Here is a 60948-nt window from a genome sequence, read left to right on the forward strand (position 1 = left end):
CATAGAGCTCTGAGAGACTACTGGTGGCCTAAGATGACTGCAGACATAAAGGGCTATGTGGCTTCTTGTCATACCTGTAGATGAGCCAATCCTCTTCCAGGGAAGCCCACAGGACTCTTGCAACCCCTACCCACCCCCAGTAGGCCTTGGGATACAATCTCCATGGATTTCATCACTGATCCAGGGGCTGACTTCCATACTAGTGGTGGTGGAACTTTTCACAAAAATGGTGCATTTTATTCCTTGCAAGGGCCTCCCATCTGCACAAGCCACAGCGCAGTTGTTCATGGACCATGTTTTTAGGTATAGAGGCATGGTGAATCACTTGGTGAGTGACAGAGGCCCACAGTTCACTTCCAGGTTCTGGAGGGCCCTTTTCCAGTCATTAGGGGTCCAGATCCACCTGTCATCATCGCATCATCCTGCTAGTAATGGGCAAGCCAAGAAAATTAACCAATGGTTACAGCAGTATCTCAGGTGTTACACCACTTATCAGCAAGACAATTGGCCAGCCCTGCTCCCCATGGCAGAATTTACTTATAACAACTCTGTGCACTCCTCGACCAAGATGTCCCCTTTCCAGGCACTCTATGGGGTTAACCTCGGGTGTTGCCCACCTCCTCCCAGCAAGGAACTGTTCCAGCCGCGGCTGATTTTCTTAAAGAGCAACAAGCCGCACAGGAGTTGTTAAAGGAGCAGCTGAATAGGGCAAAGAGTGCTTACAAGAGAGCTGCAGATGCTCACAGACAAGAGGGGCCAGTGATTGCGGTAGGAGACAAAGTGTGGCTCTCTACCAAGTTTTTGAACTCTACCAGACCCTCCAAGAAATTCGACTCTAAGTTTGTGGGCCCTTTCACTGTGGTACAGCAGATAAATCCAGTGGCTTATCATTTACAGCTACCAGCATCCATGAAAGTCCATCCAGTGTTTCACAGATCATTGCTAGCCAAAGACCCTCCCCCAAGTGCCTTACGATTGCAACTGCCCCCCCCCCACCTCCAGTAATTGTGGAGGGGGAGGAGGAATACGAAGTTGAGGAAATTCTGGACTCTAGGAAGAGGGGAAGGGGCATCCAATATTTCATACACTGGAAAGGGTACCCTGAGGAAGAGTGCACATGGGAGAATGCCAGAGATGTACATGCTCCAGCACTGGTTCATCGATTTCATCAGCTTTTCCCTCACAAACCCAAGCCTCGCACTCTAGCAGAGATTCCTCACTTGGATGAGCAGGCAGAGGAATTCGTAAGTTTGCACCTTCCACCCCTGCCTGAAGCCTTGACTCCAGTTACAGAGGAGGGGGGGGCACAGCCCTCCACCTCAGGCGTGCATTTCCCAGGGGGGAGGGGGGACAACTCTTCTAATTATCTAGCTATTTTCCAGCAGCAGCCACCTGGGCCAGAAGCGTTATCAGACCTGGAGAGTAGCACTGATTCGTCCTTGGAGGAGTTTTCCTTTGAAGACTTTCCATCGTTGCCCAGTTCCCATGGGACCTTAGAAGGAGACGTCGACTCTTATCAAGCCTCTGGAAGGGAGGGGGCTGAAATGGATGTGAATCTGGAGGGGAGGGTGATGTCATGAGTAAGGATGGCGAGCAGGGGGCTCCCATCCAGGCTGTAAAGGGCATGCGTAGTACTGAGGAATTAGGTAGCCATTCAAAGAGACACAGATCGGGCCCACCTTAGCCTTTGGGGTTTATATGTCTGGGTTTTTCCCACGCTTCTTCAGTTTGTTAGGATTTTCTGTTTATGTAGCAGTAATAAAACACTAGAGACCTATTCCTTGTCTCAGCGTGGTTCCTGGCTGTTAGGACAAATAGTCTAGAAAAAAATTCAGTTAAATCCTTTAGTTAAGAGTCAGTTGAGCCCAGTATAGATTGGGTAGTATCTGCTGATCCTGAAGCTAATTAGATCATAGTTCTGATAAGTAACCTGAATAGATAACTATTCACCTCTTCAGGAGTACTATACTATACTATAGTATGCTATAAAAGGTAAAGGTAAAGGTTTCCCTTGACATTAAGTCCAGTCGTGTCCGATTCTAGGGGGAGGTGCTCATCTCCATTTCAAAGCCGAAGAGCCGGCGTTTGTCCGAAGACACTTCCTCTGTGGTCATGTGGCCAGAATCACTACACAGAACACCGTTGCCTGCCCGCTGAAGCGGGTACCTATTAATCTACTCACAGTTGCATGTTTTCGAACTGCTAGGTTGGCAGGAGCTGGGACTAGCAACGGGAGCTCACCCCATCACGCGGATTCGAACCGCCAACCTTCCAATCGGCAAGCTCAGCGGTTTAACCCGCAGCGCCACCGCGTCCCTTATAGTATGCTATAAGTTAACTAATAATAGAAATTATTTATTTTAAAAAAGTATATCTAATCTGAAACATATTTTTTCTCTCTATAGCAAACTCATGGCATATTTTCAAGTCATCTCAATGCATGAGATAGAAAGGAGGGTGAAATGATGATTGAAATAATAACCCTTCATCAACCCCTCTGTCAGTCCCTTCATCTCTTTCATACTTGAAAACCTAAAGTACTCATACTAGTATGAACTTTCTGCCCATTCCTGACTGCACTCATTCTGTAATGTGCAATTTCTGCAATGGATGAGTGTTTCTTTTATATTCTACTGCACTAATTTTCACATCTATCTATAGTTTATAACATCTGTTAGGTAATCATCCACCCTAATGTAAGTATTTGGGCAAGAAAATGGGATGAGTATAGTAACTATCATTATTCATACTTCGGTCATTAAAGCAATTCCCATTTCAGAAGTTTCTAGTGAAGCTAAATTTAATAAAATCTTAGTTGTACAATGCAAAACTCTACATGCACAAAGAATAGCCTAAGGACTCCATCAGTTTTTGTAAGTAATAAAACACAACTGAACATCTCTAATTTATCATCCAAGTATGCAAGTGTTCTTAGAAGAAATTACTTTAATATTCTAGGAGCACAATAAAGTGATAACAAAAGGACTACATTCTCAGTTCTACATTTTCAATTTTACCATGAGACATTTTTATAACTCTTTCTACCAGTGCTTCATAATGCTGGGAAACCAACTTGATTCTGCAGACTACGGGTATCTGAAACCAGGTGGGTTGATCAGTGCAACTACTTATCAAGCAATTGATTAATACTAAATTCATGACATTTATCAATTGAACTTTATAGAGTTTAAATATCTTTCTTATACTTTAAATTGGCAGTGAAGACTATTATTCTGTCTCTCTTGTAATTCATGGCATGCATCTCAACCCTTTTTGGCATGCAAGCAATATATGATTCCTGTGAAATATGTTGGGAATATATTTGGGCAGGAGATAGAAGAAAATGGGTGAGTCTAAAGCAAGTAGATTTCTAAAGACTATCTGAAAATTCAAGAGTAGCCAAATGAAGGCTGTCTTAAGGACCCAAAAGAAGATAATCAGCTTACCTGTATTAATCCAGGACCAGTAATGAGAAACTTTAGCAAGTGCTGGATACTGTCAGAAGTGAGAAAAGCTGGAATCAAGGGATCCTGAAAAGAATTGACTGAAGCTTGCACCTGGGGGGGAGGGGTGAAGAACTGTTTTGTTTTGTTTTCCTCTCTCTTGATTTCTGAATGCAAAGAAGAGAAAGGACAGGAGAAAACACAAAAATGCCAACCAGCAATAGAAACATAACATGATGGAAGGTCACCTACTGTATAGTATAGAGATAGAGCTTGAAGAACTTCTTACATATTTTTTACTCCTTATATATCATTCCAAAGACATTAATATATCTGTGGAATCCTACAGCCAAAGACCTAAGCTATCCTCCTATTAATAATAATTCAATAGTCTAACAACAGTAATTCAAAGTCTTATAATGATGGGGACTGTAATATCTGCCATACCGTGGGATCATACTTGTGAGAATGATTAGATGATGATGGAGTTACAAACAATATCCATTTTGAGATGGTGAGCCTTGGAGATGTAGCCCAAGATCCAGATCAGTCATTTGGATGGAGACATATAATTAGAAGGCCTGGAAATCAGACACAGAAAGAGCAATTGTACACAGAAAAGCAATCAGAACTGGAAGGATGCAATCTTCTTCCATATACTTTGTACATTCAAATTGCTTCTGTTCCTGACTTGTACCACATGGCTTATCATTCTATATATGGTTTCCAAAACAAGATGGGGAAAAGAGTACATTTTCAAAGACAGAATTCATAACTTAATTTAGTAAAGTACGCCTTGCCTCTAGACAACAAGTAAGATTCACCATCTTGAATTTATCTATCTATCTATCTATCTATCTATCTATCTATCTATCTATCTATCTATCTATCTATCTAATTTTGCCACCACCCATCTCCCCCAAAGGGGAGACTCTGGGTGGTTTACAGCCAGGATAAAACATTAAAATACCATAAAAAGTAGAAATACAAATATAATACTAAAATAAATACATTATAAAATCCAGATGACAGTGCTAGTCGGAAAATCGCTCACATATGTCTAAGCAGCCATTTAGGGTGCTAACCATCCCCAGGAGTGATTACTCCCCATCCTGCCACAAGTAAGGTGGCAAAACCAGGTTTTTAGTTGTTTACAAAAAGCCACAAGAGATGGAATCTGCCTTATCTCTGGGGGAAGAATATTCCAAAGGGCGGGAGACACTGCAGAGAAGGTGCACTTCCTGGACCCTGCCAGATGGAACTCTCTTACAGATGGGGTCCATAACATGCCCTCTCTGCATGATTGGGTAGGACGGGTGGATACCCTCAGGTACCCTGGTCACATGCCATGTAGGGCTTTAAAGGTAATGACCTTGAATTGCACCCAGAAGCAAACCAGCACCCAATGCAGCTTGCGAAGCAGTGGTGTAATATGTGCTGATCTAGGGGCACCAATAATTGCTTGCATGGCCACATTTTGGACCAGCTATAGCTTCCGGGTGCTCTTCTCTCACACTGTTATGTTGGAGTAGGTGAGATAACGAGTCAGCCAGGAAATTCCTACCACCAGGGTGAAGTTAAATCTCCTAAAAAACTGCACCCACCTGATTTGTTTGGGATTCAGTTTTCCTGGGGATTTCAAGGCCTCTAGATTCTTATGGTCTGTCCAGACTTCGAATGGGTGTGGAGCTCCCTTGAGCAGGTGCCACCAGGTAACAAGTGCCCATCGTACTACAAAAGCCTCCTTCTCCCAGTTGTGCCAAAGCCTCTCCGTCTCCGAAAATTTGTGGAGAGGTCTCAGCTCTCCTTTTTCATCTTTCTGTAATAGGATGGCCCCAATGGCTACATCTGAGGCATCTGCCTGGACAATCAGGGGCCGTGCGGGGTTGGGGTATCTCAGAACTGGGTCAGATGTGAAGAGTACTTTGAGGTGGTTGAACACATCCTGGCATTCAGCTGTCCATTTGATTGGGGCTCCAGGTTTCTTCATTGTTTTCGGGTCTGCTTTTCCTTTCATCTTCAGCAAGCCGGTAAGGGGCAGTGCTACTTGCGTGAAGTGGAGGATGAACTGCCAATAAAAATTGGTGAATCCTAAAAACTCTGTAGTTGCCTCCTGGTGTGGGATGGTTCCCAGGTGACTACATCTCTGACCTTAGCCGGGTCCATCCCCACACGCTTGCTAGAGATCCTGTACCCTAGGTAATCCAGTTGCATCTTGTGGAACTCACACTTTGAGAGTTTTGCATACAGTTGATTTTTTAACAGCCACTTCAGAACTTCTTTCACCAGCATCATGTGTTCCTCCATCATTTCAGAGTAGATTAGGATATCATCCAAATAGACTAAGACACCTCAGTAGAGAAAGTTGTGCAGGATTTCATTTATAAGGTGCATGAAGACCCCTGGTGCCCCCTGCAGTCGAATGGCATCACTAGGTACTCAAACAACCCAAGTTGGCAATTAAACACTGTTTTCCACTCATCCCCTTCTCGTATTCGTACCCTGAAATATGCTTCTCCTAGGTCAAGTTTAGTGAAAATCTTCCCTCGTGATAGGTGGGCCAGTACATCACTCATCAGAGGAAGAGGGTATTCATTAGAGGTTCAGACCTGATTTAAACCTTTATAGTCCATGCAAAGTCATAGGGACCCATCTTTTTTATCCAAAACAGGACAGGTGCAGCCATAGATGACGTAGTAGGATAGATGAATCCCCGCTGCAAGTTCTTGTTGAACTCCCAGAGTACTTCGCGTTCCTTGGTGGTCATGGGGTACAGTTTCATCTTGGGCAGCTCGGCTCCCAGAATTAGTTCTATGGCACAATCAGACTTTGGTGGGGGGGCAGTTGGTCAGATTCAGCCTCACCAAACACATTATTTAAGTGTCTGTACTGTCTGGGAATGCAAGGACCCTTGTCCACGGTCACCTCCGTCTCCTCCAGAGATCCTGTAAGCTCGGACTGTGTGCCTCTCTATGTCAGGGCCAGTCATTTGTAGGTCCCATTGGAGAAGTACATCTGCCCCAACTTCCAATCTACTCTTGAGTTATGGTCCCGGAGCCAAGCAAGCCCTAAGACCATGGGGTGATTGGCGACTGGGGCCACTAGGAATCTCAAAGCCTCCTTGTGTGTTCCTACCTGCATGATTACTGGCTCAGTGTAATATTCATTGGGGCCCCCTTACACGTTCCCCTGTTTAGTTGGGTGAAGATGATGGGGTCCTTCAGCCTTTCTACCATCAGCTTCAGTTTAACTACCATTGAGGGGGTGCAGCAGGTTGCGGGTGCACCCAGAGTCTAATAGACCTGCTAGTTCAGCTTGGTCCCCTCCTTTCAGTGGCCTCAGCCATGCGTTCTCTGTCAATACAGGATAGTTCCCACTCACCATGGGGTCTTTGCATCTATTCTCACACGCCTGCCCTCCGACGCTTTTTAGAGCAGGCTCTCATCATTTCCCAACCTCAAAGATCCCTCCTCAACTGAATCTTCTGAGTCCTCATAGGCCTCATGGCATTTTAGTAGCCGCTGCTGCCAGTGCCCCGGTCTTCTGGGCTGGGGTGTTCATGTTGGTCCCACTGCCTTTTGGCTTTCCTTGCCTAGTGGGGGGTATGCAGTCAGCTGCTCAATGCTCCTTTTTCCCACAAGTGAAGCACAAGCCCTTTTGTGCTCTTTGCTCCCTCTCTTCATCTCTTGGTCGGTCAGCTGCCTTCCGCTTGAAAGGGACTTTTGCAAATGTTGAGTGCTTCCCGGTGGCATACGACTGTTGTTGGCATCTTACTTGGGCCCACACTTCCTCAACTTTCCCTGCTAGGTAAATCCAGTCCCTTAATGATTTAGGGTTTCCTTGGGTCACAGACCACTCTAAAATTTTGGGGCATAGGCTAGGCCCCCTTTGAAATGTTCGATTTTTAGGGACTCTGGCCAGTTGGTAAGTCTCCCCACCAGGGTTTTGAACTCTATGGCATACTCTGATACTGACTTTCCTCCCTATCTTATGGTTCGGGCCCTCACTGCTGCTAGTGGGTCTTCAAATTGCTCTTTTAGTGCTCACATAAAGCCTTGGCACTCTTAAAGTTCTGAGGCTGCTGCCTCGTGCAGCCCCTCTAACCATTCCACATGCACTGCTCTGAGGCACCCCGATACGTATTGCACTTTGGTGTCCTCTGAATGGAAGTCCCCCTCAAATTCTTCCATGAACCCCCTCACGTGTGTAAGAAAGCACACTAATTGCTTGGGGTCTCCATTGAATTTGATGCTCAGGCCTCTGTCTCCAAAGGATTCCTCCCTCTTCCATGAGCTACTCAGTCCTGTGGGGGTTGGGGTCCCCACATACCAGGCTCCCTGTGTGACACCCCCCAGTTGGTAGGTCTCATTACCTCAGTTAGGTTTGCTGTGTTCCCGCCTGTAGAGGGCGCCCACCCTCCTAAAGTCATCGTGCCTCTCACTGTAGCTCCGGCCTGGTTTTTAGGCCTCTCAGTTTCAAACCGTCCCCCCACTTCCATGCTTCGCTCGCTTCTATGGGGGTTGGGGTCTGCACTTCCCAGGGGCTCAGCATGATCGCCTTCCAGGTATGCAGTGCTTTATGCCTAGCTATGTCCCCAATATGCATAGATCAGGAACTAGACTAGCACTTTTGGCATGACAGTACAGGACAATAAGCATATACAAATAAAATTTTTCTCAGCTCTGATGGTGAACAATTACAAACCCCTTGAATGTGGAGAAATGTTCTCATGGTCTATGGCAGATTTTTCTACCCCCTAAAAATCTAATGCTAGATTCCAGGAGTTGTGAAATCTCAGTCTTTTCCATGGAAGATAAGCCCACATTGTCCAGATCAAATATGTCCCAAATCCCAGCTGTCACTACCAATAAAAATTATAGCAGTCTTCCTGAATGTAATGGGTTCCAGATATACTGGATTAACTCCCATAATTCCATCTGAGCCTGACTTGGAATTATGGAAACTGAAGTCCAGTCCACTGCATACACTAGATGGAGAAAACCTGCAGTACCTACTCTTGATAGCTATAGATCTGGTGGTCTGTAACAAGCTTTCTTTGTAGTGATAAAAATTATCTATTTTCTGCTGTTGCACTTTCTGCATCACCAGTTTCATAGTTTCCATGGAAGCAGATGTGCATGCTGGTGAGTGGTTTTAAGTGGAAGGTACTTAAAAACCCTAACCAGCAAGGAAAGGGCAATAGAAGATGTGGCATAAAGAGTTATGCCCCATAACTGTTCTGGATATCAACTTTGATAGCCCAGGTCTTCATTGCAAGGGGCATTTTAATGTAATAACTCAACCATTTGAGGCCTGATAGACATGTAGGATACTCATTGTGTAGAGGCAATGGCATGACTATCACCCACACAAGAAAATAAGTAATAGATTGTAATTTAACAAATACTAAATTATTTTAAGTTATATTGAATGTTCATTTCAAATTACTGAGCACCCAAGAACATTAAACATGGTGGATCCAGTCTATTTGGACAGTCTTCTCTGGAGCTGATTATTCCCAAAGCTGGACCTGGACATTCATTCCACATCAGTTAAAAGAATGGCCCCCTTACCAGTTCACACAAAGGCCTCCATATCAACCAACTGAGGGATAAATTGGGTTCTAAATGTGAAAGCTATCCAGTTGCTGAGCTTTCGGTAACTTTAGCCTATTCTCTTCAATAAATTTTGAAGAAACCAAGGGAGTATTTTGCTTTCTGTTCACATCACCTGCTAAGACCTTGAAAGCAGGCCTACTCCAAGATATTTTGCTGTTTGGGGAAGAACAGCAAATTTATTCCTTCCTTCTCTGGAAATCACAGTCTTACAAGAGCTTGATCTATCTTAAAATTTGAAATCTGGGATTTGGAATCAGCTAGTGAAGCCAGTAAGATTGTTGGCCATATTTCCAGACCTCTAGACCTATGAATTAATCTGGCTATAAGCTTTGAAGTATCTGAAAGCAATTTCCAGGCTAAGCAGACATGGTTTCTTCAAGGAGTCTTCAATTTCTTTCTGCCCTGGCTCAAATAAACTAGAGTTTGTTTGTTTGTTTGAGAGCCAGTTTGGTCTAGTGCTTAAGGCACCAGGCTAGAAACCAGGAGACTATGAGTTCTAGTCCCACCTTAGGCACAAAGCCAGCTGGGTGACTTTGGACCAGTCCCTCTCTCTCAGCCCTAGGAAGGAGGCAATGGCAAACCACTTCTGAAAAAACTTTGCAAAGAAAACTGCAGGGACTTGTCCAGGCAGTCGCTGGACATGATTGAATGGCAGAAAAAAAACAGCTTCTATAAAAAAGAAGTTCTGTCCCCTACCTTTGACATTTGTTGTTTATTACTTTGAACAATGTACATAAGCACAGGCATAACCATATAACTTATCTCCAAACCTCCCAACAATCACCAATAAAGAAATCCTTTTAAAAATGATATGCACTATATCAAAGGCTTTCTTCACATCCAGTGAAACAAGTACTGCTGAAATATCTAGTATATCAATTAATAATCTAATATTATCCAATGCTTGATGCCTTTTATTAAACCAGATTGGCAGGATAAGTGATCGAGGGCAATATATTTTGGAGTTCACATGCAAAGTCACATTCACAATTTTATCATCTACATTTAACAATGAAATTGGACAATAGCTTGCACAGTCTACAGTATCTTTACCAATTTTCAAAATCGCAGTTATAAAAGCATTATTCAACAAAGAAGTAAAACATTATTCAAAAAGGCATCATTATGAATATCCAACAGCAGAAATGGAGTGGGGGGTATGAATAAATATCTTAAATCAGTCTGCTGGAAAGCCATCTGAACCAGAGGTCTTTTCATTGATTTAATTGTAACAATTCTTGAAAAATCATGCAGTAATTAAATAAACACCATGATCATGGGTAATCTTTAGAATATTTATTTTATCCAAAACATATTTAATTTGATCATTTAAAAACCATGGAATCTAATTTCTGTAGTCAAGTATAAAATAAAAAAAAATGCTGGTTTATCAAATTTAAAACTATATGTATTCTATCCTCATAGTACTTTACTCTAGGAATAATATTACCTTGTTGACATTGTTCAGACTGGAATCCATCATTCACAAGTTTTTCCTCTCACTACAAATAAGTTTCCTTAATTTATTTAAATAAAAATTCATTGATTGAGGCAAATTAATTTCTATTGCAGTTGACCTAAAAGCATTATATGCTAAATTTCAAAGAATGTCAAATTATGTTTTTAAAATACTTAAAATCATGCTTCAAATGCTTTATAACACTTAAATCTTTTAATAACAATGCATTCAAATACCATTAAGCAAAAGGTCCAAAGTTTTATTAACAATTCCATCTATAATTATACAATTTCCCTCCAGACTATAAACATGAGTAAAATGTATGAGTAATCATATGTTATCATCATCATCATCATCAGGCAATCTTTAGCCAGACCATAACACTTGATCAGTGCAACCCTGTTGTTAATAACCATTAATGTGAAAAATATCCTTCTGAATTGTTCATTTCTTGCTCCACAACAGGTTTTGAGGATTTATTAATCAAGACTTTCATGAATTTTTAAATTACCTCCAATATATATTTGACCTATCAAAAAAAAATGTGTCTCATGTGGAAGAATATGTATTTCTTGTAAAAACAATAACAATTTCCAGCTTTAAAGTATCCAGTTTAGTAAAAGTACTTCCATTTGGAAAGATATGCCAAGTTTACATTAAATTTACATTTGAACTGTACATGAGAAAACCCTCAATATTCCCATGGGTTAAGAATAGGAAAAAAGAAAAAGAATATTTTTTTTAACTTTAATTAAACAAAAAAAACCTTTATTCCTTTAGCTCCACTGCTCTTCTACACCTGAAGGTCTCAATCCCTCAAGATACCACCTTTTTTCCTCCTGACATATGCTTGGGACTGCCTCCCCACCACTTTTGATCTATGCTCCTTTTCTTATTTTTTTCAAATCCAAGGTCTTTCCATTAAGATTGGGTGCAACTGCTTTTTTCCCATGCCCTACTGTGTCCTTCCCAACCCAGTTTCTTCAGCCTAGAATATTTGACCTCCATCTCCCAGAATTTTCACTGAGCTGATGGCCATACTAATTGGGCATGCTGATGTTTGACATCTGAACACAGCTGGAAAAGATTGTCCTTTTCCAACCAAAACACCTGAATTTTGCTCTCCTATGTCTTTGCCTCTTTTTATATGATATGTCTCCTGTAAGTTCTTCAGGCATTGTATTTTTCAAGTACCATGTACATTGGTGGTTATTGCAGTTGTTGCTCTAATTTGCTTTGCCTGAAAAACCATTGGAGATTTCTAGCATTTTTGTGTTATTTGCATTATGTACAAACATGCCACAAAAAAGCATAAGCGGAAACAAATAGGAACTCTTAAACAGCAGGTGTTGGGTGTGTTTATTAGCTTCCAAGTCTGGGAAGAAGACATTGTCTCCTACTGAACTCTTTCCAAAAAGAGCAGGCAGTCAACTCAACAAAGATTTCCATGAAGCACAGTAAATGTAGTATTTATCATTTAATAACTAAAGCAGTCTTTTTGAAAATACCCACTGATGTTACAAAAATAACACCTTGAGGGGAAATATTTAAAGTTCTTAATTTTCACCTGTCCTGATACTTTTTGATCTCAGCTTTGTGTCTATCTAAAGCTGGGATTCTCTGCTTCTCAGTGAAAGTACATTCAATTCTCCATTAGAAGATTGGTGGATTAAGCTCTGGGAGTATGTATCAATGTCAGAGATAACCTCATATCCTTACAAAATGATACTAACTTAATTTGGAAACCATTTATGGACTATTATTCTGCATGTAGCCTTCTGCCACATCCAAAGATTGGGTTTCTTTAAAGGTAAGGTTTTAAAACACTAGATTTTGTCTGACTGGCCATAAAGTTGAGGATGGACTGATACAGATTAGTTAGAAACTTTTGTTAAGCCTTATATTTTGGCTGTCCATTCTATTTATTTTACCTATCTTTATCATCCTCTGATCTGATTCTTAGTTCTTAAAATGCTGAACTGTGTTACAATTATCTTTACAGCTGTTCCACTCTAGTGTAACTTGTTAGAAGAATAGCAGAATGTTTCCTTTTTAGTATTTTATAAATCCTGTATGTAATTTCTAAATTTTATAAATCTTTAATTATACTCTTTTCTCTTCTTTAAATAAAATGAACATAAGGTCTTGGCCAGGCACGCAAAACATACATTCAGTGGTCTTGTTGTACCTTGATCTTGGAGGACAGGCAGGATCTGTTTTGAAGTTTTCCTTGGTTCTTTCTTCACCATTCAAGCTATCCTTCTGTTCAATCTGGGGTTCAAGCACTGTTATTTGGTATTTAAATTCCAATTTTGTAATTTAACATCAACCTGGTACTGTTCAAATTTGTTGACTTACAGTTCCTAGTCTCTCCAGCCAACTCAAAGCCCCGTACTTATTTCCAGTGTTAGCAGTTAAAAACAAACTCACTACAGTATTATTTAGTAAATATTACTGAGTAATTGCTTTTCTGTTACAGTGTTATCTCCGCTTATAGTTTACTCATTCAGTTTTATTTTCAGACACCCCACTGAGGCACACCTCCTTTCCACTTCTCTTGCCCTCTACCTGCTCCAGAAACTAGGAACTGCGAATGAGTTTTTGTGACACACTTTCCCCAGAGATGCAGAAGTTCAAGATCTTATACAGTAATGAAATGTTCAAGGGAACACAAGGCACATTGAGCTCTCTGTTAACCCACAAAAACTCCATTAATTACAACTGCTTAAACATTACAGACACACTCATATGCACCTGCCCCACTGTAAAACTGGCAAAATGATGCACAGGGGCTTCAGAAGCTAGAAGCACTTTGCAGGTGTTGATGGCAGTGTGTCCAAATGAAGGTCTTCTGACAGAATTTGATGCAGCTTTCCTTTTTCTTCCTTCGCCAGCCTTCCATCATGCACGACTTCAGCTGTCCTTTCGTAGACCGTTAGACTGTTAGACTGGTGAGTCAATGTGATTTGCTGTATGACAGTTAACTTTCTTAGCTTGGGTTGCTGTCCTCCTGTCCTAACCTGATTTTCGAGGTGACTTCCTTATCTCTTTCACTCGCTTGCTCCTTTCCATATTTGTCAGCCCTTCAAGGTCAGCCAGACTAGAAAACCAAAGTTATAAATGTTAATACTACTTTTATTTTAAGGTTACAGTAAAAGAATCTTGCAAGTCTGAATGTGCCTCCCCCTTTCCTCTTTTATCTTCATGAGAACTTGGGAGGGTCAAATCTGACACATTTCTGCCTCTGAGTCAAACTTCTTTTATCTGACTGTTGTCAGTTGGTTGTGGTTCTTTCTCTTGTTCTGCAAGGTTATTCCTACTTCCCACTAAACATATATGCATTTCTGGCACAGTCAAATTTTGATTATTCTGCTCCCTCTGCTTTTGCCAACATTTTAGTTCTTGTAACACTTCCCACTCTGTACCAGCCCAGATATTGTATGTCATAAATGCTATACACAGAAAACCAACCACTCTAAATAATCATATTAAAACCATCATCCTCCACGAATAGGCATGACATTGTCTTGATGGCCAGAACTGAATATGTTAAAGTCATATGGAGGTAAACTGATTTTCTAACTGAAAGTGTCGAATTCCATCTCAATTCACTAATGCCTATGATGTCAATGTGTAGTTGATTTGTTTCATTTTCAGTGTGAACTTCCCTGTGTTCATGCTTCTTATGTTCCATGTTCCCACTGTAGTTGTGTCTTTGCCGATTTGGATTTCCTTTTCCTACCTGGAACATCAGCGACTAGACATCCTGAAGGCTTTAATCTAGCCATGTCATAAACACCATTAGTACTCCAAAAGATCCTTGGCTCTTCCTCAGTTCCATGTTAAATGCCTTGCACCTGAAGGTCCCATCATCTGGCACTATATCGTCAATCATTTTACATTTTCTATACATATGATTTTCTTGGTAAAATTCATCATTGTTGCTGTTGCAAAAACTGGAATTCAAAAGGAAGATGGCATACTCCAAGAGCCCTAAAATGGGCTGATATCATAGCTAACCCACATGTGACTGATAAGATGGCCTCTCTGGAAATATCAAATATTAATCTTAACCCTTCCCAGCAAAACAGTTTAAGTTACTCTTTAAACCTTCTTTCTTCTGTTTTCACAATAAAAGCTCATTCATCATGGTATTCTTTCTACATCTCCCAAAGTGCAGTTTCCCTAGGTAATGAAAGAGACCTTCTTCAAATATGCTTATGTAGGAAGTCTAGAGTATATCAAGGAAAGAAAGACATCAGCCTTTCACATGTGCTTAGCCTTAGCAATTTCCACATTAATTGACACTTTTGAACACAATGTTCTGTTTGCAATTATTCTGTGTAAAGTTGTTATGGTAATGCCATTTAACATCTTTATCAAATGACCAGGAGCAATTATTGAGAGATGATGACAAGAAGGTCAGAATCAGCAATATACACTTGATTCCCAGCTTTATGTCTCCTTTTTCTCAAATCCAGGTAAGACAGTAGTCCACTTCAGGCATTTACATCAATACAGTATGTAGAGGCTAGAAAACATGTACAGGTGGGGTTACACATGCAGTCCTCTGCTCTCCAGCTTCCAGCATTCAGCTGGTGAGTAGAAGAATGTCTATATTTGTATTTACTTGGAATGTAAGTACATCTCTCAATTTTTTTAAGTCACCTGGGAACCTAATAAAGAACAGTTGTGGATCATGTCGAGAGCTGTATTTGTGTTCATTGAATTTTCTGGACCAGTTTCCAAACCTTTATATGCTCCAAGCACCTGAAAAAAAACAAAGAGGAACTTTAAATCAATACCTGGTAATAGTAATGGATTAAATGTCATTATACTGAGAATCAGTCAAGATGTAATACAGATACTCTTAGAGGGTATATAATCTGCCCTCAATTTTAAAATCAATTTAAAAAAAAATATGTTTCTTAAATTACAACTGTGATAGCTATAAAGAACAATGGATTTCTCTCCATTGTAGACAAACTACCCTGAGCTTGGGATCAAGTTACTGGAATCATTTTTGTAGCATCTTGTCCTTCCTTCTCATGCACAAGATCGTTTTAAAGCCCTTCTCTGGATTCCACTGACAAATGAAAACTAGTTAGATGCCACTGAGTTCAGCCCTTGGTGACTGTGGGCAATACCACACTGAAGCCTAACCTGCTTCTTTCTCATGCTGCTCCTGGCTGTTTCTGAAGCCAGCTTCAGAAGTTTCAGTCCAAATTGCTGTGGGTCAGGCTGGTGCTCAGTTGAGTAACTTCAGCCACTGCAAGACCTGATTGGTCATTCCCCCACTTCTTGCTCTTCCGCTCCATGTAGGCAAGCTTCACTGACCAACTTTTGTGTGGACTGGTCTACTGGTGCCTGCCTTTTCATTTTAGGGATTTTTCCTTCCTCTCTAGTCCCCATGCCTTTCTTTTGCTTTCCCAAATGTTTGCACACAAAGATTCCTTCACACCCCCTTCCTACATTACATCTTTTGATACTAACACAGACGCTTTCTTCTTCCCTTTTTCCAGCACACACACACACACACTCCATAACTATCACTGCAGAAGGAACAGGGAAAAGGTTGTTTGGTTCCTGCATTCCTCTTGCTACATAGAAAGAAAGTGGCAACATCCCTAAGTTGCTACTTAAAAGCTTTACTGGGAGACAGAAAGCAGGAGAAGCATGCTTTAGCCAGACAGAAATGGAAATGATGCCCGCTGGGAAATGTAATGATAGTTTGGCTCATGAGCTTCTAGGGTGGAGAATAGTTAACTGACTTAATGGGCCACAAACGGGATCAACTGCATGATTATTATAAATAGCAGGTGCTGACCAGGATGAAATTGACCAGCGTCCTTGATTACTCGCTTCTCTATTCTGTTTCTTCATATTCAGTTCTTACTGGCTCATAGAAAACATTCCTTGGAAGACTAATCTGTTATTCTGGTACACCCATGAGTCTTCGTCTGTTCTATATTCTGGTGTGAGCTACACAATGGAATGATTTGCTACAGTCAGTGAACTTGTCTCTCTTCCATTTCTGAAACTTGCCTGCTCATTTAGCATTTTACTCTCTCCCTCTTCTTCTTTGTGAGATCAGCAAAAGTTTGATTCTGGAAGGAATTAGAGCAATGGTTTGGTAACTGTTTTTCTTTGTTTCTCTTGCAATCTCCCTTTTCAGTATGTGTGCAGTGTATAATCTTTTCATGGCCAGAGAGTTTTATTGCATATTTGTTGACATCAAGCGATTCATATTTCAACTGCCTCTTCTCCTGTTGCTTTAAACAATTCAGTAAGCATTTCTTCTGGGCCTGGTGCTTTCCTATTTGCCAGCTAATGTACTGCCTGTCATGCTTCATTTTATGCTGGAGTTGGTTCCTAAACATATTCTTTACATATAAATCTTTTTTCCCTACTAAATGTCACTTGTGAAGGGTTTAATATAGTTTTTCCATCTTCCTTTATAGCATAAAAATAATACCTCTGGAAAAGGCCTCGAGTAATTAAACCACCAATACTACTTTATTCCTTTGCCAAGGAAAGAAAAAGATTTGAAACTGCTGAATGTATCTCTTCATCACTGAAATAACACCCTGTCTGCAGATGTGTACTCTGTTATCAATTCATTCTGATTAATAACAGAATAAATGGTATAAGGACGATACAGTTTACCTGGATATATTTTGATTCTAACACATAGATACAACCATTTCAATTAACAGGTTTCTTCAGATGTTAAACATATAACCATAGCACAGGGCTTTATCAATTTTTTCACTTATATGTGGCATTGGGCTTGCACAGCTCCTTACAAAATGTTTAATCCACATACAATATCAGATATGCTTGCTTTATCATCTAAGTGCCCATCATAACCATAGTTTCAGAGAAATATCATTTTAGAGCTTAACCATGTTTTCAGTTAATGAATAAATAAATCTTCTTAAATAAATGTGCTTAGGAAATAACATCTCCATAATTATTGAAAACAATAAGATGGTGCCTTATTATTAGTTGCATGAATGACTTAGTCATTTTGCATGAACTAAAGAGAGTAATTTTTTTCAGACTGATTACATCACAGAAATTTTAACTGAAATATTAGACACAATCTGGATACCAGCAATCCGCCAAACTGATCAATTTTGGTCCTACTTCATCTGATCTTTTTCTCAAGATCTGTCTGCATTTCTCCTGAAAGAAGAAATACCAGTATCAGTTTTCAAAAACAGTATCTACTGAGTATCATGAAAGAATTCCATGTCATAGTGAATGTGATTAGGGAGAGAATTTAGAAAAGTAATAAATTAAAAAATCAAGGCAGTCAAAGCATCAGCCATCTTAGCATAATTCATGTCAAGTTCCTTTTAATTTCTTGTGTATTTATTTATTTATTTAAAAGATTTGTATGGCCACCTATCTTAAACAACTCTAGCAGCTAATGTGCATACCACTTACCAGGTGTGCAGCAACAAATACCATGGTTCCATTGACTGTACACTGAAAGTTAATGAATGACTAGTTTCTGGGTAATCAGTATGGAGGACAGGATATGATTAAGTTCATTGCCCCCATCTTTGAACTTCAAATGTTCTTTTGTATAGAGACCATACATATTCTGCAAATCCTCCATATGAAGACTTTATCCACTTCATCTATACTTGCAAAAATGCAGGGCACAGGATGAAAAAATACAAAGTTATATAGATGTATAGTTTATATACCTACCTCACTTTCATGTATCAGTTCACTCTTCTGCAGGATGTGCTGTATGTACATGCATTGCTAGGTTCTTGCAGAAGAGCCAAGCAGCTTTTCAAAATCTTGTTTGGTGTGCAGAATTTGGAGGCATAACCCCACTTTCTACTTTCTTACTCTTATTTTCATTTGAAAATTATTCCCAAATGAATCAACCATATTGCAGTTCTCCTCTGTATCTGTATAGTTTAAATTCAAGTGTACCATTTTTTTTCATTGGTATCTGATTCATTTGGTAAGATCTATTTCTTCCGACTCAGTAGCTTTAAGAGCTAAAGCCAGCAAGTCAGGAATCAATGATCCTTAGACTTGATAGAACCATTTTTTTAAAAAAATGGAACAGATTCTCCAACTCTTAAGGCAAGGAGAACACCAGCCAAAAGTCTATTGATTAAAGGGGAAGAGGAAGAGGTTTAAAATTTAAACCTTGGGGCTGACACACACTTGTATATAGGGCTTGATTCCTGTCTTCTGAAACAGGCAGGTCTTTTGTGTGTGTATGACTTTTCTGTTTGCAATATAGCAACTTATCTAGCCATGTTGAATCTGTGAAGCTTCTACTGTTACTGAATATGTGAAAGTCACTATTTGTTGCCATGCATGATGAAGTCTCAAACTAGCTGATTTAAGTTACAGTTTGTTCTGCCATGTTCAATAACAAGTTAACATTAAGTGATCCATTGCTACTTACAAATCATAGTGGTCATTTATGTAATGCACTAGACTATAATGTGGCCCGTTTGGCTTTGGGTTTGCATGTCAGCCTAGTCTATGAAACATGTAAATCCAGTCTATGCAATCCATCACTGAAGATGACGCAACAAAGGTGCTCAATCTGCTTTTAAAATTATTTTAACATAAATGTACTAGGAAAACTATTCTGCATGGTACCAAGAGGAAACTCTCCTACACATACTCAGGTTGTTTGGAAAAGGAGATGAATCTTTTGTAAAATTAAAACCAATGGAAACTTACCTTTTCAGATGTATAGCAGCCAATGGGACAAGTTTCCATAGGAACTGCAGCAGGGAAAGAAAGGTTAATGCATATCCACATGCCACTCTGTGCATTTAATAAAGCATTTTTTTTAAAAAAAACTTGGTAACTAGATACACAATTCAGTCATTAGATTCAAGAGAGCAATTTCAGGTGAATTTTCTATTTTTACAATCTTCTTGGAACAAACAATCTGTTCTTTGCTTGCCCACAGTATTATACTATGTATTACCAGTTACAGTACATTTTACTTGATTTATGAATACAAGGTGTTTCTTGACTGCTATGGAAAAGGGTATCTCTGTGGCCACATTGAACAATGCTGCAGGAACAAGCTGGGGGGAAAAATGACCTGGTTTCTTTAAAATGAAAGAGAATGAGAAAACAATTCAGTAATTTGGAATTACACTTCAAGTCCAATCTCAGTAAGGTAACCAATGAAAAATTATTTCATAAACTCTGCTTGCTTTACCTATTTTATTGACAAATATTGCATAAGTAGCAGAATGGTAAGGATGAAAGAGAAAAATCCAAATCAATAATATTGCACAGGGTGGTACTGGATTAATAATAGGGTCTTGAAATTAATGAAACAAATAAACTACTCATAATTCTTAGAATTATTTTTTTAAAAAGTCTAGATGTATCAATCAAATAAATGTTTAAAGGAAATTGAACTCCTCTTTCATACATTATCATGGATTCCAGCACTCTGTTCCCAAATAAACTTCCTTTGATCCCAGGATTAATACACATGCTTGTAGTGGCCTTAGAAATCTGCTAATATCCTGGTTTCTGCACATTTTCTTCCAAGATCTGATTTACATGTAATGCAAGCTAAGGATAAAATGCTTACAAATCTAAATATTTCTTAGACCATCATGTTTTAATGCTGTTACATTTTTTTTTAATCCATTCAATCGGGTCTGATTCTTGGAGACTGCCTGGACAAGTCCCTGCAGTTTTCTTGGCAAGGTTTTTCAGAAGTGGGTTGCCATTGCCTCCTTCCTAGGGCTGAGAGAGAGTGACTGGCCCAAGGTCACTTAGCTGGCTTTGTGCCTAAGGCAAAACTAAAACTCACATCCTCCCGGTTTCTAGCCTGATGCCTTAACCACTATACCAAACTGGCTCTCGCTATTACCATATCTACCAGGACTTTTGGATGCACCATTCATATGCCAGTGATCAGCAAATAACAAAGATTGCTAACAAACCTGCACGAAATATGTTTAAATGCAAACTAATTGCATTTAAACATATCAGGATATTTTAAAATGCTTTCCCTGTCATTACATCATGTATACAGGTTATGGATATTAGGGTGTGCAAAGCTTCACTTTTCATAACAAAAAGGTGTTATGGAGTGCATAGGAATGGTAATACACATTTCCTGAATACACATCCTATTCTAAAACAACCCATCGCACTGTGACATTCCCTCATTATGATAAGCCATGATTTTAAAAACCATTGTCTATTCAGAATATCTATACCTGAATTTTTGAAACAGTTTGATCTGCAGCAATTTCCAAGTGGCTTTTATGCCTTTATTAGCCTAAATTTTGATAATAGTACAATTGGTGAAAACAGGGTTTCCATGGGACCACAATACTGTGCTAACTTTTTTTTTCAGTGACAGGATTCAGCAATGAAACACACAAATATGACGGAAAATGCACAGAATAAGGAATTATAATTAATAGATTTCCTTTGCAACAGAAATGTGCAAAACCTTGGATACGTCTACTTGCAGATGCACAAAACTTTCTGATTACAAAAGTAAGCACTCTACCACTAACTGATTATAACCTCCCCTATTAACTCCACATAGGAACACCTGCACAATTCAGTTCAACCATTTTTCTTTCTTCAGGTTTTAGTGCCATGTATGGGCATTTCAAATTAGTTACATAAGTTCAGAGAAGTAATCCATGCCACCCAGTTTTGTTTGCAGCAGCCAATTATTCTTAACAACAGCAGGCTATTTTTCCCTCATCTGCTACTCAAGACCAGCAGCTGATTGTAGAGGTCACTTGAATGCACAATTATGGAGTACTGGCCTAATTTCTAGCTTCAGATTAGAATACTGTGGCATAAAGTGTCATTGAAACGCTACACTGTTTCATTCCAGGGCTCTGACCTTTCAAAAGCTTTAGGCTGATTTCCTTTTAATAACACAGTTAACGGCAAATATGTGTTTAATGCCCATAAGATTTCTCTCAAAGTTCATTCTACAGTGTGATTGTACTGGGAAAAGGGCAGAATAACATCACTTACAATGCCACTTTCATCCTTTCTTCATTTGAAGTGTCTTGTTTTTTCTCAGAATTTGCTTTGTCTCCCTTGCAAAGTCTAAACCTGAAGTTCAGCCAGCAACCCCCAGAATTCTATCTGACAAAAGGCACTGAAAATGGGAAGCTGGGTTTCCCATACAATCACTGAAAAGCTGTGGGCTTTCATGTTGTATTCTTTAACAATAAAGCACTCTTCTCCCTCATTTACCCCAAATTATAGGAAGGAAGACAAGGCAAAGAAATGTATACAGATATTTCAGAATAAACTTCCAGATTATAAAGGAGTTAGGATTTGCTGTTTAATAAACTGTGTATTTAAATATTAAATCTATTAAGGTATTTAGCCCATTCTATAATTGCTAGCAGAAAAGACTGACTCTTTTGTTTTTTGTTTTTCAAAGACAATTCTGTTGTTCACCCTGAAATGTTTTTGGATCTAGAAAACTATTCATGGATCTACTGTTGAATGGATAGGCTGATAACATCAGAAAGAACATGATCTCAATGTATACATGCTTTCAGCCTTTTGCCCTAGGGCTATAAGACAAACCCCTCCGTGCTCTCTTTTGTTCCTATTTTTTTCAGCCTGATAACTAGGGGTGTTCAAAGAAAGATTGCACTTAACTATTCCTCATTTTTTTATTATGCTTTAGTTCTAAATCTAAGAATGAATGATTAATCAATCATTTTACATTTATTAAGAATCACTTCATCTTTCTAAATCCTATTTTATGGGAAATCAACAATATATACCCCAGAGACTTCTCAGTGTTTCCAATAGATCTTCCTTTCTGTGTTCAGTGTAGGCTATGTTTTGTTGATTAGAGAAAGGCCTTCAATTGAGTCAGTCAAGCCAAGCTATGGAATATCCCTAGGAAAAGAGGAATCTCGAGACATCTCACTGTCCTCATGCAAAATGAATACATAGGATAGGAAGCCAGTCTGGATAGAACATAGTGAAACATACTGACATCAGATCACCAAAGGAGTAAGAAAAGGCTGTATATTCTCTCCTATATTGAAGGAGGCTGAATTGTGGTTTTAAAATTGGACTAAGAAACATCAGTAATCAGACATTGGTTTATTGAGCCTTCCTTAGACCACAATTTGTGTATATCTGATTATTGCAATCCAGACAAGCAATAAAAATTGAGGTTGCACGCTTGCAAGGCCGGGTTCATAAGATATATGGTAAGTTCTGCCAAATGGCATGGTGAAAGAGGCACTTATTTCCCTCAGAAGTCTTTGATGAATTGGCAAAAAAAGTCATCACCATAATAAAGCAAAGACCCATAGTTGTGCCAATATAGATTTGGTGATATTCTCCGAGGTCCTTGTATTATGCTTTTCCCAATCAAGCACAATGTGTTTGTTTTGTTTTGCTTTGTTTTGTTTTAATCAACCACACAGCTGTGATTTCATCTCCAGGAGCCTGAAGTTGAATTAGGCTGGTTTGCATCTAGACATGATGGCTTTTGGAACTTCAGTGCTGTTAATGTCAGGGTATAGAATAAGCTGTGAAAACCGGATTATTGAAAATAAGTGTAGGTCTGCGTTTTACTTCACTACTGGCAATAGAATTAATAACAGTAATCTTTGAATCAAATCTTCCATCCAGAAAACAAACAAAATGAACAATATGCAAATTGACTTGTAGGCTATATATAATGATAATAAGAAAAATGCCAGTGGCACAGCAGTAGCATCTGGCAATGTTTTTTACAAAAATAGGGGAACAATCCAGCACTGTGCACAGATCTTTTTTAAAAAAAATCTTCAGTACTGGAGACTGACAAAGGAAAACCAATTACAATAATAGCCTCCCACCCAAAAGGAAGCAACTGAAACCCTGAATGCTATACTTATTTTAGCACCACTGTATCAGTACCACAAAGGAACACATGCAGAGGACAAAACTTCTCCTGAAAAATACCGTATTTATGTGGAAGCAACAGAACTTCTTGAAAAGGAAGAAATAATGTGGAACTGTATGTGCCTACATTACTGCTGCTTTAACTAAGTTTAATTGTTGATTTCAGTCATGTTTTAACAATGTACAACTTGCATAGCAATGTGTAATTTAAGCATAATTTATCCTGGTGAAAAACATATTGAGCAGTCTTTTGAATAACTTATGAAATCTTTCTTTGCACGTCTGTCCCCACTTCATCATGTTTAAATGACTGCTGGAAACATTCCTGGCATATTAATATCAACTTTCAAACTCAGCTTACTCTGCATGAAAAATGCCATACAACCCAAAATGAGATTTACTACCCAACCCTATGCCCACTTACACAGGTTTCTATGTAGTTTATACCCCCAAGAGTTAAATATCTAAATTGCTCACTTGAAGATATGAAAGCCATCAGATGTGATCCTACTCTGCTACTTTAGGAAGCAAAATTTGGAAGGTTAATTTCAAGGAAGTGTTCCTTGAATGACTCAAGAGCCTGCCTGGACCTTGTTTCAATGAGCATGGAGCCTGGTTTCAGAGATACAACCCTGAATGAAAATGGGCAAAATCTGTGAAGTAGGAATCAAGTTCTCATCTTACTTGCATCTAGGGTATGTGCAAAAGAGAAAATATATCCTTGCTTTTTGTAGTTGCACAAGTCACAGCTTACATTACTAGAAATACTGTCTAAATTTCAATCTGCCACCTGGTGGCATAGAGTCCAGAGTGTAGGAGTTCATGGCCTCATGGCAACCATGGACCTTTCCCGAGTCATCAATGGATAGATCAGATCACCCTGATTGCCTTCTGGATCACTGGTGCCACTCTCTCCTGCAAGGAAACCCCAGGCACTGATGGACCCTATGGGATTCTAGAGGGAACTTAAGGTTTTCCCTGAAGTTCTGGTGGGACGCTTGGCTGAGGCCTTGGTCACTACCTGGAATGGGCTGGCAGCTGGGGCTTTGGAGTGCATCACCCCTGTGTGGACTCTCTTTGTGCCATTCCTAAAGGTATTTGCTTTACTGAGGAGTTCTGAGAGATGAAGTGTCAGAAGAGATGCCTGAAAGACTCAGAGTCTGACCAAACATGGGTAAGTGGGATTACCTTGTGGTGATAAGGGCAGTGAACTTCAAAATTTCTTGACCTTTATTACATCCACAAATAGCCATCCAGTGATCCTGTTTATTGAGTAAGGATCAGCCACAGGACCATCTGTAGAGCACTGTGAGGAACATTCTGGCTATTTAATGGAAAGATCTGTTCCAATTTGAACTCTTACTAGAAAGGTCTCACTGAGGTACCTGGGGCTTGGTCTTGTTGTGTGATCTGGGATGAGTTTGAACGAGTGACTCCTGAAGTAGACAGGGTCCTCTGTTAGTTTGGCCACCATTATCACAAACGGCACAAAAAGAATGTGGGGTTAAATTTTGGCTGAAGAACCAGATAAAAATGCTTTCAATAAATAAATCAGTAAGCAAAGAAAATAATCATTTTTCAAAGTGAGCCTAATTTGCAGCCAATGAAGAACAATAGAAAACACAAAGGCAATTAAACAATATGTAATAATTATTCTTTATTTTTTAAAGACAATAAATACATAAAATAAAGACATCACATATAAGCTATCTTGTATATTCTGCTGGTCAGAAAGACTCCTACTAGCAAATGAAATGGTTTACGAGACAAGGTCCTTCAGGCAACAATACTGGAAGATTTATTAGAAAGAAAGCTCACTGTAGCAGACAGCTAATGAAGGGACTTCAACTACATTATTTTCTTCTGTGTACTTGAAGGTACTTTTAGTAATTGTAGTTACTCTCACAAAAGAAAGTTGAGACTCAGCTTCGTGCTGTAGCTGTTTGAGGCTGCTCTGACTGTAGCTGTTTTCCAAGATATTCCCTACAAAAAAAGCAATATGGAAAAGGGAAGGAAAAGATTATGAAAAGACAATCAATACTTAAATGGAATTTCAGAAAGGAATAAACAACAAGAAGTAATGCAGAACAAGTGTGCAATTAACTGTTGGCTAGTCAATCCTTTGGCAGTTCAGAAATTCTACTTTTGAGAACTTATTCAGATCTGAATTTTAAATAAGGAAGTCAAATAACAAACAGAAGTCATGCTAGTTTATATTAGAAGAGCATGGACAATATGATAGTTTTAAATTTTACTGTACATTATACAATAATTATTGGAAAGAGGTGGTTATGAAAAATAATACAATTCTATAAGTATACATAACCTTAGAAAAACCTCGTGTGGTCTTTCTTCAGAGATCACACCACATCAGCTTTGCTAAGGCAATCTGATCGTCTCCACATCTCCTGCTGCACTATTTCACCACATCCTGTGTACCTAAAAAGCCCTATGAAGAGGTCCTAGCAATAGTGATAAACTAAACCAAGATGCGATTATTGCCTTATTCTGTAAGATTTGTACCCCTTTTCTCTAGATCAAGGCAGCTTATATGGGGATCTCCCTTCATTTGATCACCACAATCCTGTGATATAGGTTGGGTTGAAAAAGAGCAACTAGAGCAAAATTATCCAGTGAGCTTCCATGGCTGAAGGTGGACTTCAGACTAGGTTTCACCAGTCCTACTTCAACATTTTAACCACCGCACCACATTGGTTGGTGGGAAACCTTAAAGATCTCTTCATCTGGTAATCCCTAAAGGCTGGATGCTTGATTTTTCATGGTTGGAGTGGAAGAAATAGGATATTAACAAGTTGGAGAAACTTAGAGTCAGAATTTTATGAAACTGTGTTAACTTTCAAAAATAAGAACCTTTCAAAGCAAAGACAGCACTTGTTTGTGCTCCTGATTTTAAAATGGATGTCTGGAACATGCTTTATATGCCATCCATTTATAGAGCTTGAATAAAGACATTTTTCAACAAGATGAGCAGGGGGACATTTGTGTATTTAAAAGCACTGAATTTTTACTCAGACCAACTTAATTATAAAGATGTTAAAATAAATTGTGACTGACTGACTTAGATTCTGCAAGCAAAGTTTAAAACACTAGTTTTTTCATCTGCACACCTATGTCAGCTCAGTTATCTTGTTTGATACACAGAGAAGTTAAACTAAAAATAACAAAGGCATTGAACATAATCTCCATAGTGAAAGACTACAAATCAGAAGTAGAAAACATTTATTACTGGAAAGAAAATACAGCTATTAATTGTTCAATTGACTTGGGGAGACCTACGGAGAACATTATTTTATATTTTATGTAGCTTTACATTATTAGCAGAGGAGTTTTCTGGGCGTTTGGAGGATAAAATCGCTCAGATCCGTTCTTACCCAGTTATCTGGGAAAAGTTTGACCCTGTTGGGCCCGAGGAAGTAGACAGGGTCCTCTGGACTGTAAATGCCAACACTTGCCAATTAGATCCTTGTCCCTCCAGGTTGGTGAAGGAAGCTCAGGAGGTGACGTGTGGGTGGATCCAGGTGATGGTAAATTCATCCTTGGGGATGAAGCCTTTAAAGAGCTGCTGGTGCACCCCCTCCTCAAGAAACCATCCCTGGATCCCACTGACTGGACAATTTTCATCCAGTCTCCCACCTCCCCTTTTTAGGGAGGTGTTGAGAAAGTGGTGGCATTGCAGCTGCAGAGGGTCCTGGATGAAATGGATTATCTGGACCCTTTTCAGCCGGATTTCAGGCCTGGATATGGGATGGAAACAGCTTTGGTCGCGCTTTTGGATGATCTCTGGCAGTAGCAGGATGGGAGCAATGTATCCATCCTTGCTCTTCTTGACCTCTCAGCGGCTTTTGATACCATTGACCGTGGTATGCTTTTGGGTTGGCTCAGGGAGTTGGGGATGGGTGGCATGGTTTTGCACTGGTTCACCTCCTTCCTCCAGGGCCGGTCCCAATCGGTGTTGATAGGGAGCGAGAGATCCAGCCCATGGCCCCTCCTTTGTGGGGTGCTGCAGGGTTATGTACTCTCTCCACTCCTCTTTAACATCTACTTGAAACTGTTCGGTGAGATCATCCATCACCACGGGATGAGGTATCATCAATATGCTGATACCCAATTATACATCTCCATTCCGGGTGACTTAAGTGATGCTGTGACCACCCGCTCTGGGCGCCTGGAGGCTGTATGGGTCTGGATGGGGAAAAACAGGCTTCAGCTGAACCCTGGCAAGATGGAGTGGCTGTGGGTTGGGGACTCCTTGGTATCCAGGAACTTACCATCTTTGGTTCTGGATGGGGTTGTACTGCCCCAGACAGATCCGATGCAGAACCTGGGGGTTCTCTTGGACTCACAACTCCTGCTCAAAGAGCAGGTGGCAGTCATGGCCAGGAGAGCCTTTGCCCAACTTCGTGTTGTGCGCCAGCTATTCCCCTTCCTGGATCGGGAGGCCCTCCAGTCAGTCACTCATGCCCTAGTCATCTCCCACATAGACTATTGCAACGTGCTCTACATGGGGCTACCCTTGAAGAGTATCCGGAAGCTTCAGCTGGTCCAGAATGCAGCCGCGTGGGCTATTTTTGTTGTCCCCAGAAGGGCGCATATAACACCTTTGCTGCGCAAGCTGCATTGGGTGCCAGTTTGCTTCCGCGTCCAATTCAAGGTGTTGGTTATCAGCTTTAAAGCCCAACATGGCATGGGTCCAGGTTAACTGAGGGACCGCCTCACCCCCATTACATTGACCCGTCCCACCGGGCAGGCAGAGAGGACATGTTACAGACCCTGTCCATGAGAGACTATCAATTGGCAGGGTCCAGGAAGACGGCCTTCTCTGCTGTAGCCCCCACCCTCTGGAACAAGTTGCCCCCAGAGAAAAGGCAGGCCCCCACTTCCCTGGCCTTCCGAAAGGGGGTCAAGACTTGGATGTGCCACCTCACTTGGAGTGAGAGGGGGGATAGTATGCCATGGGGGTGGTTGGCACCTTGATGCAGCCCTGGGAAATTTTATCAAGACCAACCTTGGATTGTATATTTCATATTTTATAGTTTTATGCATATTTATATTTTTATATGAATCTGTTTTATGATATTTTAATTTTGTATTGTTTTAATTCACTTGTAAACCACCCGGAGTTGTTTTTTGAGATGGGTGGTGTAGAAATATGATAAATAAATAAATTATAAAGTTAATTTCAAGTAACAAAACAAAGATTAGCTTTCTAGTTCATACAAATGTATAGTTCATGAGCACTGTATTTAATTGTATCAGAATTTTATTTTACTTTTAAATGAATGAGTTATATGCAATGCTGCCTCTTCTGCTAATGTAAGCTTCATTAAGCATGTGCAATAACTAAAGCACCTGTTTGCACTTCTTCAAAGCCAAGAGCCTTGTGTAGTGCATGAGGTTGTCTATTAGCACATTTACAAAGAATTTGTTAGCCCAGAATCTCTAGTACAGAAATTAAATCCACTTGCTTTATATTGGAAGTAGCTTGCAGTTCTTGAAATTACTTGAATTTGTTAAGGTCTGCTAAATATATGGTTAAACATGCTTTTTTCCCCAATATTCATATCATCATTCAAGAAGAAAACTGTACAAAGTTTGGCTATATCTGTGTCTCACAATGTGGGGTTGTGTTATTCATGCAAGCATGAAACATAAACTTAGTTACTGAGTTAAAGACAACTTGATGCACCACTACAGACCAGATGCAAGTCTCAGTGGGTGAGGAGCTTATCACAGTGTTCCTCCTTTTATGTTCAAATTAATAACGTGGAATTACTTATGAAGCCATCAGTGAGAGACTGAGGCCAAAACAGCAAGACTGCAAAACTGATGTTCAAGAAGGTCTGCTGAGTAGCTGTAAAGTGATGTTTTTGAATACCACTATTTTTTAAAAAAATTAACAGTGGTGGTGGTGGTAACCAAGCTCTATAACTATTGTCAGAAAAGCCTCATGGCCAAAGTTTCACAGAGGAAGAACTGCTATTTGTAACGGTTAGAGATGGTAAAATTAATCTTAAAAGAACTACTTTTTTAACTTATAAGGAATCTTGCCTCAGTAATGAGATTCAGCTAACAATGCTTTGATCTCAGCTGCATTGTATTACTTACTTTCTGGACTTTTAAATGAATGCTTTTACCCATTTTTTTCCGATATTGAGCTAAAAGTACTATCAGTGATGGTGCTGCATGCATTCTAAGTAGCCACTGAAAAAATGCAAAAAAAAAAAAAATCCTCAGAGCCTGAATAAAGTTATATTGATTATGTTATGTCTGCTGCATAAGCAATAATGCAATTAAGTTCTAGGAGCAGGGGAAAGAAACCTGACACGCTGCAGATTTTTTGTAATATAAATCCTAAAAACTCCAGCTAACATGAATAAAGTATGTATTTGTGGGAGTTGTAGTAAACAAGCTTGCCTTAACCGTGTCTAGAATATGCACTGTTGTGGTGAATAAGCAATGGGATGGACCACACTTCTCAAGGACCAGTATTTAAAATTCTATATTTATCTTTTTCCCATAAACACACTGCCAGTAAAAATATAGTCTTGTATGTAAAACAGGCAGGCAGATTAGTAATTTGCAATTTCTGTAATTAATACATTTTACTAGCTGAATAAAAGGGAATGTGTATTAAATTCTATTTATATTTTATTTATGTATTTTTTCATCATATTTATATAGCTGCCCATCTCACAATCAAGTGACTCTGGGCAGCGTATGACGAAGTTAAAAGCAAAATATCCAAGTGAATATTAATATTATTAATATTAGAAACTTTAAAATTATATAAAGCACAAAACTAAAAACAGAAAAAAAAAAGAAATTAGGCAAAGAGGAGGTGTTAATTACCCAGGAGCCATCTCAATATTTCGCCAGGCCCCTGGGGTCCCCAGGCCTGCTGAACAACCAGGTCTTGAGGGACCTCCAGAAAGCTAAAAGGGATGAGGCCAGCCTCACTTCGGGGGGAAGGATGTTCCATAAAGCAGGGGCCACAGCAGAAAAAGCCTGCCACCCTGAACCCGCTAATCACATACAGATAGAATTCAGGGAACAACATATTAAGGAATAATAAAATCTCGCCAGAAATCTCAGTAAAATCTATGAAAAATAAGCAAAAAGCACAAAAGATCAGTAACAGATCCAGTTATATTTCATTAAACATCCATTTACAACTCACAAATGCCAAAGTATACAAATAAGCCTTTGTCAAGCACTGAAATAACAATAAAGTTATCGCAAAAACTTATAGGGAAAAAAAAAACCGAAAGAGCCACACCAGTTCATTTCAACAATATTACTTTCATTTATTGGTGCGAATAAAAAAAATAATCAGCATTTTTAATCACTACTTTAGACCTTGGATTTAACGGATGACAAAATTAATCACTTTTGTCAATACGGAATAAAAATTAGCCATCACATACCAATTATGGACCATCAGCTTCTGCACAGCAAGTAAGGCATTGTAGCGAACCTGCTGGTCTTCATGATGCATATGATTCATCACCAGCTGTTTTCCACCAAGCTGTTCAATCACACTAAACAAACAAACAGGATGGGATGGGATGGGATGTGGTGAATAATATAACATTGGTAGATGTATTTTTGATATTACCTCCTCTTCTCCTCTATTACTTTTAAACAGAAGGTAAAATAGCTCAGCTCTAAATACATATAACTTTAGCATTAAAAATATAATCAATTTTCCTTACACAAAAATGTAAATGTAATAACAGACTAGTAAGGGTGGGAAATCATCCTACTTCAGAAGCCACAGAAATGTATGTTCTTCAGATGGTTTATTGTGAAAATGAGCATCCTCACTCTTCACCTTTCCTGCATCTATTAAATGCAACATGGAAGCTATGTAACCATTTTCTCTTGAAATGACTGCTTGAGGGAATAGAAATGCAAGCTGACTACAACACTGGAGCCTATTCTGGATTCACTGTTAATGCTTCCAGAGGAAGCAGTCACAAAGCAGCCAGACTGGAAATATGAACAAAATAACTTTCATAACAAGTATGTTTTGAAGATAAAAAAGAGATTAGAGACATATTTTAATTAATTTTGACTTCTGTGACATTTTAAATTCTAAAAACCAGTATTATCTTTATTTCCCAATGGAACATTTAGATTATTTTCTACATCCTAAAATAAGCCAAGTAAATAACCCTATTTAAAAGCTTAACACAATTAATAGGACAGCTGTTGCAGGCACTTTACCCTTGCACACAATTACATAAAGACTTCCATTTAACATAGAAATAACTGCTATTAAAACTTGAAGCAAACGTAAGATGTAAATGTTCCATACCGTTTTCCTCGAGGATAGTGTCGGACATATTCTCCCACATCATGAGCAGCTACAGCCAAAACCTGAGGATCGTCTGACACTTCCAAAAGCTTTGTCAAAATTCTACAATTCAATTTTATGCATATCGTAAGGTTTTAATTTTCTACAAAGTTCTTATTTAGATATTTACTTCCAATAAAACCATTCAGCACATATAAGCAGGGTTGAAGAGAAGCTAACCAAGCTAGATTTACCTAATGATCACTGTCAAATGTTGTTCTTAAACCATTACCAGTATTCTCCATGCGTACTGGAAATTGATACAGATCATTTTATCAATTTAAATAAAAGTCAGCTTACACATTTCCACTTCTATGCTACATAATCTAGCACACTTTTTCTAGAACTTTTGTAGATCGACACAGAATCAAAACGTTTCATTCTAAATTTGAAAAGGTTGAAATTTGAAATGTTTTGTGCAAGACAGTAGAAGATTGATATTTTGAAATGTGTGGGTATTTTTTTAAGTCTGTAACTAGATCACATACAACATGTATTTAGCAAGTGTGCATATTTTCTAAACAGTCCATATCCACCTTACAACTCCACTAACAGTATGAAAAGAATAAATTCTAATCATTAAAATACATCATGAAAATATGTTTATTTTATTCCCCTGAGTAAAAATAATGAGGCATAGTCTTCAGTGAACCTCTGAACAAAGGCATATCAGTGTTCTTGAAAGATGCCAATTTGATTCATGCACAACTAAGCCTGTTGATCTAATCTGCATCCAGTTTAAGTTTCAAAGTCAGAAGTCCAAAATACAAATTAAACAATCACTGACAACTGTATGAGCATATCAGTTTGAATGGATAATGCAAATCTCTAAATATTTTAGCTTCAATGAAGATATGTGCTATATTCAGATGGCACACACATATGCTTAGTGCTGTTTTTTTTTAAATTCATTTGCATAGACTCCACGAACCCCACACTAGTTCATTCTAGAATCTTCAACAGTCTCCATATGTTTCCTGAAAATAAGTGTTAAATATGTTTACATCTACATATGTTTGCTTCTCTGGAGTTCCATCCCTTCCACTTAAATGAAGTGTTAAGGGTATCACGAACACATTTGTATCACCTCATAACACAGAAACTATAAATTAATACTCTTGTTGTAGCGTATACATCTGAAAGCAGTAGATATGTTATTTGCTCTTTCACAATCACAAACACATGGTTTAAAAGCAGAAGGGTTCCCGTAGGAATGCCAAAGACATTTCTTTTCTTTTTTAAAGGGGGCAGGGGTTGCAATCTAAAGAACCACATCTTTGGTTCTTTAGATTACAGCCTCCCCTTATATTTCATTTGTTTGTTTGTTTAAAAAGGAAGCATTTTCTTTAAATTTAAATTTCTTCACCTTGCATAGATGTTTTAAATGCAATTTTCATTATTCTGAGCAACACATGTATTGCAATTGTTAAGGAAAAAACGGGGAGGAAGGAAGGAAGGAAACAGAGGAACGTACTTCAACAGTTCATAATTCTTTTCATTTAATCTTACAGCATTCTCCCGCCAGAATTTCTCAGATTTGTGGACAGGACTCCATTCTAGTCTTCCTGACTTAAGCTCAGAACTATATTCATCAAATGAACTGCAGAAAAATTGAAGATGAATTTAGGAACAAATTTACTGCTTGAGAACAATACATGATGACCTATTGCTTTTTCTGCCTCTGATCTGAACAGATGCACATTCCTAATCTTAACTGTTAGACTAATTCAACAAAATATTTTTTTCATGTTTTATTGGTCACCCTAGAGAATATTTTAAACATATTGGCTGTCAACCTCATTATGCTGAAAGTGTAAAATGGGTAAGGAGATACTTACTCAAATGATATGCTTGTCCCCCTATTCCCTTGTTTTGGTTTCATATCCATAGATTTGTTAATATGATATTGCAAAGATCAATATGCTTTAAAGATATTTATTTATTTATATTTCAAATTTCATCACTGCCCATCTCACTCAAAGAACAACTCTGGGTGAATAAATTATATAGCATAACTATTGAGCATATTACTCTACCAGGAATTATGGAATTAGCAAGCATTAGGCCAGCAAAAACAAATTATTCTTCAATATTGAAAATACAGCAGGATCCCAGGTTGACAGTCTTGGATCAGTGATGTTGTGTTCCCTTTCTGTTTATGAACTGGCTCTCTATCAATGTAATAGAAAGACAGGTGAATATTTATATTTTTTGAAGAATTTTATTAAATTTCAGAAAAAAGATAAAAGATACGGAAAAATTAAAAGCTACAAAAAAACTAAAAAAGTGTGAAAACACAAAAGAAAAATTTAAAATAGATTACAAAGAGAAGTGATTTCCCACTTTAAACATCAAGGATGTACAGCAATTTCCCATAATCAATCCCTTACTCTCTATTAAACCAAAATCTCATATTTCTACAAGTCAACCCCTTAGCACATTATAAAAATCACTAACTACCATTGTCCCCTCCCCTTATAAAAAGAAAAAAAGAAAAAAATATAAATCACCTAATCAACTCCCCCAAAATAACAATTACTCAATTATTCCCTTCCTACTACTATTCTATACATTCCTGTCTACTATAATAAAGATAAAAAATAAATAAGCATGTACATTGTCTGCCATTATAATTAATAATACAAGAAACATGAATTAATATTAATTTTTTAAAAGAAAAAAATTAATAATCATAATCCCAATTATCAACGATAAGTAAAATCATCCAAAACCAAAAGACCTGCCAGATATATATTTCTGGTCCCTTAACCCACTTCAAAACAGACCAAGACCTATCCCCCTAATAAGCATAGAGCTATTTTCTTAAAGAAATCAAACAGCCTGACTATTCCCCTCACAAACACAGACTTCTCTTCAAAAAAACCTCCCATACATAATAACCCCATCTTTTCCATAACATTCCAACAAAAAGTCAAGTTTACTCATGTCTTGCAGCTCAATTTCTCAGTTTAAGTTCTTCAAATCAGCACTGTCAATTTCATCCAGGATTTCAGCAGAAGCCCAAATCTTACTCTTAGGAGAGACAATTCCATTGCTGTTAGATTCTTCAGTTACGTCCCCATCGCCAACCAGATGGCACATTTTAGACCACATATTTTCCACAATGCTCTGGATATCTTGCATAATAACTTGGCAGGAATCAGAAAGAATCTGCTTAATATCTGTTTTGATATCTCCACAAAGGTCAGAAAAGGCCTGGTTAAGATCCTCCATGTCTGAGGCAGTAAGTTATGGTACCCCCTAGATACTTAACCAACTAAAGTAAAAGGTAATGGAAAATTTCCAAACTGAGTTAAGATAAGATAGCAGACAGTTCCCCAGAGAAAGTAGCAGCAGGAAAGTAAAAGTTCAGAAGGACAGATTCAACATGTAGATAAAAAGCTAAAACCTTCAAAATTAGTTCAAAAATAATAATGGGGAGACTCTCCACCGTCCTTAGTATTGGATGGAAAGCAGAATCCAAAGCTTATTTAAAAAAAAAAAAATCACAGAAATAACAATAAGCACCAAGAGAGATCGTTTCTCCTTAATGTAGAAAGCATCTCTTAGGGTACAAATATTGAAAAAAAAAAGATAAATTGGATGCTTTAGAAATGGGGTGGCTGGACTTCATGTCCCTTAAAGGCTGTAGCGTGGCTTGGAAATGGTGACGTCCTAGCCCCCCGGCGAAGTCTTACCTGTCGATTGCGAATGCTGTTTACGATCTCCTGTCTGCAACTCACCGTCCAGAGGACAAATGGGTCACTTCTGAGCATTTTCCTTGGTCTGGAAAAACACTCCTGGGCTTCAGGAGAGGCCAGCCTGAGCCCGAAAAAACTGCCATGATGCCAGTTTTGCCCACAGAGCTCACAGGCAAAGCTGTTCAGTCCACCATGATCTCCCCAGAGGTCCTGGTGAATATTTATTTTATATTTATTTATTTATATTTCAAATTTAGTCACCGTCCATCTCATTCAAAGAGCGACTTAATAACATGGAATAATAAAACCAATTGTTCCATGTGATTAAGATTTAATAGTGTATTCAAAATAAGGTTGAATAATTTCTTACATCCAACATGCTTTGTGGCTTCTCTTTTATGATTTTCCTATTTTTGTGTTTTTCCCCTTTTTCTTTTTTTAACTTTTATTTTAAACCTATATATCCTGTTAAAGCTGTTTCTCCTCCTGTCCCAGTGATTTTACAATTTGACCAGATAGCACCATGTGTTTTAGATTGCTCTGAATATTCCAGGATTCTGGCCAACTGTGCCAGGATATATACTGTAAATTCCCAAAATCTCAGATTTAAATGCTGGCGCACCTGTCTTCGAACAATGTAGATATCGAGTCTGGGACTTCTGTTGGAGACATGGCAGACTAAGCAGCTGTGCCTGTGGGCTTAGCAGGCGGAACTTACAAAACGGCAATTTTTTTCGGGCTCAGGCACGTTTTCCTGAAGCCCAGGAGTGTTCTCCAGATAAAGGAAAACACCTGGAATCACCCCATCTGTCCTTCGGACAGCCACTTCCAGCCAGAAGATTGCAGCGTTTCACATTTGACTGGTAAGAGCTAGCTAGGAGGTGGGGACATCACCATTTTCCAAGCTGTGCTATATCTTTAAAGGGACTCTAAGACCGGCCACCTCATTTCTAAATCACCAAATTTATATATTTTTTAAGCATGCATACCCTAAGAGAGGTTTTCTAAATGAGGAGAAGCTGGCTCTCTTTGTGCTTATTATTTTTGGGATTTTTTAAAATTCTTTTTTAAGTTTTGGAATTCATTTTCCTTCCAAAATATAAAGGAGGATTGAGAGTAAACAATTGTCTTCCTGTTATTATTTTTGTATTAAATTTGAAGATATTAGCACTTTCCTACACATTGAATCGGCTGATTTGAACTTTCAGCTTTCTGTTTCCACTTTCCCTTGGGAACCGTCTGCTTATCTCACTTTTGCTTGTGTAAATAGACTCTGGAACTTTTCCATATCTTCGACTTTCACTGGTTAAACTCCTAGGGGGCGCTGTAATCTACATGGATGATTTTAAACAATTTTTTTATGACTTCCACCAAGATTTTAAACGGATCTTTTCTGACTCCTATGAAGCTTTTATACAAGACATTCAGGACATCGTGGAAAATATGAGGTCTAAAATGTGTCGTCTGGTTGGGGACGTAGTGGATGAAACTGAGGAATTCAACAGTGATAGAAATGTCTCTTCTAAGAGTGAGATCAGGATTTCTTTTGAGATGCTGGATGAAGATTGGATAGTGGAGCTGGAGAAATTTAAGGGAGAGAGAGATCTGCAAGCAGCAAGTGAAATTGAGTTTTTCGTGAAATGCCATAAAAAAGAAGGGGTCATTATGTATGGGAGGTTTTCTGAAGAGAAGTTGGAATTTTTGAGGGGGGCAGGGGGGCTGTCTGATTTTTTTCAAGAGAAAAGCTCTGGGCACATTGTGGGGATATGTAAATGTTCTGGTTTATTTTGAAGTGGGATAAGAGTTAAAGAATGTTTACCTGGATTGCTTTCAGGGTTTGACTGATATTTGTTTTTAAGTATTTGGATTTAGATTATTAGGGTCTTAAAAAATCTTTATTTGGATGGTTTTAAGGATTTGATTTAAGGTTATTGTCTCAACTTGTTTTTCTTTTTGAGGTTTATTAAGATTAAGATTATTAAAAGTGTTGTATGATTAAGTATAAAGGCAGACAATTTATGTGCTTTTTAGTTTGATTTTTATTACAGTAGACAGAAATGTATAGAATAGTAATAGGAAGGGATTAATTAAATAAGTTTTTGGGGGGGGGAGTTGTTTAGGAGGTTTATATGAATTTTCTTTTCCTTTATTTTAATATAAGGGGAGGGAGTAACTGTACTTAATGATTTTTACAATGTACTAAAGTGGAATGATTTATAGACACAATGTGGTTTTGGTTTAATATAGAGTAAGAGTTTGATTATGGAACATTTTTGTATATCCTTGCTGTTAAAAGTTGGAAGTCACATCTTTCTGTAATGTTGAATTATTATTTTTTTTCTCTTGTGTTTTCACATCTTTTTAGTTCTTTTTTCTTTTTTGTAGTCTTTTTGTAGTTTTTATCTTTGTCTTAAAACTTAATAAAATTCTTTAAAAAAAACCAATGTAGATATCCAATCCAATAATAAGAACTGGAAATTTCACATTAACTTAATATTCACTGGTTAGTTTCTAACAAAATAGATGAATTGTTGTGAATTGGTCAAACCACACAACTTATGGGAGAAAGGGAACACAAACCCCTTTGTCCAAAACTTCCAGTGTTTCATTTTTAAAGTGATGGTAATATTGTTGCAGGGGACGCGGTGGCGCTGCGGGTTAAACCGCTGAGCTGTTGATCGGAAGGTCGGCGGTTCGAAACCGCGCAGCGGGGTGAGCTCCCGTTGTTAATCCCAGCTCCTGCTCACCTAGCAGTTCGAAAACATGCAAATGTGAGTAGATCAATAGGTACCGCTTCGGCGGGAAGGTAACGGCGTTCCGAGTCGTCATGCTGGCCACATGACCCGGAAATGTCTATGACAACGCCGGCTCCAAGGCTTAGAAACGGAGATGAGCACCGCCCCCTAGAGTCGGACTCGACTGGACTTTACGTCAAGGGAAACCTTTACCTTTACTAATATTGTTGCAAAAAGTCAGATTCAACATTCTTTGTTCTAAGAGACTGTTGTAATGGGACATTTTCCTTATTCTTTAAAATAGGGACATAAGTACTATGAAATTCACTCATTACCCAGGTCTCTGAATCAGAAAATGGACATTTAAACTTGAGAAGAGTTAACTATATACATGCCTTTTCTTTTTATAAGATCTTAGCACAATAAATAAGTAGATGCATGTGGTGTATTTAGAAGAATGCATTTTCTTGTTTGAATACTAAAGTGATTTCAATTTCTTAAAAATATATATTTTATATGTTGCATGAGGTTCATTCAACCTATATGCTAAAATGCTCTGTTGCACAGTCTTTATTAATACATTATTTGGGTGTTATGTGATATAATAAGGGGTCTAATTGAAAGTCCGCTTGTAGTAGCTGGTAGCTATGTAGTTTTTATAATTTTTTGAATTTTAAGTACAAACCATCTGAGGGTACAATTTATCAGAAGAGGTATTTTTAATGCTGCTTAATTTTAAGGACTCTCAAAATTATTTCCTGCAAAGTTTATAGAAACAGCATTTTTAGATTAACTGTTTCCTAAATGTCTAGACTTCTATCTGATCATGACCATGATTTTAGTGAGGAAAAGAGTTTTAACTAAAGGCTGGCAAACACTGTTGTTATGCCATTTTTAAGATTTTAAATGCAAAATTTACCTGAGGTCCTGGACACTCTCCCCAAGTTTGTCCAACAGAAATTTTATATCCTCACTTATATCTTCATCATCATATTTCTGTTGCTCCAAATTTTCTAGCTGCTTCAGTACTTTGCACTGGATCATGGCAAGAGCATATTCTTGGCGGGTTTCTCTCTCAATAGACTTTTCTAGAAAATTCTAGGGAAAAAAAACAATAAAAGGACTTTTAAAAATCCCACCTATCATAAATGAAAAATATATTGTTTTGTGATCTGCCCATATATTTTTAATATTTATTAACAGCACTGTTGCCTCTACTCACTAGCACTCTTTTACAAGTTTTTAATCAAGATGATACCATTAACAACAGCCAAGAAAACAAGCAAAAGGATCATCATATAAATCAACCCAGAGTTCTCACTCAAGGCACAAATGACCAGGCAAGAACCTGGTTAGAAACAGATCATGGGAAAAAACGTATCTAAAGGATCACTAAGAGTCAACACAAACTTGATGACATATAATCAATCAATCAATCACCATTAACAACATTTGCTCAGACACTGTCAGTTTCTCTAAATCGATTTAGAGAAAGTAATGTCCAATGGCTTTTTTCTATCAGAATTCGATCAGTAGAATTGGAAAATGGAGATTCTTCTTCTTTCTGCAGCTACTGAAACACCCCCAAATTCTACTCCAGAGTAATGGGCTGTCCCTGCCTATGAAAGTTGCATGAAGGGAACAAGATTCAGAGTGTGGAGGTATAGTGGACTGCACTTAAGAGCATGTGATTCGTAAAACCCTAGCACCAAATGGTAGGTACACAGGTCTTCCATATAAAGGTATACTTGGCTTCACAAGTTTCAAACCTGAAAATATTAAAGTGAAATGGCTTTTATAATGTACTTTCTGTATTTTTCCTTGAGAGAGACTATGACAGCGTGACATTTGCCATGCAGTTTAATGCTGCATCCCATTTTCTTTTCGTCTCAGAGTCAATGTAAGTCCAATTCAAGACTCTGGCATAGACCCTTCCCACAGTCCCCCTAACCCAGATTGGGACTCCTGGTCCCAGAATAAGCATTGCCAACAAATAGGCCCCTCCCAGACATAGAGCCCTAATATGAATCAGAACTACAGCAAAGGACAAACATTTGAGACCCCTCTAGTTCTAAGGCTTATTCCAATTCACACTGTCGCACATCAGCTATTGCTTGAAGAGAAAACAGTCAAACAACACCAAGTTGCAATGTAAAAAACAAAACAAAACCACAGCCAGTTTCTTCTAGTTAATGTACTTCATCCACTCACCCGAAATGCTGCCAGAATGATCCTGGTTACTTTCTCTTTTACAGACTCTTGAAGGATGTCAGATAGAACTGGAACAATATTGTAACGCCGCAAGTGTTCACACATTTGAGGACTGAAGGCCAAGAGCCACACAGAGAAAATCATCTGATACTGAAGCTGGAAACCACATTTGTTACTCAATACTCCCATTATACTGGAGGGAAAGAAAAGACATACAGAACACACCATTTCTTTCTGATCAGTCTGTATTCTGAAGTGCCCTTATCCCCAAGATCTATAAAAGCTGGTCTTTAAAAAAAAAAAAAAGTAGGGGGAAATCTTGGAGAACCTGATTTTTAGAACTCTTTTAAACCGCTTTACAGCAATGGCCATAGGAGGCACCTGTATTTTCTTCTGGGTAATGAAGTAACATGTTCCATGTGTGTGAGTACATGTACTTTCTCCTCTCCTCCTTTCTCTTCTCAAAGCCACAACTATTATTAACTCCACTGCTGAACTACACTTATAGGTTGTTTTTATTGAACATTCAACTGAGCATGAGTTCCTTTAACTTAAGTGTCCTGCAGCAAGTCCTCAGCATTCAGTGAAATTTAATCCTGGTTTACTGTGAACAGAACAGCAATTTTAAATGAATTTAGATTTACGTTTATAACCTATCATGCCACTGCTCTTGTCCATAATATAATAAGCAGGGGATTGTATCTTTTAAATACAATCCCCTGCTTATCCACAGAGAATGTCTCTTTGTCCTGTGAGCATTTCATACACCTTTTGTAATGTCTGGAATTCTGCTCTTAAAGCTTTTCTAAGTCAGACATCTAAATATGCCCCAAGAAGATACCCCACTAAAACAGTAGACACTGATATTTTTTCTTACAAATACTCACCAGTTTACTCCATCTGATTCTACCCATGCAAAACGATATTCATTGACCCTGAGCATCAACTGCAAACACCCAGCAACACATTGGACATATTGTGAACTCTGCATGAAAGAAGAACACACATCCCTAAAAATATGTAGTATTAGAGAGTGACGCAATATTGAAAAATATTATCCTAAGTAAGAAGTCTCCAATTATTCATCGATCCTGAAAGCAGAAGCTGGCCAGACATTAGAAATGCCTGTTGCTATTTTCAGGTTGGATAATGCCCAATTAAAAAAAATGTTCATTCTATTTCAGAAGCAAATTATCAGAAATAAGTGCATTAGTTCCTTTCCAAGACTGAATCCAGTCAAGTAAAAGTCCCAGATTTGTTCTAAAGTTGAACTTGCATGATCCTGCGTGCCTACTTGAAATGACTGGTTTACAAACAAAGCAATCTTTCTGTATGACTTGTATACAACAAAGCAATCTTTCTACACTGTTTCCAGAGAACATCTAACAAGTAATCATGTAGCATCTTTCATGTAAAAATAACCACACAGTTGTGATGGACAGTATCTTCCTTTGCAACAGGAAGCTGAGCAAAAGCATCTCCACATATATACATATAGCAGAATATTTCTTAATTGTTATTCATGCTTTTCCTACAGTTAGATTCCAATATAGGGGGAAAGTGTGTATGTACTGTATGTGTGTGTGTGTGTGTATGCATGTTATGATCCAATGCATTTCTTTTTGTGAATGAACATTTAAAATGAAGCTATAATGTCTGAAAACAGTCAATGAGCTTTGTAATATCACACAAGCAAGTACTGTATTAGAAAAACTGGTCAGTTGATAAACTCTTCTGTTCCTTCATTTATGCACACACAAAAACATAATCAGCAGGTTATTAAAGAATCCATCAAAATTCCAGCTTTTCTTCTGATTTTAACTAGTAATCATATTTTGGGTCAAAAATCCCCCTCAAAGTACATACCTAATTGTGTTATCCCTTTATTAGGACTAACAAAAAGAAAATGTGTATTCAAACTGTTGGGTTTTCCAGAAATTTATCAAATGTGACCTATAGAAGGATATGCCTGAGGTTCTTCAGAGGGAAACCAAGCCAATGACGTCTCCCTATTAATCCATTTTTCATCTGATTCCAAAATGTCCCAATTGCTGACTCTCCAGGGATGCCATGTGCAAGGCCTAAAAGCCAAGCGAGGCTCTCTCACCGGGTTGCTATCTCCACTTCAGCTGGTTGTTCACTAATGGTTACCGCCATGCCATTCCTGCATTCTCTTGTTACTATCTACACAGAAGTCACTACCAAGGCAGCTTACCATTTGCTACAGCCTATCTTGTAGCCTGAGGATGCCAGCATTTCAGCTGGGTCTCAGTTCTCAATACAACATACTGTAATGGTACCATCCTCCAACCATCCACACAGGCTCCTCTTCACAAAACTGACTCAGGAACTATATATTACACAGAAAATATCTCAAATGTAAGTTATTACATTGGATCCTGAGATTCTCTAAGCCTACAGCCTTGTTTTACAAATTCTGACTGATAGGTTTCCAGCAGGAACACTTTAGCAGACACTTCACTGAGAAGAAGCCTCAGACGCATGAACTCGTAAGATTTTGGAGTAAAAAGACATTGAGTGTTAAAAAGAGAATTGAAATAAGTATTTTAAGAGCTTTTTACTATAGATACTATAGCTTCTTACTATAGGATATATTTCAGTATATCCTATTGAAAACCAGACTAGCTTTCCTACTGCTACCAAACGGAACTAAGGTTTAACCCAGATCTAGCCTATAGACTGAGAGGAATATTAAGAACTTATCTTTATATACTTACATCAGTTCCAGGTTCATTAGCACTTCCAGTACCCCGTAGTTTCTAGCATAAAAGAAAAAAGTTATATTCTTGGAATTATTTTTATTAAAAGAAAATTTTACATAATTTAAAAAACTACAGAAACGTAAAAGAAAAAGAAGGAAAAGAAGGAAAATATAAAAGGGCAAAAGAAAAAGTGAAAGATAATAGAAAGGAAAGGAAAGAAAGTATCTAAAGAAACAATTTCCAATCTTCTTTGCAGCAGTTACAAACATAACAAACTATATTCTAAAGACTCATAACGAATAATCCTATTAACCATGGGATTGGACCCAGATTTAACAGAGGCAGTTGACAAAACATACAACTGATCTTTTATCTTCCTGTACATCACAATTCTGATCATCCATCTATCATCAACTTTATAGTCACACATCTGGGATAACACAGTTGGTAATGTTACAAACTAAAGGTTGGGTATGGCATGTCCTTTTTTATTCTCTTGCTTGGACTTTTTAACCTGAAAATATCCACAAAAATACCAAGAATTCAGTTAAGTTCATGACATTTGCACTTCAAGAACATATTTAGATATTCCGTACTGGAATCTTCAGCTTTGTTTCATTAATCAAAAGAAGGCTACAAGTTTCTATAGAGCTTGCTGCCATGGTAAAAAATAATCACGAGTTCTCCTTTCTATGTTGTAAAAACCCACTAACTTTTCTGGGGATAAATGCTGACGGGAAACTGCCCAGTTGTGTGACTCTGCCTGGGGTTACTCCAAATGACATTGACTAGTTTCACACGCCTTTCTCTTCATGGGAAGGCCAGCAACACATTGACACATAACTTCTTCTGTGCCTTCCTACTGTGAAGCAAAGGATGCCTCCATACACCCCATGGTGACTGGCTTTATCGATTCACCCAGTGAATAAGAAGGTGTTTGTCTCCTCATCAATTAAAAAAGATGTCTCAATGAAAGTGACACAATTCCACCAATATATTAGATGCAGCACAGAATAGCAAAATAATTTCTGTTAAGACTATTTTAATTCAAGTAATTTGATTTACAGATATTTTAAGTATGACTGTATATACCTGTGAACTAAGCTGTGTTTTAATCCAATTGAAGTAATAATTTAAGTCACTGCCTTCCATCAGTTCTCGTCCCCAAGCTGCTAGCTTAGCAATAATTCTGGCAGCCTGAAAAATAATACAGAAAAAAGAACTTCAGTTCCTTCTAGAAGAATGTAGCTACCTTGCAAATTCAGGGTTTTTGACTGACTGAAAGCTTACCATATGCACAGTGAAAAGATCCTGACGATTCAGCATTGGCAGAAAATAGGACCATGCAGTGTTCTTGTCCCGCTTTGCATAGTCAAAGAAAATACTAACACGCTGGTGATTCTCCTGTTAAAAGGAAAAGAGCAAGTGTATTATTGATACCAGGGTGGAAGGATTGTGACCTGCTTATATAACATTATAATTCAAAATGGTGCCAGCAAAATAAGCAATGCATACATAATGCACACACATACAGAATTACATTTTGATGTTCATCTGGCAAACAGTGATGTGATTAGGTGATGGGGGAAAACTAGAAATAAAAACTGATGATAATGCACCATACATTATCAACATTTCTTGCGGTCCACTTGCAATTTATGAGTCCCTTGCTGTTGCAATGTTCATTATCATAGCACTTAAATTATCTACATTAAAGAGGCATACAAAAGTGCTAGAAGGAAAAACAGAGCCCCCACCAAAAAAAGATTTTAAAGTTTTGATAAAATTACACACCATGAAAAATGGAAATGATTGAGATATTTAACACAGGCAAAACATTAAAAAATATCCTAAGTTTAATTGCAAGACTTCATTGGAATAATACTAGGAATATAATGGAACATTTATTAATTTAGATACTATAAAGACATTAAATAAGAACTTATTTGTTTTAGAGGATTCAACTAAAGAGAAGGAATTGATGAAGCAAAACTAATCTAATATCTCTGGCCACATGTATCAGAAGAGAAGGTGGTTATGTGGAAGGTGAGGGCAGCTAATATTTCCAGGTGATCACCAACTTATATTATTCCTGGAAAGCAACTGGTAGTAAGATCTTTTAACACAGATATGGCATCCTGGTTAGCAGCCTAGCTCTGCATTTTGCACCAGTCAAAGCTTCCAGACCCAAATAATTTTGAAGCAGCTCTCATAGGCATTAGCCATAACTGCCAGTTGGATGGGATAGCAAGCTGTAGTTCATAACATCCAGAGGATACTAGGTTTATTGTATAGAATGATGAAATTCTGCTTATTGAGAAGAAGCTTAACAATTAGATTCATCTTTCTTCTGTACATTTTGCAAGTAGATCAATTCATGTATTATTTATTACAGACATTTCAAGATGTAAACGTAATCATGCCACATTGTAGAAAATGGTTAAGGTATACTGAGTGCATTAAATGGACACAGAAACTAACAGATCCTATTCACAGGAAGTGTATTCTGCCCAGCATCACTGGGAAAGTGGTATCAAATAAAAAAAAAGCTACACTGAAATAAAAGACCTGCATATCAATAAATGTTAATCATGAAAATGGTTAATGAACGTACCTGCAGCATATCATCAACCATAGTTAAAATGTACTGAACTGTCTGTTCCTTGGAGATATGAGTCATCAGACTTATGAATGTTTTAGCACACTAGGAAAAAAATAAAGTATTAGAATCTTTTTTCATTCTCATTTTACTGTGCAATTCTGCAAGCATCGGCTGTGCGGTAAACATCAAAACTTCCTTAAATTGTTGGATCAGAATATTCACATGTATTGAATATGCTGGAATGCCTTCACCAAGCATACTATTATTGCACAAACTACATTCGCTCAGTTATCACTGAGACAACTGGACTTCATATTGAGGAGCAACAACAATAGCTTTGTTCTTCTCTCCAATATAGAAAAAATGCAGCATGTAATATGTACTCTGTTACTTCTAACTCAAATTCAGAGATATTGGCACAGTCATACAGAGTAATATTTGCTTTGATTTATAAGAGGAATAGAAGAGAATTTCCCCTAAAGTACTTATGTATGTTGAACCATACTAATCAAATTAAAATATGCTGAAATGCCAACCTGATTTTCAAAAGTAACTCAGGAAAAACAAGTATTAGCAACCAAATCATGTGGGAACTTGTCTCTCCTTCACTCTTCCAAAAGATCAGTACTAAAACAGCTGAACATTAAGATAAACAAGATTGTGTTTATATACACAATTATATTGACATGGAAATTTCTTCAAATGGTATCCTTCATGGATTTTACAGGCTAGTGGAGAATATCAAAACTACCTCAAATAAATAGAACTATGAATATATGGACATCCATGCAAAAGAGTCTTCTTGGCACCCTCTCACCCAGTATTCCTCAACCTTGACCACTTTAAGATGTGTGGACTTCTGGATGCTGGCTGGGGAATTCTGGGAGTTGAAGTCCACATGTCTTAAAGTTGCCAAGGTTGAGAAACACTGCTCTCATCTATGCTGCCTTCCACAAGTTTTCCTAGAGTAGTCATGGATGTTTCATTAAAATGGGGGAGAAGGGAAAAGAAAATATCCCTCTATATTCCTTTGAAGAAAATAATCATGTCCATAAGAGGTGCACAAAATGTTATATTTCAGATTCTAAACAGCTGTTCTGACCTTATAAAAATGTTTGGACACTGTTCCAGCATAGTGGCAATGTTTCAAACTCAAAACAGTACTGTCTTGAGTTTGGGCCATTTTGAGTTTATAGTATTTTCTATAAGGTCCAAACAGCTGTTTCTAACTTATATAAGAACATTTTGAACTCAAAACAGAACATTTCAAGTGGAATATATTTTTTAATTTGAAATGTTCCACATACAACAAGGGCCATCGTTTTGCTGTTGATGACACACCAGCACATATGACAAATAAAGTAATTATCTATTTGGCCTAGCACAGCTATTATAGAGTACAAAAGCAGCATGTAGCTTCAGCTTCACTATGAAATCTAAAATAGTCTGACATGATCAGCAGACTTTTGTTAACAGTCTTATTATGGATCTTGCTGGCACAATTGGTGATAGAAAGTGCTAAAAGCATAAATTCACATACGCATGACTGCAACATCAAATAACTGATTTCAGTGAAATGAATTAAGTATAATATATACAAGGTGCAGGCAATCAGATTATTCTGTGCAATTTGATCTTCAATGCCGACTAGCATGGCCAATGGTATGGGACTGTAGAATGTATAGCCTACACAACAGAGGACACCAGATTGCCTTTCCCTGATAATCAAATTTTTCATGAAAATTCAATACTCCTAACATAAACAGTTCATGTATCAGCTATCAATTATTGAGTGCCAAAATAGCAATCAGTGACATGCACAGATGTGTCATTTATCTTCCAGAAATCATCAAATAACAAAATGTGAATACTGTTTCAGGAATGATTATTAGTAATGGCAAACAATTCTAGAAGAGCACCCAGCTAAACATATTGTATTGCTGAATGATTTTATGTGGCCAAACACGACAGAAGTCAATAGGATTTGTTCCTAATTTAAGGAGTTATAATATAATAGGGATTAACTGCTATTCCCTGGAGTACCTCTAGCGTATGGGCACACACTTCTCAAACACTGTGAAAGTAATTTTGGTATGTCACCATCAATAATGTAAGTAGTTTGGAAAAGACTTGACTATCGCATACAGGAACAGATCTACAAACCTTTCTAAACCAAAATGGCAATAGCCAAAACTATTCAGAACACTGAATAATTATTTGCCCCTAGAAACTGTATTACCTGGTTGCCTTCTGTTTGGATTAATTCTTGCTTTTCTTCTGGGCTCCGTTTTTGTTCAAATCTTTGAATGAATTCACAGTCTTCTCCTGAAATCATTAGCCCTCTGCAAAGGGAAAAAAACAACCATTTTTAGCACTTCAGATGTGTATCCTCCATTTATTTCTGCCCATAATTCCCAGAACTGCTTATAAAATCACTTACATTCCCATACATAAATATGAAACCATGAATTGGGTGGGCAATCTTGGCTACAAAATATTACCTCATAAAGGAAAGGTATTTCTGACAAATGAAATGCCTCTTTAGATAATGATTTTGGAAAGCTGCAAAGTTGTTTTAGCACACCTAAGATTTTTTTACTCCCCTACTCCTACCACTATAGTAACCCCTTGCTCCAATGCCTTCTCATATATTATTTTGCAAAAAAAGGCTCTCAGATTTAAAAGTAATTTACCATTCATCTTAGGGACTTAGTTTCAAGAATCACACATTTAAAATGCCCCTTGGACAAGTGCAAGCACTTTTTTTTCCTTTTGTTTAAAACTGTGTGTGTGTCCTTTATGTAAGCCAAGGCCTGACTGTCTTCCAAAGATACATTATGTCCCTGCCTCCCCAAATTTGTTATGTAACTTTTAAGTCAATGTTAACTCAGTTAGGCTTATTTGTATTACTTGAAGGTTTTGACTGAGAGTAATATTGTATTAATATTTGTATTCATGCCAAAGTAGCTGTTAATGTCTTGGCATCAATATTTAACCAAAAAAAAAGGACAACAGCTTTCACAGTTCCAAGAGTCCTTACAAGTTTTTAAAGTTATGGTTATATAAATGTTATAAGATGGAATTCTGGTCCCAGCTAGCACTACATGCTCACCTAGTTCTGATAAGTCATATAGCTGAATAAATAAAAATTGATTAGATTTGCATAACATTATAAGCTATAAACAAGACACAATGGCTGGATTTGCTACCACATGCTAAACCAAAACCCAATTATAGCTTAGCATGATATGTGAACTTGACCATCATGGTAAGTATTATGTGAGCCTCTCTCTGTACTTTCTAGTGCTGCGGGGTTTGAACAATGATGCAGAAACAACACTTCAGACCACATGTAAGAGCTGCATCTCTCTGCTATCCATTAACCTACCCTTAAAGCAGCAGCACATTTTCCAACCTCATGCATAATAAGCCTGAAAAATGTTGGGCTACTTTAATTAATAGTACCGATGTGCAGTGCTCACATAAGCTCCAAAGTATTTGTTTCTAAACGTTACAAGTGTACTTAGACATAAAAAAAAAACTCCTTTGAGCTGTAATAGCAAAAGCAAATAGAAGATTGTCCAAGAACTCATGTTGTATTTGCGAAGAGTAATCAAATGCCAAGTAAGAGTCCTTACTGCATGTGGAAGAGCCAAAATCCTGATGTCTACCAAGGCCAGTCAGAACTTTAGGAACACCCACCAGCAGCAGCCTTTAAAGAGTTTTGAAGCCTAGAAAAATATCTCTCAACAGGTATTGGTGGCATAGTAAAAAGTACGAAAGGCCATTTAGACAGGTGGTAACTGTTTGTGGGGATTTCCTATATTATATGGGAGAACCATAATTTGTGCCTGTTAAACATACTTAACAATGTAAGGTACAGTATTGTTACAAGAAATGTTATTAATCCTGAATCTCCAAATACATAATTTTCGTTGGATAAATCCCAAGGAAACAAACAGGTTGCTGGGCAGAAACATGGACTTTTGGGTGGGAGGGGGGCAGGACAGGAGACAGTAGGAAAACCACCCACCTATTTATCCCTATAAACTTTTCTTACTTACTTTATTATGGTCTTAGATCAGTACACTATAAACTTTTCATAATTTTCAAGAATCTTCAAGTAAGAAAAATGAAGACAACAACAGAAACTTGTTTTCCTACCAAGTAATAATTTATTAACCTAAGAAGAGTATTGGGTGGGAATGTATGAAAGCATCTTGCTACCTAAAAGGATATAGTCGGCTTCTACTAACAAAAAAATATTTGTACCCAGACTATATATAGATATCTTTCTGAATACATAATTGATTAAGATACAGTATATGGAATTTCAGCTATTCTGAAAACCTGGTTTTGGCTAAGATTTAAGATTTTACTAAGTGTTGTTCACAATAATACATACTACTACATTGAAATACTTTGTTAGTAATAACTGACAGAGTCATTTCCCCCAATTTCCACTGACTCAAGATTTTTCCAGTTCTTAAAGCAGTGCTCTAACTTCCAATGCATCTACATATGCACTAAAATATGTAACTATTTTAGAAAAATTATGCCACTTATAACCTTATTATATGCCACTTATAATTTGTAGCCAGTTCAAAACTTACTGTAGATACAACTGCCAATTCACTTTATTAGCCCGAACTTCAGCAGCTTTAGCAGCAATGATATTGGTGGGGACAGCAGCATCAACAGCCCCCCGGATATCCATAGTTACTGTAATTTAAAACCTATTAAGGAAACAAAGATAAATTTGAGTTTACAAGAAAACTAACAATGCTTCAGTCAATACATGTACACTGAAATCAGGTTAGTTTCACTGATCTGCAAATCTAGATTTCAATACCTTTGCAGAGCTTCGAGAATTTAATGTCATCTCAGGTATCTATAACTGGACTCACTGCATGTGGTAGTCACTCATGCCCTGATCACCTCCCATTTGGATTATTGCAATGTAGTCTACATGAAAACACCCAGAAGCTGCACTTGGTCCAGAATGCAGCAGTGCATGTAGTTACGGACACACCTCAGGACACCCACATAACAACACTACTTTGTGAGCTGCACAGGTTCCTTATAAGCTTCCAAATGCAACTCAAGATGCTAGTTACCATTTATAAGGCCCTTTATGGCACAGGGCTGGGTTATTTGCATGACTGCATGTCTCATCACATGAGATCTGACATGCCTGGCATGTTTCAAGGTGTTTTTACAAATAATATTGCCTGGCTGGGCACAAGAGGTTTGCCTTTTCTGTCACAGTGCCTGCCCTGTGGAACAATGTTCCTCCCATGGTTCAGAGGGCACCAACCCCACTGGCCTTCCACAAGGCTCTGAAGACCCTTTTTTTCCCCCAGGCACTGTGCCAGACCATGGGATGATCCCATCCAGTATGAAAGGTCTTGACTAGACTATGCATTCAGTCTCAGTTATTCTATTATTCTGGTTTATGTTTATTATTTATTATTTTTAGTTTCTTGTTTTTGTATGCTTCTACAAGTTGCTCTGTGAATTGGGCAGTTATATAAAATATTATATGAGTATTTTAACTTACTTGTATAATCTTTAACTGATGTAAAACAATATGAGATATATACTACAATTTGAATCACAAAGTTAACTGCAGATAATGTTACTGCAGTTCAATCTGGAGTTGTTAATTTATTCATCATCACATAAATTTGTAAAAATCTATTGTCTATTAATTTGAGCAAATAAATAAGCCTAATACATCAACCAAAAACAATCGTATATTATTTATCTATTGAACCATGTCTCTGAAGCAATTATAGAAATTACAATCATAACAGAACAAAATTCAGAAGAAACACATACAAGTTTGCAATAGTCAATCAGTGAAATTCTTGGTCTTGCAACAATGCATGACCACTACCTCAAATCAGTTGATAGGTAAAAGGATGTTGAAATAAGTTTGGAAGAAATTATGAAGGCTATGTTTCTAATCTTCCAAGCACAAAGAAAAGTTAGCTTACCATTAAAAAAGTTAATTGATTTAGACAGACAGACAGACAGACAGATATGGCACAGAATTAAGGTACATTAAAAAGGAAAGGTCAGTGCTACCTGCTTCAAACAGGTAAATAGTTTTATACTTGCTATTATTTAAAGTATGAAACTTGAGCAAACAATTCCTAGGCTGATGTAAAGCAAACAAGAAATCTATTCAATTAATAACTACTTTCAAAAGTTCTACTTATAAACATAAAAATGTTACATACTTGACAAAATGATTCACAGCTGAGTGTTTATGCTACATTAGTAACTCACAAACCTTATTTGATTGACAAAGCTCCATATTATAATGCTTGTAATAGAGAATACATTGCTTTTGAGCATACAATCCCACTTCATTCAGTCAGAAGAGAACCAGACTTAATGCAGAGGCACCAATTTTCCAGACAACTTTTTAATATGGATTTCTGTTTTCTTACAAAATCCAACTGGAGTTAAATCTATTTGTACAAAAATGCATTCCCTCTGGGATAATTATTTGATACATAGTTTGTTTGCCTTGTTTACACTGGGATTTTAATAGGTGTAAGATGGAGGGCTGTTTATATATATATATATTTACAATGTACTTTATTGTAGTTATTTTTTCTTGGTTAGATTTCTGTAAATAGCATGTAACCATTTATTTCAGGAAACGAAATAACATGCAGAATACCATCCCATTATTACAGAATCCTACACATCTGTTACCAAAATAAATTTCCTGCTGTTTATTAAACAGAGCTCCCTTATGAAGGAAAGGTATCCTAATTCAGTTACCACATCCAATCCTATGTAGAAACCAACTATTGGGTTTGGTTCTTCTTGTGACCATTAACTGTTTCATATTTTAAAGTTTACATTTCAAACTACAGTTGTACACATACTTTTCTGAAATTAAGCGCAGCTAATCACAGAATACAGCTTATTTCTGAAAAAAACGTAGACAGGTTGTATTTAATATCCCAAAGTAATATCAACTGTTTATGCTAACATAGAAAAGCAGAAGCATAGCTAGGTATCATTGCACCAATGACCTTCACCATTTGGTTTTCTCCTTAAATAGCTTCTGGCCTACTCTGATTTTCTGATGCCAAAACAACTGTCTAGTTTTTATTGCATCAAGTCATGACTAGGGCAGGATGTTCAGCAGTACTAGCCAATTCTACCTGACCAAACCAGCTGAAACTCTGTCAGAGAGTCATTTACCCATATGCAAAAACGAGATTAATCCTTCCTTTTCCTACCCTGTAAATAAACATCTATTATTGGATGAAACAGCTATTATTGCCTTAATTCAGAGAAAGGCATCTGCACGAATATCTATGCATTTGGAATACAATCTGTTCAAAAGAACCTAATCAATTTTAGCTACACTCACCCTACAAATAATCAGCAGCACTCTAAGTAGTGTAGTAAAAAATATCATTTCTATGTTTAACAAACTGATGGAATGGACAATAGCAATTCAGCAAACTCAGGGGCAAAAAGATTCAGAAAACCAAAATATTTGGAACAAGCAGTTTGTTTCTCCTAATGAGATAGACGGATGGATGGATGGATGGATGGATGGACGGACAGACCCAGTTTATTTGCTTAAATCATCTGACCTATTCTTTCTACAGAGAACCTACTGTACGAATACTGGAAATCCAAAAAATCATGAAAGTCCAGATTAATAATTGTTATTTTTCATAAAGAGAGGGAAAAGGGATACACCGTGATACCTCTGATAGCAGCAGAAGGATAACAAGGGACCGTCACATTGCGTGACCTTCCCTGTCATGCCGAAAGGGTCAGCGCTGGAGGCAAGACGCTGAACTGGGGAGTCTCTGCACCGCCATTCTTCCGACAGCGACAAAACACCGCAGGCAACGGGCTCCTTGGGAGCGAGAAGAAACGCCGTTTCCCACTCCTTCCTCTACCGAGTTTCACAGAGCCAGCGTCGTCTATCCGAGCGAGGTTGAAGAAAAAGACAGAGGAGGCGCCTTCTCCCCTTCCCGCTGCCCGCTAACGCCTACTCCAAGCTTTCCCCTCCAGACCCGAGAAATGCCCGCGACCTGCCCCGCCACGCTGGGCGGCCCTTGAGGGGAGAAAGTGCTAGCAGCCTTACCTTTCGCAGGCCGGCACGAAACCCCCGGGATCGGCAGAGGCGACGGCGAGTGATTCGCAGTCAGCCAACGAGCGGGGAAAGGAGAACCCACACTCACGGTCATATGACAGAGCTCAGCTGACAGCTCCACTGAACGGAACTACGGATGCCGAGAAGGTAGAGCACCACAGAGACTCAGAGAAGGCGTGCGTTGGACGCTAGGCAGATAGGCCAGCGCGGCAATTGGGGAGAGGCTACTGTATGTGTGACCCCCCTCCGTGTTGCTGAAGTATAACTCCCAGCATCCATAAGAAACGGGGCGCTTCATATGAATATGAAAAGATTTTTTTAAAAAGGAAGATACAACTATTGCAAACTAATATAAAGTAAGAAAAAGAAAAAAAGAAATCAAGAGAAAGCTAAAAGTGCGGCGGGGGGAGTAAAAGTCATTATTGAACGAGATTGGGCGGTGGATAAATTTAATAAATAAAATAAATAGAAAGAAAAATAGAAAAGAAAAGTACACAGAAGTAGCTTCCGATCTTCTTTGGAGTAGTTAAAAGTACAATTATAAATTTACCACTTACTCTATGATTACATCATAACTCTCTTTTTTCTCTAATCTGTCCTGTCTAATCATCAGCACTATAAATTTTAAGTTCATTTTTTTCCTGTTTTACACAAAAAGTTCATAAGGGGGGTCCAGTCAGCAATAAATGTAGATACTGTCTTTTCTCAGACCAAAGAAGTCAATTTAGCCATCCCAGCAAGTTCCGTCATCTTCACCATCCATTCCTCCATTGTAGGTAATGCCAGAGTCTTTCCATCTTTATGCAGTCTACTTCTTTTGTACATGTGTCCCTTCCTCTATCTTACTTTTTTGATACAGACACACACCAATACTGCTACTCTGAGCTGTCTGACATACACCAAGACATTCTGGTTGCAATGGTTGTATTAAATTCATTTTAAGATCATAGGAAACAATTTCCTTGTAATTTAAATAAGCCTCCACTGGTTTACCAGGACAGGACACCCAAGCATATTATTTCAAAGGGTATATAAATAACTTATATTAATTTCAGCTTACTGGAAAAAAGGATACTGGCTTATGAATCAAAGCAGTAGTGTGTGTTGGGGGGGATGTTAATGTTATTTTGATTTCACTGAGTTCAGTGTGTGGATTTCAACAGTATTCATTAAAAATCAGCATAATTTTTCAGAGAAGTCTGAGCCCAGAACAAAGTCAGAGATATGCCTTTCTATGACCTACCAGCGTGGAGGCAATATCTGTTTTCCTTTACAACACAGAACACAACTACAGAAGATAACCATGATGAAGACAATAAAGTTCAGCTGTTTTTCAAGGTAAGAAAAAGCTCCCAAAAAAAGAAATGGAATTAATTAAAATAATGCTATTGTAGCCCTGAAAATTTTCTAATAATTTACTCAAAAAGGGGAGGGGATAATGGTTATGTCAATTTCAATAATACAAAATATAACTGCATAACTGTATAATAAATTGCAGTATAAATTGAATAGAAAGATTGCTACAAAATTATAACTGATTGATCCAGAGACTTGTAAAAAATGTTGTGTTATATATCTAGTCCATTAAAGCAATGTATCTGTTTAGGATTTCAATCAGCTAGGAAAATGATTTTATTGTTTTTTGTGGTCCTATTTTATCTCTTTTTATCAACATAAATGCCCTGAGTTTATTGTTAGAAGTAGTAATCAGTATAAATAACATTGTAGGTATGCCTGCATGTATTCTATTTATATTCCAACTTTTCTCCACAGCATTCCTTCTTCCAATTTTCCCCCACAACAGCTACCCTGTAAAATAGATTGTGATGAATCATGGAATTATAGATTTATAAAGTTGCAAGAATCAATTAGTCCAACACTGTTCAATGTGCAGGAAAACTCATTAAACCATCTTTGAGCAGTAGCTGCCCAGCCTCTTCTTAAAAATCTATAGAGATAGACTGTTCCAGTATTGTACAGATCTTACTGTTAGAAAGTAACTAACAGCTGCTTTCCTATTTCTTCATATTTTAGCTTCAAGTTATAACCATTATTTTTAGTCCTACTTTCTGTGGCGATGGAAAATAGTTCCTGACCATTTTCCCCAAGACAGCCAAGCCAAACCCAATGAAGTCCATGGATCAAACCATCAAATTAATTGAAACTATTCCCACACAGTACTTGCAGCCATCTATTTCCAATCATCCATCCAATTTCAGTGCTGAAAACAGCTGCAGTGTCCTAAATGGTGCCACTCAAAATACTACTCCAAACAGCCAGGTATTTTGCTAACCTTGAAGTAAAACTCTAGGAATCTAATGTTTTGTTTTGACTTTGGAATATAGAATGGCCATTTCAAGATTTTTAAAAGAAAGAGGTAAAAAATTATCAGACACCTATTCAGAACCTTCTCTCTGCCTCCTCTTTTGTATTATTCTACAACAAAACTTGCCCTTCTGTACATCCAGTGTTCCATATTTTGCAAACAGCAGAACCAAAGTCAATGGCATTAATACAAATTTGATAAATTTTCTATGAGTCAATCCAGTCAACATAATATTATTGCAAATTGCAAAAGGGAAGTAAGGAAGTAGTGCCAAATGACTCCACTATATTTCTATTTCTGCAAATATTGACTCACAGTGTGCCTCTAAACCTATTTACTTGCTTTTATTTCAGGAAACTGTGAACCTTATTTTGGAAATCCTCTAGGACTATTAAGTATACATGGTTTCCTCATAGCTGTTTTCAATTCCTTTGACATAAGCAGCTTGAATCTGCTTTTGCTCCTGGTTTGATCTACTTAATCCTGACCTCATTCTTTGTTTTCTAACTCTGACATTAAGTCTGAGTTTATTCATTCATTGGTTAATTTGTTCTGGTCGAGCTCTGGAAGATATATTCTTTCTCCTCAGGATTCTTTCTTTCTTAAGCATAAAACCATAAATAGCAGAGGTATTTTTGGGCCATTCATTAGATTCACCTCATTTTGTCTTAATCGTTGTTCCAGAAATAATTATTACAATATTTTAAACCATAGTAAGTGACATTTAAAGAGTTTTTAAGATACTCATCATGATGCTTACGTTAGTTGTTTATATCAATTTTTTCTTTACAAATGTTGCAGGGGTTGTAGTAAGTCAATTACATTTCTTCTGCCACTCATTTAATTCATATTAAGCAAGATTTATCTTGTTCTATTGTTTATGAATAATTAACTTTTCTTTTACATGCGTGCTTGTATTTAATATGTCAGGTTATAACTTTGAAATAAATAAGGTCAATCTACACATTTCTATTTGCTTCTATAAGCTTTGTGAAATATTTTATTTTTACCTTCTAAGTTTATTGCAAGAGAAATTTCAAAGCAGAATTATATCACTTACCAAATAGTTGTACATTTTAGTATATATTTATATGTCATAATCATATAATTCATAATCAATATAACAAAACAATTACAATAAACCAAATATCAGCAGCTTAAAATAGAAGTTTGCTGTTTGAAAGTGAAATACCCATATATTAATTAATCAAAAGCTTGCTGAGATAAAATGTTATTCACGGCCTACCAAAATTCAGATGATGATGAGCCCAGTTGTACTCTCTAGATTTTTTTTAAAAAAATATTCTCTACTATGAGATCCTCACCCACTTTCAAAAGGAGTCTGGTAGTACCTGTTCAGACTAATACGTTTTATTAAAAGGCCTACACTTTTGGGAGTACAGCCCACAAAATCTTTAGATCTTTTAATAAAATTTATTAATCTGACCAGGTGCCATAACACTCTTTTTGATTTTTAGCTCCCATAGATTAACACAACTTTTCCGCAATATCCCAACTTTTATACCCATGTCATACCTTGGAGGGTTATAGGGAAAGCCCCTTTAGTGGATAAGGGTTCTCAGGGAGATCCCTCTAAAAACAGATATTCCATAACCAAAGCCGTGTAAGGCTTTAGAAGTCAACATACTGGCCCCAAAACAAAATCTATGTTGATCCTGAGCCAAGCACACCAACTACATTTTGGAGTGACTGAAATTTTCAACTGCCAAATGTGATTATGTCCAGATTCTCTCCATAGTACAAGTATACAGAGATACTGAAAAGAGTGCCAATCACTTTTAGCTTTTGGGAGAGTGTGTTACTGATTTAAAATGTTATTTTAAGGGTATTGTTGTCATAGTATTGAACTGTGCGCTTATTATTGTGCTTTTCTTTTAATTTTGTTCTTTCAGGAGCACAGTATATAAAATACCGTAAGCAAAGAAACAACATGTTAGCAAGAAAATCCCATAATGATATTCAGAAGCAAACTAGATACATCAATTTTCAAAGGCTGCAGAAGCAAAGAACTTTCTAGTTATTGAGTAGAACTGTATCTAGCTACCCACATAGGATATAATTTTTCTGCTTACCAAAGTGCAAGTCAATAATATTTTCTTGTGAAACACATTTATCCAGATTCAACCAGATACACCTTTGGTTTTTCTAGAAGATTATGAAATCCTGAATTTCTCTTGACAAGATGCCCCACATGAAAATTAAGATTCCCTAAGGCGATGATCAGGTTCACACATTGCACTAAAACATTACAGCCAATTACAACACACACTTTTATTGTGGTGTATTGTTGTAAATACCATAAGTACCATTCATCTCTGATTGATTCACACCTTAAGCTAATTAGAGAGAAGTGTAACCTTTGTTTAATGCAAGTTTTAGACAACCTGTGGATTGTATCTGCAGGCTCCCCAGCCTCCTCAGATTGTACCACAAAATTCGTCAGGAAAATGCTGGCTGGGGAATTCTGGGGGTTGAAGTCCACACATCTTAAAGTTGCCAAGGTTGAGAAACACTGGTGTAGGTAAAAGTGGGTCACCTCCCAGAGGCCTCTTGCTTCCATTCACACTCTAACCCCTTCAAAAGCCCCACCCCTCCCAGTGCTGTCACTGTGCAACTAGTGGCTTCCTACTGTCCTCTAAAAAGTCAGGAGACCAAGTTGCAGCTCCCAACCCTCCAAATATTGGCCCTTCCCTGTTTTATGTCAATCTAGTCAAGTGTGCTGTTCTCAATAAATCATCATAAACAAACCATAGCTTAGAATACTATACAATACAGGCCAGAATTTGGTGGTGCTTCCTCACAGAAAAACACGCATAGCATAATGCTATTATATTATTTATGAAAATCTCATCCAGTGGAGAGATTTCTCAACCACTCCCAGAACCAATGCTTGGAGAAAAAAAAACATCTTAAATGACTTCTGAAAAACAGGCAGGGATGGGGCCAACCAAATATAAAATGATATTAAAATGTCCAGTTGATAAGGGTATGCTGAAAATATGTAGAAGGGAAATTGGATGTAGAGTAAGTATCCTTGTCCTTTGTCCTTCCCGTGTCCCATTGCTGTCCCATTTCAGTTGTCCCTCTGGCACCTTTTCCACTATGACATGCCATTTTATCTATCTTATAACCTTATTTATAAGTTTCAAGGCTAGGTTTGTGCACTGAGTACATTATAGTTCTTGGAAACTATTTCTCCAGCATTTTTGAAATGATTTTGGAATTTGGAATATTGGATTGAAGATTATAGACTATTATAATTCCTTAGACTAATTCTGTATACTACCAGCAGAATAGTTCACTGCAATCATCAGTAATACTTCCAGTTTAATGAAATAGAAATCAAAAAAGTCGTAAGATTTATTTTTGTACAAAATGTTATCACACAATTTCACAGCTTGTGATGTACATCTTTACCTTGGAAGGAACCTTTAAAGTGCAACTTAAAAGTATACATTTTTCACTCATAGATGAACGAAGGTCACGCTTAAAAAGTTTGGCTTTTCTTCCAGAACTAAATTGAAAGTCATTATCTGGAGATGATCCTGACGCCTGCTTCTGTATCTAACAGCCAAGTACATATTTACTCAGAATTAATCCAATCATATTCAATGGGTCTCATTCAGAAATAAATGCATATGGATGAGTACACCTGTGGATTCCTAAGTATTCATTAGAAATCATACATTTCTTGAAATGCTGGTTTATATGTAGCTGTTAAAAAGCACAGAATTTGATTTGGAAAAAAATAGGGCAGCCTAGCACTTTTCTTTGTAAATCATTCATTCTTATATTGCAGTTAAGCATGGGTTCTATTTTACATGAAATCTTTATTCCAACTAAGAAATTAGCCAATAAACAAATGTCAAAAAACAGACTTGAAATAGCTCTGTAAATTTAGACCAAAGAATATCTAAATGCCTGAGAATTCTTTGATATTTTAAGGTGTTGTTGTCGTTGTGTCATCATGTTTGCAAACTGAACATGTTCTCCACCATATTTTCTGAGTATAAGAATTAGAATATGTATTAATAGAATATGAATTATAGTAGAATATGTAAGAGACTTCCATCAATCTTGGTGCCTTCAAGTCAGCTTTGACTCTTGGTGACTATACAAACAAGTCCATGAAGTTTTTTTATCAACATTTTTCTGAAGTGGTTCACCATTGCCTTCTTCCTACCACTGAAGGAGTGATTGGCACAAAGTCACCCAGCTGGGTTCATGCCTAAGGCAGGACTAACAGTTCCTTAATTTCTAGCCCAGTGCCTTAAACTACTAACCAAACTGGCTGTCACTGTTTAAATTAGCAATTTTTTTTTTGGCCAACCAATAAGACCAGCAAGCTAGAGTCATTAAACACAAGTGGCCTCTTTATTGAATGAACTATGATTGAGTAAGTTCACTTACTGTACTAAACCATGGACCATGATATACCAACTATAATGATGGTTGGTTGACACATCATGTTAAGCTGCAGACTAGCCAACTCTATTATTCATGGTGTGTCAAGCCAACCTTAGGATTTGTTACTTCATTGCCAAGCTGCCCTGTAAATACACAGCATGCATTCACCATTAGTTGTAATGTCTTTTTTTCCTCATTATGGAGGAAGGTGGAGATAGGGAAAACTTGCAATTATTGAATTGATCACCCATTAGAAAAGAATATGTGAAA

The 60948-nt window shown here is 37.7% G+C and overlaps 1 protein-coding gene across 1 annotated transcript; it reads right to left on the reverse strand.

Moving 5' to 3' along the window:
* Positions 1 to 25067: 25067 nt before the first annotated feature.
* On the reverse strand, positions 25068 to 50522 carry ATP6V1H (ATPase H+ transporting V1 subunit H). The gene is made up of 13 exons (XM_063299283.1): positions 50398 to 50522; positions 48024 to 48126; positions 45797 to 45886; positions 44473 to 44586; positions 44275 to 44379; positions 43198 to 43239; positions 41347 to 41444; positions 40460 to 40652; positions 39168 to 39346; positions 33287 to 33412; positions 31774 to 31875; positions 30881 to 30994; positions 25068 to 25418 (listed from the first exon to the last, which is right to left on the reverse strand). Exons 1-13 carry the CDS (start codon positions 50499 to 50501, stop codon positions 25358 to 25360), a joined length of 1431 nt encoding a protein of 476 aa, XP_063155353.1. The 5' UTR covers positions 50502 to 50522; the 3' UTR covers positions 25068 to 25357.
* Between the last annotated feature and the right edge of the window lie 10426 nt (positions 50523 to 60948).

This window comes from Candoia aspera, chromosome 3 (assembly GCF_035149785.1).
Source record: "Candoia aspera isolate rCanAsp1 chromosome 3, rCanAsp1.hap2, whole genome shotgun sequence".
Lineage (NCBI taxonomy): Eukaryota > Metazoa > Chordata > Lepidosauria > Squamata > Boidae > Candoia > Candoia aspera.

Excerpts from the sequence above, each read along its gene's own strand:
- ATP6V1H (XM_063299283.1), bottom strand. The coding sequence starts at position 50,501 with ATGGATATCCGGGGGGCTGTTGATGCTGCTGTCCCCACCAATATCATT. Across the intron at positions 43,240-44,274 it reads AAACACAGCTTAGTTCACAG|AAACTACGGGGTACTGGAAG; the intron begins GTATATACAGTC and ends CTTTTATGCTAG. Across the intron at positions 33,413-39,167 it reads GAGAGTGTCCAGGACCTCAG|TTCATTTGATGAATATAGTT; the intron begins GTAAATTTTGCA and ends ATTTTTCTGCAG.